This window comes from Crocodylus siamensis, chromosome 4, assembly GCF_052110815.1.
Source record: "Crocodylus siamensis isolate JL-2025a chromosome 4, ASM5211081v1, whole genome shotgun sequence".
NCBI classification, from domain to species: Eukaryota; Metazoa; Chordata; order Crocodylia; family Crocodylidae; genus Crocodylus; species Crocodylus siamensis.
In genome coordinates this window covers 188,420,224-188,492,312 of record NC_143398.1, presented here as the reverse complement: position 1 = coordinate 188,492,312, position 72,089 = coordinate 188,420,224, and positions in this window count along the sequence as shown.

Sequence of the window (72,089 nt, the reverse complement as noted above, 5' to 3'; positions counted from 1 at the left end):
CTCTGGGGGCTCATGACAGAGCCCCTTCACACAGCGCAGGACAATGGGGGGAAAGCAGGGATTGTGCCTCACCCCCACCATCCAGCAGGAGCCAGTGAGTGTGAGGCTTTTTTTTTTTTAAAGTGCTGAGACACTGGGGCTGGGCAGCCATTGATGGGGCTGGGACAGTGAACAGGGTATGGGGCCTGTTTGATTTGGAGATTTGGTTGATTCTGTGGTGCTGAAATCTCCAAATCATATTCGGCTGAATCAAATTGGGACAGGGATTCAAATCACTGAATCAAATCACTGTCCCCCAAATCGGCCCAATCCAAATCTGATGTGAATACTAGCTACTTCGTACAGGCCTAGTACAAAGTATTGCAGGTAAATTTTCAATTAATAAGCATTACTTTTCTTCAGATAAGGAATAGAACCATTTTAGGATTTCATTTGGTTTTTTTCTGGCTGCCTCCTGGTGGTACCTTATACATTCAGTTAGAACACCCAGATGTGTCTTATACAACACTGGGTTGAGTCCCATCTCAGAAACATAGGAAAATAAATGTTGTCATCTGTGGCCTTTGGGTGAGAAAACTTCCCCAGTAATGAACAGTGAATCCATGGGATTAAGACAAATAGAAGATTTAAGAGGTGGAAAAGGGCACAAAACTCTGGGAAAGTAAGTGAATTAATTATTTTATATTATGGCAGTAAGTCAACAATATAAGACTCCCACCCTATATTCCTCTCATGGCTGAGTAGATAATAAGGAGATTGTCTGTATGCCCACTCACACTTTGCTGTCTTCAGGCTGGCAGTGTCCAGAATTTGAGTAAATCCATTTCTAGCCCTAAAGTGATGTGCTGCTTTAAGGGCCCTACCACCTATATAACTTCCGCCTCTATGAGGTTACTGTCCATCTGGAGGTCCACTTCCTGCCTTCTATATTTACAAATGTCAACAATCAGCTCCCTACACCCTTAACATTAGAGATTACAGAGTTTATTTCAGCATCACCTCTTGTAGGCTCTATGACTGTTTAGTGAACAAATCTGTTAACAATTGATGGCAGCCATGGTCATACCAAGTCTATACCATTATTAATTATAATTATGAACATTATACCTAAGATATCAGGTATCACATCCTGTACCTTTCATTCTAAATGCTGTCTTTTGTTGCTCAGAGTCATTGCATTTTAACTGTTTAACTATTTCCTGTCCAGACCTACAGTGTTTTTGCCTACCTTGTTGGAAATATAGCCTTCCAGTTGCCCTTCTTAGGAAACCTGGTATTTTTTACCATGGAGGAAGCATCAGAGAATATCAAAGACAGGGGTTTTTCCCCTTGGTGATTTATGGCTTATGAATTCCTTTTAAGAAGAAACAGTAACTCTTGTCACTTTCTACACAAAATTTAAGATTCCTCTTTCAGCCTTTGATTATCAAAAAATATTAACATAAAATAATTTTCAAAGATTATTATAAATCCTTCCCTACTGTAGGGACCTCCCCCACCCAAAAAGAACCAATGATCAGGCTTGATTAGAATATTTTACTATGGCACCCTCTACATGTGCAGGTAAAAGTCCAATGAGATCAGAAGTGTGATCCACACAATCACACCTCCTGCCATGCCACTCTTTTATGGCAGAAGATGCAATTGTGGGATCATGCAGTAGATCCCACTGGGACTTGTTGTTGGTACAGAGATAGCCTGGGACTTAGGGTTGGGGAGAGAAGAGGAAGGAGATGGCAGGGTTTGTGGAGTATTCAGTATTCCTGGCACTACACCTGCAAACCCCATAGCTGACATGGACTGTGGGGCTCACATCGGGGGCAGTGCCAGGAATGCTGCCCCTACTGCAAGCCTTATCAGCTCTGGGACTCACAGTAGGGGCGGTGGAGAGAAGGCTGCTACGACTGCAAACATCACAAGGTGTGTATGTCATAGAGATGGTGCGGAAAAACACTGCTGCTACTGTGAGCCTTGCAAGGTGTGAGGAGGCAGAATTCCCCATGTGGGGTCCCTTGATGGCTGTGGGGCTTGCAGAAGGGGCATCCCTGTGAATGCTGCCTCTACTGAGAGTATGGTAGACTGTGGAGCTCACTGTGGGGACAGCAGGAAAAACACTGCCACAGATGTGAGCCTTGTGAAGTGTAGGGCTCACAGTGATGGCAAAGGTCTCCTCATTGCTCCTGCTACAAGCCCCACAGCCAATAATACTGACTTCACTGTGAGCTCTACAACTGAGGAGACTCGCAGAAAGAGTAGCATTCCCACCACGGGAAGCCCTAAACCTGACAATCCTGCCACCACTGTGACCCTTGTCAGAGGTGGGGCTGGCAGTGGGTGGTACAACCTTGTGGCAGGGAGTCCCTCAGTTGATGGGGCTCCCAGCCACAAAGAAGCACTTGGCCATACATTAAATTACTGGTGTGATTAGAGCAGGGTACAAAGTTATTACATTTTTTTTGTGGAATAACTTTGTAGCATATTGCTTAGTTTGTCATGCCAATAATTGGTTGAATATGTATCTAGGTCACAACCTAAGGCATGATTATCTGGTTAATGCCTTAAATGTAATGTGGAGAGGGAGCCTATATAATATAACAGTTTAATCTAATCTGACCTCTGTGGCTTAGTAAAATGCTCCAGCAGCAAATAGTAAGCCTGCTATAAATGCTTTTTAAAAGACTTATTTTTCCATTCTGAGCTGAACTCACATAAAACTATGGGTTATAATAAACCAAAAATTGCCCTTTAGACATAAAAAAGCCCATCAACCTAGTCTGAAGTCTTAAAGACTTCCAATAAGAAAAGAATTTGGCCTATTACTTTAGTCTTTAAGAGTAGCTTTATGGTGTCATCTTTGGTAGGTCTACTTGCCATCACGATATCAGATATTAACTAATATTCAAGTATTGAATTAGAATTGTAGCAATAACTATTATAACTAAACAGTGTGTTTTTACTGTACTAGCATATTCCATTAAGAGAGAATCAAAAAACATTCTGACTCTCCATAGACAGTATGGAGATAGGTACCTTACAAAATCCTAAAAATGACTGAGACTCCCTTCTACACATTACAGGTATTGCAGAATTAACCGATTAATTGCACAATTACCTTATGACCAGTTACACATGCACAGTAACTGTTGCACCATAAAAAGCTCCAGCCAGCTATAAAGCCTGACCTGGAAAATGTGTACTAACAGTATAGCTGATTGCTACCAAACTTTAATTTGCATGTGTAGCAGGGTCTCCCCTGTGGCTGGGAGCCCACTCTGCTGATGACATCCCAGGTGCAGGGGCTGTACCATGCATAGCTCGGGCTGGGAGTCCCACAACTGAGGGGACTCTTTCCAGCAGCTGCCAACCCTGGGTTCCAAAAGCACCCTACAGATGCCAGGACCAAGATTTCTAGAGCTGTGGATGCTGCGTCCCAGCAGCATGCCTCCCAGTGCCAGGACCCTGCTGGGTCCTGGAAGCCATGGGGCATAGCTGCAATTTCCCAACCCTGGGGGTTTCACTCCTCCCTGGGCCTGGGAGGTTTCAACAGCTGCATCTCCCAGCAGCAGGGGTGTGGGGGGGCACCTCTGCTGCTAGCAGCGACTCATCTGAGGGGGCTCGCAGCCACAGGACCTTGCTTCTTGCTGGTGCAGAGGAAGCCTGATTCTGGACTCCCCCTGCCCCAGCAATAAGGCAAGATGGGATCTAATGTGCAATCTCACAATCATATCTACTCCTACACATATGTGGCATGGTGGGAGGCACGATTTTGTGGATCATGCATTAGATCCCATTGCCCCTTTACCTGCACGTGTAGAGGAGGCCTGAGACATGCTCTTATTTTGATCAAAATAGATTATCTGTTGTAAGTTCTCAGTCAATCTTATTTTTAAATATGTGACTCCAGTATGATTATGATTTACATTCCATAGCTGTTCAGTACTTAACAAACACAAGAGCTGGTATTAACAATAGCGTCATGCAATCAATAGCCCAGTGAACCTATGCATACAGCTGCTGTACAGTGAACTTAGAGTGTCATTTTAATTGAAGCCTGTCTGATTAGATAATTCATAACCAACATTTACAAATTAGACAGCAGTGCTTAGACTATGTGAAAGGTTTGAGTCTAATTTGTATCTGTGTAAACTGAAAGTCATTGGGTTTATTTTTTATTCCTACAAGAGAGGTGCTGTTCTTAGAATAGCTGTAATTTAAAATCCAAGCAACATACAGCTTGGGAATGATTTACAGCACATCAACTTTATTCTAAACTCAGTTGTGTGGGCGAACATTAGTGTACTGCCCTAAAAGGTTGAAAACTGAAATTTGTCACTGAAAACAAAATACTATGGGGCAGTGATTCTCAATCAGAGTCAGTGAGATCCTGTTAAAGGTAATGTGAAATGATGCACAATATTAGCAATATTTAGGTGCACGAACACCTGCACATAATACACAAGATAAATTCAGAGATTTGAAAAAGAAATCTACTGTATCAAAAGTATTTGAACCTATTATGGTCTCTCTGAATTCTGTGCAACAGAAGGATTGCTCTAGTATTTTTCTGTAGTCCAAAAATGGGAGAAAGTTAAAGGTTTGTTTTTTGTGGGCTGAGGGGTTATTTTTTTTCCCTGAGTGAGCCTCAAGTCTAACTAGGTAGAGAAACATTGATGTAGGACAATTAATTTATCAAGCTCTGTAGAACCAATAACAGTAAATCAATTCACACACAAATATTTTACTTTCATAAAAAGTTAGAGGTGTTAGCTTCCATGGATTTGTCTACAGATGTATATAAAGCAAAAAACCTATTGATGGTAAATATTAAACCTTCCATTATTACGAAAAACCCATATCCTCTCTGCCCAGTTTCCAAATGGAGTTGACAGTCACAGATAAAGACAAACAAACAAAAAATAGGAACGGAGGTGGAGGAAAGGATTTACAAAGACCCTTCATAAGGGTCTGAATTGGAAAAGGGCACAGTAGAAGGTTGTGCAAAGTTCCTGTCATTTGGAAAGAAATAGGGATCCTGACATAGGGAGAAGACATAACTGGGGCAAAGTATGCACCTGGCACGGGGTTTACTAGAGGAAGGGGAAGTCAAATTCCCTAACATGTAGTGGAGGGATGGATGAGTTCGAGCATGTGGCAGGATTGGGGAGGTGCAGGAAGTTCCTGAAATAGGAGAAACTGGGCAAATACAAATGAAACAGTCATTGTATCATTCAGTAACGTGGTAGCTTAAGTTTATCTACTACACAGGAAAGGTGTGCTGTGAAATTCATTATTGATTTTTTTAATGTTTTTCTATTTCTTACCCAATCTCAGAAGTGGAGAGATAATTATATAATTCACACAAAACAACAAGCCTAGTCTAGTCATTTGTCAAATCCTTGTTTAATATACCTAATTTTTCAATTCTACTTGTCTTGAAAAAAATTTCCTGCCTGCAGGACAAATTCCAGTAAATCATACTGGATTTCTGTAAAAAAAACAAACAAATAACAATGATCCGCAAGGTTAACAAAGGGAAAAGATATAAAGTTAATTTTCCCAAAGTGTTCCCTAATTTTCAGCATTTTGCTTTCTCAGTTTGAAGTAGCTTGGCTTTAAGATTCAAAAGTTTTCTGCACTCAGCATTCCAGTTGAGTCCATTATAGCCAGGAGTGATCTGCACTTTGAAAGTTAGGTTCTTCTGCCAGGCTCTCAAAGAGATTTAAATAAGTAACTCCCATTGAGTTCTAGGCCTTCATTTTGCAAGTCAGGGACCCAAGTTTGAGATAATCAACATTAGCATTTATTTGTATAGAAATCAAATGTAGCATTTTGCTGCACAGGCTGTACTCCTATATTCAGATATTTAAAGACTACCTTTAAATAGGAGTCAAAATTTTTGTAATTGAGGGGCCTCCTTTCCCAAAAACTCAGAATCATTTGGTGACTTCAGATCATAGCATCATAGAAAATAAGGTTGAAAGATCATTTCAGGAGGTAATTTCATCCAACCCCCTGCTTAAAGCAGGACCATCCTCAATTAAATCATCCCAGCCAAGGCTTTCTCTAGCCAGGTCCAAGGATAGAGAGTCCACAACCTCTCTGGGTAACCTGTTCCAATGCTTTTCTACCCTCCTAGTGAGAAAGTTCTTCCTAATATCTAACCTAAACTTCCCTTTCTAAAACTTAAGACCATTAATCTTTCTTCTGACATCTGCCCCCACTGAGAATAATCTACCTCTGTCCTCTTTGGAACCATCCTTCAAGTAGCTGAAGGCTGCTATTAAATCCCTCCTCAGTCTTCTCTTCTCCAGACTAAATAAACCCAGTTCCCACAACCTCTTCTCATAAGTCATTTGCCCCAGACCTCTGAATATTGTTGAAATGCTGTTCTTCAAAGCAGTTTTTAAGTTCCAGTGACAAAGACACATTTAAGATGAGTTAGTTTCCCTGAAAAATGAAAAATATTTACATTTTCCAAAAAAGAAAGGAAAGGCATTTTTCCCCCCTGCTGGAAATCCAAAACTGTTAATGTTATGGGTCCCAATCTGGTTTTACATTTACTCCATTATAAGAATATGTCCAATGATTTTTTATTGCTGTTGTTGCTTACCTAATCCATTGTATTATTCCTATTCCTATTATTTTATTTGGCCTACATATTTTTCTTCAAAGCCTCCAGGTGCTTATCACATCTGTTAACTCACTGGTACAGTTTACTCAGCTTGTTTAGGTGAATGGTTCACATTTTATCTCTATGGATGATGTATAAGCCATATACCTATAAAGCTATAATATATGTTGCTTGCTACTTTTTATTCATTTCCTTTATTTTACTCCCTTCTGAATTACAGATGTGTGAGGATCAGATTGTCATTCATCTTGGCCAGCAAACAGCACTGTGCCTAATATTTATGGGTTTTGTGCTTTTAATTTTTCTCCCTGTTTTAAAGAAAGTAAAAATAAATATTCTAATGGAAGCAATATATTGTAGCATAATAAATTCACATAGTGATAGGAATAAGGTTTGTGTGCCTGGCTAGAGACACATTAAAGAATAGAGATTTGTAGACTTCTGACCATCCACCCTTTGATAATTAGGGCCCCTTCAGAGATTTCTAGTTGAGCACCTAAATCAGTAGCCACTTTTGAAAATCATGGACAAAGAGTAAAGACTTTTCTGTATTATAATTTACATGGCTGTTGAGCTGCTTCCTCTTAAGTATAATGATGATTGAATATCAATGAGCCTCATTATTTTAAAAATCCAAAGGAACTGAATTATCTACATCTCATTCCTCCAGCTGGTTCAGTCTTTAATTTACAGCTCAGCACATCACCAGCCCACAGTGCTGTATGTAAAAGAGAAAGGAGATGGGAGAAAAATGACATAATATTATCCTTGGCAATTTGGCATCCCTCTATATCCACTTTTGGAAAGAAGAGAATAGTTCTGACAATACTCTTGTATATAATATTCTAACCTTCTATATAACACTCTAACATGAGGAAAGCTACAACACTGTTTCTGATTTATAAAGCAAAGCAAATGGAAATTGCCTTTTGGGGAGGAGAGGGAAGTCCCACTTCTATTTCTAATATTATTTTCTAATAAGAATAGTGTGTGTGGGGGTGGGGGTTGGTCTGGTTTATTATTTTTTGGAGGGAAGGGATAGTTTGGGGGTTTTTTTAATACTCCTATTAATCAAATGCAATAGATATACATAATGTAGCAGAAGGTATTGATTTATCTTTATATCATATTAGAATGTTATATCTATTTTTTTTCTTTTTGAGGATTGACCTGTTCCCATCTTTTCTTTATGGTTTCTAATATTGATGTTAATAGAAACACACATGTTGATATCTTCCTTCTAGCTGTGTTCTACTGTACATCTGATGTTACTTAAAAAGCCAAAGTCTCTCATAGGGCACCTTGCCGATAGTATATAAACTGGGAATTATGACTGACCAACATGTCAAATAACTAGGCATTAACTAGGTTGAAAATAGCTTGATTTACAGTACTGTCAGACTGTCCAGAATGCATGAGGCATTCCAGTTTTCATTCCACATGCTATAGTGACAATGACTGTAATGAATAGGAAATGACATATTATGAATTCATTCTTGTGATGATGATTGTAATGAGAATAGTGAATGGTACAACATATCTAATCCATCTTCGAGACAATTTAAAGACTATAATCCAATTGTTATGTTGTGGTGCTTCTCAGATACGTTATCTATGAAAGCTAAATACTGTTATTGTAACAGAAAGATACTAAGAGACTATATTTTCCTATAAAGAGGTGTTCATATCCCTTGTAAATAGCTATTCCTTTAATTTATTGAAATCTCAGATTCCCCTTTTCATCATGCTATCATCTAACTTTATTAATAAAACTGTAAAGGTCACCTTCTGTAAATCATGCAATATGAATGGTAAAGAAAAAAAAGGGGACAAAACATGAGTAATTCAAATAATAATCAGCTGTCCTTTATGTAAGATATTAAGATATAGTGATGTATTTAATTTAATAAGCCAAATCAGTTAAGGACAGTAAATTCTCCACTACAAAAATATTTAGAGACTACAAGCTTGGAGATTTTGCATACATTTCACAATTACTTTGTTTCAAATTTACAGAAAATAATTTTCTGTAGAAAAAATATATTTTGGTCTAGTGAAAAATGCCAATAAATCATTAAATATTAATAGAAACAAGTTATACTTGAAAAACAGGACTAAACTAAATATCCCCAAAAATTTTCATTTTTGTCAGAAGGGGAGAGTGGAAAAAATTAAGAGTCTAAGTTTATCAGACCCAATACACTCTTTCTTTCAGTTTGCACATTGCTTGTCTGAATAACGTTGAGGCTACATTCAATAAGCTAACAACTCCTTTGATTTGAGCTTCACATAGCTAGATGCAGCTACTAACTGGTGAACCATTACCCTACAGGAGATGGAATGTCAACCCTGAAATCAGGTCCTAAACATAAATATTATGCACAGAATATTTTTCTGTCATAAATTCAAAAACCTATGATTTTTCTCCAGTTATTTTTGGCAAGTTTCTAAATGAGATTAGCTGCATAACTGCAGCAGGCTTCTTGGACTTTTCTCTCTTAAGCAAGTACCTACCTAGCACATTTTTAGCCACATGCAATCTTCTGAGAAATTGGGGAACTCCCATTCATGATAGGGAGTGGGAAGTTCTGTGTGAGAATGAAAAGCAACAAGGACAAGAAGGCTTTAGTTAGTTATCGTTTGATATGATTACCAGCAGATGGATTATGTTATGCTTTCTACTTATATACTTGGGACACAGATACTATAAGCAGATCATGCAGCCAAACATCAATCTGTTTGCTTATAAAACTCAAGGTCTTTCCTTCTTATCAGAATAACAGAAAAGAGAGAAAAAAGTGGTATGAGTCATTCAGATTTGTGTATCTTTCCTCATGTGAAATACTGATTTGTTTCCCCTTTGTAGTCCCATTAATCTACAACAACAGTATGAGGACACCACTTCCCCATTGATCTCAGGGTGCATCCAGACAAGCATGAATGTGTGTTTCCCTGGGGACAAGTAGTAGTGGCACAAGCTGTTCCTATTTGTCCCTGTGGGAATGCCCATCCTATGTGCACTCTGGTGCATAGCACATTGCCCTAGGTGGAATACTTGGGGGCCTCCAGGAGCTACAACCACAGCACTCCTGCAGCAGGAAGTCTGGCCAGCTGCTGGACTGTGAATCTGGCCAGCCAGGCTCTGGTTTGGGTAGCACACATTGCTACCATATGTGCTGCCTCGCTTTTTGGTATGGGTTCTCTTGACCCCGGGATCTCTCAGGGCCAATGCCTCACCACGCTACGAAGCAGCAGTGTACAGAACACGTGCAAGTGTGGTGTGTGGTACCACAGACAGGTCTGTGGCACCACATACCCCATGTCCATGATCATTTGGCTGTGCCCAGGGATGCCACCTTTGTCCCTCTCCATGCAAGCCAAGCCTAGAAATGAGGTGGTTAAGCTGTATTTAAGGTAATCCGTGTTACAGTTGTCAAGAACTTTGTATTGTACATGATCAAAAATGATCGAAACAGTATTATTGCCACATACCTGGCAGCACTTGCTGGGGAGAGGGGTGGGGGAGGGAGGACAGAGAGAAGCAGAAGATAAGGCCAAAATGGCATCATGTAGATCTGTGGCAAAGAAATGTAGACATAACCAAAACTATCATCATTTGATGTACAATTATATAGCTGTCTAAAATTATTTCCATTCAAAGGGATAATAGCTGCTTCTGACAAAAAAACCCAGTATATTCATTTCAAGAGTCCGACACTTTGGCAAAACATATAGGCTAATAAAACATGCAGTCTACTTTGCTCTTATTGAAGACACTGGTAAAATTCTCATTAACTTCAGTGAGAGTAGGATCAGGCTTTTGGTATGAATCAAAGGGAGAATATTATTTTTAAGTTAAATATTTGATAACTTTAAATCAGTCAATATCTGGATTAGCTCGTCTACACAAATCTTATTCTTTATAAACACAATATTTGAATTTGGAAACTCATATTAATATGGTCTTCTGCTGCTTATCTTTATATAAAACATTCACATTCAAGTTGCTGAATTTTCTGTGACAATCCTGAGCAATTCACTTGATGCACTACTTAGCAGGTCTCCTGCAAAGAATGTCTTACCAGTTTAATGTTTGCAAATTCTTAGATTTAATTTAATTTATCCTGAGTGTGTTAATTACAAAAGAAAACTATGGGAGAAGTGCTACGTTCTTATAGATAAATAAACCACTAGGGAAAATAAGAAGTACAAAGCAGACCAAAATTACATTTGTAGATAAGGATTGGTTTTGTTACAAATGTATAATAAAGGCAATTTAGCACAACTAAGGAATTTTTTAAGTATTAGGGTAGGGGGTTGGTTTTGAAGCCAATCAGTCACTGCTTTATGTTCAGAAGTTAGCACCTGTTCTCCAAGTTCTGTTTTACAGATTTTTTACAGACAGCTTTTGGGGTTGCTTCTATGTGTACTGAAACCAATGGAAAGACTCATTAATTTCAATATGTACTGGACTAGACCCCTGATTCATAATTTTTACAGATGACTGCTATTCTACAAAAGGTATTACCCTCTATAGTTGAGTGAAAACTATGCTACAAAGAACAGCAATACTGTAAATGAACACATCTTGAAAACAATAGTTTAAAAGAATCTTATTTCTTAGCATATATCAAAAATAGCCATGTTAAATTTGTCAAGTCTATGTTGTAGTAATACAAAACCCTGTATTCAGTCAACATCCAACCTTCTACTGACGTAGAATCAAGGCCTACATTCAGATCAATATTTTATTTCTGGGGCTAAATGTGCCATTAAAAACTGAATGCTTGCTATGCTATGCTATTTATTTGTGCATCATCACTGTGATTTTTTTTTAAGTTAAAATACAATTTAACTACTATATGAATTTACTGCTCAGAGTTAAATTTTGGTCCTGATGTAGTTAATGCAAAAAGTCACACTGACTCCAGTGGAGCTAGAATTTAACATCTGCCATTTTGATAGTTTTGACCATGATGGCAATGTGGTTAAGGTGTTTCATTATGGGCACTGATGGATGAGTTAGAGGCTAGTCCCTCAAATGAAGGTTGTCCCCAGTCAAACCTAGGTATAAAATAGATGACAGGTCATTCAGGCTTAATGGGAGGTGAGGGAGGGATAAGACAACTGAATATGATAACAACTAAATCACTCTTTTATTGGTTACAGAAATCAGAGTGCTTTTAATTAGCTCAACAGGCCACGTAAGGCCATGTACAAACATTCATTTTCACTGGTGGAAACTTTCCACCATTAGTATTATTCTGGGAGAGGTGGAAGTACATACATTCAGTCTGAAAGTGCCGCCTGCCCCCTGCTTCTGGGCTTTCCCATAATCAGGGCTTGGGGAAACCACACCTCCAGTTGTGCCACTCCTGGTCCAACTGAGACAGTGGGGAAAAGCCCTCTGCCTGCTCCTTACCTTGAGCCCCCAGCAGTGCTCCCACCACTCAGCTCCTGGTGCTTAGCAGCCAGGTGGACTGAGCCCTACAGAAAACCTCTGACCACTCCAAAGACATGGGACTCCAGTGTGTGTAGAAGCTAGGGGCTCTGTTGTATTGCTCCCTCTGCTCAGCTGCTGGGCACTGTAAGCAAGACATAGGGAATGGCACTGCCTCATACCTGCTTCCCCTTCTCTGCCCCTCCCCCCCTTCCCCTGCCACCATTCAGCTGAGCAGCAAAGGTGGTGATTTAAAAGTCACTGTCTTTTAAAGCCAGTCAGCTGAATGGCAAGGAGGAAGCTGGTGTGGTAGTGGAGGGAAGTAGATTAAGTTGGCCAGGCCAGAAACTAGGAGAGAAGTGATTCTCCTAGAAGTAGCTGACTTAAGTTTCCATGGCTTAAGTGCAGGGTAAAATTTATTTAATGTCATCTGCTTTCTCTCTGCAACTGCTATATCCAACAGTCCAGATTCAAAAATTGCTGAATTGTGGTGGAATAAAGATATGAATCCAAATTTTATATCCGGAGTTTCTCTCTAAGTAAGATAGACTAGATTGACCATGAGTTATTCCATTTTAACTCCATGGTTTCAAAGGAATGACACCAGATGGTGTGAATTAGCCCTTACTTATCTTTATATAACTTAGTTCTTAAATCAGCCTTGAAAACATGTATTATATGGAATAGTTCAAGTTTACCTAGTGTTGTATGTCTTCCAAGCCAACTTTGTATGTATGTATTTTTTATGTATTAGATATTCTTAGAACTGTACTGTTCTGCCAACTGAAATTTATGTTTCTGTTTAAAGTTTTCTTTGAGAATGATTTATTTAGTTTTTAGGTTAGTTTATATTCTAGCAAGGCCTGTTCCAGTAAATGCAAAAAAGCATTTTCTGAAAGGTTTACATAAGCACAAAAAACCCCAAAAGTCAGCTTGTAATTTTTGCAGATGAACTTTTAATATGAATGTTCTGGCAAGCAACAACAATTTGTATTCAGTTGTAGAATTAAAACTAGTTGATATATCAAGAGTAGAAAGTGGTTCATAAAGTACTGACTTGCATTGATTTATAAGTCATGGGTGTTGATTATTGAAATTTTAAAAAGACTTGTTAAGGAGAAAATGTTTGTAAAAAGTGCCCTAGTAGTGTAATTCTGCTCATTATAAAATGCTAAATAGCTTAAGGGCACTAAAATAGTATCTGACAAAAAAAGAGGATATACTTTTAGTAAATTAGCTTTGCACCATTTGTCTAGCAAATCCCTGTTTTCAATGTACACATTCAGATGGTAAATGAGGATCAGCCATCTAAAAAAAAAATGTGCCGACAAGCTTAAACTGCCCCAAACTTCCTACTATATAAGGACAAAGTGGTGCTTGTAAAAGGAGACAGTGTACTACAAACCAGCATTGAAATATTATGCCATGATTGATAACTGAGAAATATTCACTGATAAGCACAGAATATGGAAATGGTAAATACTGAAACTCCAGTCAAGCACCATCCTGCGGAAATCATAAAACACTGACCACAAAGTGACTTGGATTAAAATTTAAATCCATATGTTAAAAATCTATTTTGCATTCTGTAAACTATGCACCACTATTACAGGAATAGATTCTATTAGTAGGGATTTGGGTTGGTGTTTTTCCCCTAATCAATAAATATAAAATTAATATTGTGAGATTATGTGCTAAAATGATGTTTGGTAGGACACAGAATCCTATTAAATTTTCTGAGTTTGGTATTTTTGAACCCTTATTGAGGTCTGAGTTATTATCTGTCTCTCTTCAGGCTGCCCAGGTGCATAAGAAGCTTAAGTGTCTGATAAGTGTCCTAATAAGACAATTGACAATAGTGTCCTAGTCAGCGTGCTAGTAAGACAATTGACAATAGGTAGGTAATAAACTAACCAGTAAAAAAGAGGAGCAAGATATGACCCCTCAAATAAGATTCATTTTAAAAGGTGCAGATAAACACCTAAAGATAGTGTCATCATAAAGTGAATCATGAGGCAATAAAAATAGAGACTTGGACTTGACAAGAAAACAGAAAATAAGAATGCTTAAGAAGAAGGAAGAAAAAAAAAGAGGGAGAGTTGAAGCAGGGAAGGAATGGGGTTGGTAATATAAGTCAAGGATATGAGGGTCAAACCCTTATTTATTGAGCTAGGGATAGACATTTTAAAAACCTGATCCTGAATTGATTCAATCTTTGCAGGTTAGTCTAACCTGACTAGGCTGAATCAGTTTGTAATCATACAGACATCCCCCCTGGACTGAAGAAATGCAGGCACATGCCTGCAGTAGCTCAGGCTAGAAGCCAGGGGGCACAAGAGCAACCCTCCCTTCCCTTCCATAATGCTGAGCTGAGTGGGGGAGTGGTGGGGTCAGGCCCCAGCAGGATACTCTGATTAGGGAGGGGTCCCCTCCCCACCTTGATGCTCCTGACCAGCAATGTAGCCATCAGGGAGTTACACAGCATTTACTTACACAGCAGGGAGTTACACTGTGCTTATCAGCACATCAAGAAAACGAAAGCATCTCTCATTAGTTCATGCTCTTCTTTTAGCTCCAAAAAGCCCTAAGCAGACACTGTCCTGTCTGCCTTTGTCCTGTCTGCCTTACACAGACACTGCTCAGCATTAGCCAGCATACCACATGATGGCTACATCCATGCTGTGGCAGAGGGGAGGCGGGAATCCTGGCTTGAACATGGAGTGGGGGGAGGCAGGGGATATCTCCCCCAGGCAAATACTGCTGTACCTGCAGCCTCTGCTGGAGCTTCAGCCAGGGAGCAGAGGAGCAGGGCCAGTCCTGCTGTGGAGCAGAGAGCCCCTCGCAGGGCTGCAAAGCATCTGGGATGCTAGGAGACTCTAATTTAAGTTAAACCAGGAAGAGGTCTGGACAGACATTTCATAAACCAGTTTGACTCGAATCAGTTAAGTCAGATACTACATTGAACCAGGTTTATCGTATACTGGTTTCAGCCATTTTCAAATTGGTAAATGTTCACTGACCATCTGTTCTGTTACAGATTTAAACTAGTTTCTGATCACTTAAACTGGTTTATGTGTAATCTCTGTCCCTAGTTTTGAAGGCAGTGGCAAAATGTCCATTGTTTCAGTCTGGGCAGGACTGAAATCCAGGGTATAATCAGGGTATAATCATTTTAACAACATCTTTTAAACAACAAGAGTAGCAGAGATGGTAGGAGGAGACACTGTTAACTAGAAACCACCTCTTACCTTAAGAGAAGAAAAAAGACATTCTAGAAGCAAAAATTAATAAATAAACAAATAAAAAGAATGTGTACCAAGACTAATAAAGAGAGAAGTGAAAGCCAAAGCTAATGAGCTTTGGTTCTGATGCTGTTGTAGAATTGTTTCTATTGGCAAGTTTTCTGTTTGTTTTTTTCTCCAAATCCCACAACATTAAGACTTTTTTGGTGCAGGGGTGAAAGAAGAACACAAACACTTTCCTCTTCCTATGTTTCAAATAGTGTTTTTCAAATCAATTATAAAAATATGGGAACAATTGTAATTCCCTTTTCGAGTTAATTGTTTTTTCCCTGTACAAGAAGTTCAATAATTTTTTATCCCAAATTAAATGTATTTGTTTAAAAACAAATAAAGCTGAAAAAAATTCCTGTAAATACTTTTATTCTAAAGGAGGGTACAGTTGTATTGGCTACATTTCACTTTTCTGAAGAACATTATTGACTGACAAAGTATTCTTTGCTGAAAACAGGGAATACAGGAAACATATGAAGACCACACAGTTGACTTGGAGTTACTCAAATTATCAAATGAGAGACTTCAGACAAAGCTAGTAAGTACACCAAGCTTTCTGGCTCCATTTCTTATAGAAGGGTAGTCTTTCATCTCAATATTGGTATGAATTTGTTTGTGCCAATACAATGGAGTAGATGCACTTAGTGTCTTTACCCTTTAGAAAGAAGCAAAATGTAGAAGTGAATGGTTTTAGAGTTTCCAATATAGTTATTTTTTGTATCCAGTAAGCAGAATTGCTAAGTCAGTCACTGCTTTTTAAGCTCGTAAGAGATTCTGCTTAATGCTACCTTCTCCTTCAAAGGGTCTATGTAAAATATTTTAATTATCTTCTAAAATAATCTTGGTTTTAGATTAATGTGAGCAAGGAAATTAATTTAAGGCATATCCTCCATATTTTTATTCATAGATATGCTAAAGAAAACTGCCTATCCTTATGCTCCTATGTAGGCTTGACTTCATTTAAAAATACAATGTGCACAAAAATACCCTGAGTGCAGGAGTACTATTAAATATAATGCGCCATCAGTAAGAGAAGCACCTTAAAAGCTCAAATCCTTTCTTTCTATTCAATAATTTCACACAACTACGATTTTTACCTCCATTTTCAAATGAAAAAAGGTTGAACTTTGATGTTGGCAGATCCATTACTTCTTTCTACCAGTTTTGTCTGTTTCCCACAAGCCAAATCTTGCATTTGGTATGTACTTAAATCTCTTGAAATAAGTGAGTTTTTACCCCACCAAAGAAAAACCAAACCAAAACAAAACAAAACAAAAAAACCCAGAGACAGTATGAAAAGGTCATTTTGGTTTGGCTTTTTTTTTTTATAGTTTCTCAAAACTAGCTACCAACCTACCTCATGCCCATCTTTGTCAATGTACTTTTGAGGGAGTTAATTCTTGGCTTTGAGAGTCTGAGAAATGATTGAAGTCTATGGTAGACACAGGTGCTCAGTATCATTGAAAATGGTTTGTAACACTAAACCATAAAAGAAACTGTAGTAAAACAGGGCCCTGAACATATGATGGAGCTACATACATAGAATGAGATTTCTTTAAATGTGATTTTCAAAAATATTTAGGTATCTTTGGTCATGAAATTACAGGAGCCAATTAATATTTATCTATCTGTCTGAATATATATACACATCTCTTTCTATATATAGATATATATATATATAGAGAGAGAGAGAGAGAGAGAGAGATATCAATCTCTCTCTCTCTCTCTCTCTCTCTCTCTCTCTCTATATATATATATATATATATAGATAGATAGATAGATAGATATATCTATATCGATATATATATCTCCCTATGTGGTAGTTTCCATATGTTGTAATTTTTACCTGTTTTGGACATGTAGAGCGAGAAAAAAAATCATATATTTACAAGCATTTTTTTAAGGCTAGCCCAGGTTGCTCAACCTCTGGCCTGCCGGCCAAATGCAGCTCACAGACCATATACAGCCCACAGAGCCAATAGGTATCCAGCACACTGGGATCCCTATGGGTCGTGCAATTTGACTGGAGAGGAGTGGTGGCAATAAATATAGCAACCCTTCCCTGCTGCCAAATTCTCAACCCTCAAGCCCTGTGCATCAGATGGGGCCAAGTCATGACCCCTCCCCCTAACACCATGGCTGGATGAGGATGGGCTATGCCCCTCCCCGCCCCCTAGTGTGGGTGGGGCTGGGCCATATCTCCCTTCCCCCATGCGGCCAGGCTGAGGCTGTCTCAAGCTCTCTCCTCCCCCTCCACAATGGAGTGGGGCTGAGTTGGGGTAGGCCACATCTCCTTCTCCACATGGGGCCAGGCCATGCCCGCTCATCCATTGGGCTGGATGGATGCTGGATAATGCCTCCTTTCACCTGTGGGGCTGGGCCATACCCCCTGTTCTGTGTGGATATGTTGGGGTTAGGCAATGCCCCCTCCCTGGAGAGGCCAGGTTGAAGCTTGAATATCCCCTGCTCCCTCACATGACCAGATGGGAACCTGCCAGACTGGGACCAACAGCCAGATGCAGCCTGAAGATGCCCTGGGCACTGCTCATCTGGCTTGCCGGCCAGGAGGGTTAAATACTACTGGGCTAACCTATCAAAGGTAAAAGCATTTGTAGAAAGCTGTACATTAAAGAAATGTTAGTAGTAAACACAGCTCAGTTCAATGGTCCTTTAATAAAAAAAAAAAATCAACTTGATTTTCTCAGGATTTTTAGATTTGGCATTAGGTCCCAGTGAGACAAGTTCCTAAGAAACTATGAGCATAATATACTTGTTTTGCATGGATTTAAGAGAGAGGAGTCAAAAAAAAAAGGCTCATCAAAGGAACCTGAGTTGCCACCTTCCCTTTGGTGTGTCTTGTTTATGAAGCTTGTAAATCATCCATCTTAGGGACAGTCTTGTAATTCCCACACAAGCAAAACTCCCCTGCCAGTGGAAGAACAACTGAAATAACTGCATCTTACAACTGTGTTCATCTTAGAATTCTCTTTCTTATTCTTCATCTGTTCCTTTTAAATCCCCCACTGGTGTGTACTGCTTTTGAAGCCATAAAAGTAGATTGCACACCATATCTAATACAATATTGTACTTACTGTAAAAAGAGCTAGCAGCACATTACAAAATTACACCCTAGTTGACTTAGCCTCCCCCTTCTCATTTCACCTCACTGCAATGCAAAGACGACCTAAGTATATTTTTGATATTAAGGATTTGTTTTACAAGGCACAAGCCATCTCCAAAGCTTCCTCAATGAGAAATGCTAGACCTGTGCTGCACCACTTTCAGCCAAAAAATCCTATGCTATTGGAAGTAGGCTCAGTGTAGCTTATTCCCTTGTGCTCTGTGTGACTGTTTATTTCCTTTGAGGTTTTTTTCTTTTCTTGCTGTGAAAGTTTACTTGAAAGATGATATGGATGATCCTGTTTCTGCAAAATGAGTCACAATGCACCACCAACAAATCCTAATGATTTCAATTATTTACTAGGCAGAAGTAAAATAGGGGAAACAGTTGACAGCCTGTCACATATAATGCTAGCTAAGTTATTTAAATCATCTCTAGGCATGTTCTAATTTAGCTCATTATTAATTTCCTGCCAGGAAATCACTGCCCTAAACCTACTCTTTAGAATGACTTATGTCTGAATTAAACTCTTGTACAGACAGCTGATTGAACCCAAGACTTTTGTCTCATTACAAAGCTTAGATGCTTTCAGGCAGAGGACTGTTCTAGGTATTTAATATTTTGAACAAAATGTACTGTATAATTAATTGAGTATGAAATGCCCTATTCATTGCTGAATTAGTTTATCTTTTCAAGAGTTTGTTGGCTGTATGCAATCAATCATTTATATTTCACAACTGCTGTAGGTTTATGAATTTTCACTTTTGATACAATTGAGTTCCAACTGAGTTGCAAAATGAATACAAAACACTATCTGGAGGCAAACTGAACAAAAAAAATCCTCTTGTTTTATCTGGTAAAATAAAATCTTAGGTCATTAATCATCTTCTTCCTCATCACTACTCATTTTTTCAGGCGTATAATTTGTACTCAGGCCATGTGGGGGATACTGGCAGAGAACAAATAAATCTGAACTGACAAAGCAGGAAGTATTTCCTAATTACCAGGATTGCTAAAGAGGGTTAGAAAACACAGACAAAGAAAATCCAAGAAATGGTTTCTTTGTGAATCATTTTGTTTGTGAGACGTAAGATGTGCTTGTCATGTTAACAATGGATCTTAACTGCTTTAAAAAGACAAGTAATTGTAAGCCCTGGTGCAACCAAGGATGCAGCTATCATAGTGTCTGCTCATTAGACTTCAAAATAGACAGTCTGATGTTCAGTCAGTCCAAGCTTGTAAATGTTTGCATGCTTATCTAGACTGTATTTGAACTTCTTTGTAGTGGAAATACAGGGTGAATGCTCACCAGTTTTCTATTTCTGGTTTGGACTAGGTCATTAATGCAATAAGTACAGACTCCAAGTATTTCTCTAATGGGGTGATCTGACTCTCATATAAAATCAGTAGCAAGATAACTGATGTTAGTGTGCTCTTCTCCCACCTTGGCTAATGGTAGGGAGTGGAATGGCACGCAGTATTTAAGAACAGGTTTTGCTGGCTGCTTCAAGTTTAAAATGCAGGCTCAAATACTTGTTTTATCCAAGCAGGTACATTTATCCATACTCATTGCTGTTTTTCCCATGAAGAGACAAACATTTTATTTCAGTCAGTTCTTTGAAGTTTCATTTTATTCTAACTTTCTTTTACACTAAGTTTTAACTCCCTTTGACTCCTTTAATTCACAAGGTAAATTGTCTTCTGAGTAGTTGACAAGAGGATTTAGGGTATTCCAACATTGTACTTTTGTTGCCAGGCTGTTTTGTCACTCAGTGCTAATCTGTATGCCCACAAGAGATATCATTAGGAAAAAAATAAACTAAATCTTCAAAGAGCCATGAAGTTTCCTAGACTATCAATGGACTTCCAGAGACCAGAGTACAAAATAGAAAAACATATAGTCATTTAAATAGTATAGGGAAAGAGGGAGAAAAAGAGTGGGAACTGCTGAGATCTCATGTCTCTTGGAACAAGTTAGTCTATAAGGTGTTACCCTTCCCTACCTAACTTCAGACTAATAAAGGTAACTACTTTTCTCTAGGGCCAGGTACAGACATTACACTTTTACTGGTTTAAGTAATCAGAAACTGGTCTATATCAATAACAGAAAAGAAGTGTGACATATAAAACCAGTCAAAACTGCTTAAATTAGATCTATTCTGCCTTGGACTTTCTGAATGTCTGTACCTAGCCTAAACCATCCAAGTCAAAAGAAAGTCAAAGATCTATATTTTCGATGTGCTGCAGCTCCTCCTCTCATATTTGCTTACATGCAGCAGAATCTATAGCACTACAGGAACTAAGCATGTTGCTAATAAAATATAACTCAGCTTTTTTACTTTCCCCATATTTTGCATTCACAAATCCCATTTATCATCTAAAGAATACAATTCAGAACTAGTAAAAAGAGGATCCATATTTTGGATTATCAGTATGGCTGAAGTACATGATGCTGAAATTATAATAATAATAAGTTTATTTTCATGTACCTGTGGATGTTATCTCATCTGTTTTGAAACAGCCACCTGTTTATGTGATACTGAAATATGATCTTGGAAGAAACATCTGTGCAGCCTAAGTTCCTGCTTACACAAGAGTTCTTTAGAAGCCTCTGCTAACACCATGCAAAGACAAATGCTTTAGTGAAAATATTAGCTACATTTCCTTTGGGAAGAACATTTTCTTGTAAAGGGAATGGTTACTGTGAAAAATTTTGAAGTATAACTAACATTGCTGTCAGAGTCTACCAGCTGTTATAATAATACCCTAGATGCTTTTAGGACTTCTTGCTGGTGGATTTGTGCCATTTTGATAATAACTGTAGATTCATGGTTCCTCAGTCCATTGGAAAATAGGGCTCCTACAGTGAACAGTAAACCATGAAACTTCAGCTTTAAAAGCTCAAATCTTTAATCATATTTCAAATACTGGAGAAGAAGTTTGGAATGACTACCACTATGAATTTACTCACACCATCAGCTCAGCCAGTCTCAAAAAATTATTTTCACAGCTATGGTATGTCAATGTGCAGTACCTTTATGTCCTTAAAATACAGGGCCTAAAACAGAACCGGTTTTATTGTTGTAATTACCTTATCATATAGATAGCTAAATTTAATTCAGAGGACAAGCTGATTAAAATATCAGGTTTTTTCCTCTGGGCAATAGCTCAAAACCAGACAACTAATAGGGCTGTCTGGTTCAACTAAAGAGTAAAAGTTGGTTGTAAATTCTAACGAGTAAATATTAGGGCCATGTACAGAACTTCCATTTCTCCTGGGACATTCACTGCTCTCCCACCAGGAACCATGATGATAAAAATGTTCAGCATTTTTCTCAGAGCAAAAATGAGTGCTCCAAGAAAAAATTAACCCAGGAACAACTGGGGTTAAATCACTCTCAAGACAGTTTCTCCTGGGAGACAAAATATCTGTGCTGTGCGCATTCTCTTCTGAGAGAAGCCACACCACAATCTTCTAGTATTCCAGAGTGCTTTCTCCCAACCCCACATGGAGACAGTGTTGTCACTTGCTGGACTCTACTGCCCCAGCCAAACAGGGAGCAGAAGATTCACCCTTCACAACCCCCACATTGTGCTTCAGGGAGATACAGGATGAACCTGAGTAGTTTAGGTCAGCCAATCAGGACTGTCGAATGATCGTCATAGGCGACTCCATCCTGAGAGGCACAGATGGCTCCATCTGTCACCAGGACCCCTCGACAAGCGATGTCTACTGCCTACCTGGAGCAAAGTTTCAGGACTTGAAGGGGATGATCCAAGCCATGATCCAGCCCACCGATAACTACCCCATGGTCCTAATCCATGTGGGTACTAATGATGAGGCCAGGAGAAACCCTGATCACCTGATGGCGGACTACCACACTCTGCGGTGCGTGCTAAAGGAGATAGGCACACAGGTGGTTTTCTCTTCTATCCTACCAGTGAGAGGACGTGAAAGATGGCATGAAATGTGCATCGCAGAGACCAACTGGCGGCTTCGGGAATGGTGTCTCGAGGTGGGCTTCGGCTTCCTCGACAATGACCGGAACATCACAAGAAGAGGCATGCTCGGATGGGATGGGCTCCACCTTTCCCCTAAAGGTAAACATGTGTTTTCTTCTAGGTTGGCAGATCTCCTCCAGCGGGCTTTAAACTAGGCTCGTTGGGGGGAGGGGAAGACGAGGGTGGAGGAAACATCGGACTGCCAGATGAAGCAACACCCACAAGTACAGCCCAGCCTAGACCGATGAGTGGAACATATACACAAGTAAGCGACAGGGGCCAGGGTAATGCTGAAAGTAGGGGGCCAGTGCACACATCCACAGGAGGCCTCAAGTGCCTCTACACAAATTCTCATAGTATGAGAAACAAGCAGGAGGAACTTACTCTCCTGCTAGCTGATATCAACCCGGACATAGTGGGGATCAGTGAAACGTGGTGGGACTCAACGCATGACTGGGCGGGGAATGTCAAGGGCTATAAGCTGTACAGGAGGGACAGGATAGGAAGGAAAGTTGTGGGCAAGGCACTCTATATGAAGGAGGAATACCCATCCTCATCATTAACAAAGAATCAGAGGAGGGGCACTCTGAAGTGCTTTGGGTTAGAATACAAGGCAGTCGAGGGGAAAGAGACTTAATGTTAGGGGTCTACTACAGACCTCCCAACCAAGGGGAAGAGCTTGACCAGGAATTCTTAAGTCAGCTCATGCAGGTAGTGAAGTCAAAGGATGTGGTCATCATGGAGGACCTGAACTTTCCAGACATCTGCTGGGAAGAGCAGTCAGCCAGGTCTGACTGCTCATGTAGGTTCCTAGCCAGAATGCAGGACCTCCATCTAACCCAGGAGGTGCACAGCCCCAACAGGGGAGATGCCTTGTTGGACCTAGTGCTGGCCATGGGTGATGACCTGGTGAGGGGGTTGCGGGTGCTCGACCACCTGGGCAACAGTGATCATTGCCTGCTGAAATTCACCATCCAGCGCAAGGTGGCAAAGGCCTACAGCCAGGCAGCAGCCCTAGATTTCAGGAGGGCAAACTTCAATGAGCTAAAGAGAATATTCAGGGAAGCATTGAGGTCATGGAGGGGAGGAGAGACAGGTGTCCAAGAAGAGTGGTCACTCCTTAAGGAGACGATCCTCCAAGCCCAAAGGGAGGTAATCCCAACACGGATCAAAGGGAGCAGGAGGGGACATAAGCCCCCATGGCTCACCAAAAGCATCTGGGAATGTCTCCTAGCAACAAGGGAGGTGTACACCCAATGGAAGGGAGGGGCCATCAGCAGGGAGGACTGTACTGCAGTTGCTCAGGGATGCAGGGTAGCAGTCAGGACGGCCAAGGTAGAGATGGAACTGGGACTAGCTTCCCAGATTAAGGACAACAAGAAGTCCCTTTCTAAATACATAGGGGACAAAAAGAAGGTTCCAGGTAATGTGGGGCCCCTGCAGGACACATTAGGAAATTTAATCATCACACCAGATGACAAAGCCAACATATTTAACAATTTCTTTGCCTCCATTTTCCTAAGCAGGGACCAGAACAGTCACCCCCCCTCTGGGCCCCCCTCAGGCCCCAGGGGAGGCACACCTAGGCCAAGGGTTAGTGAGGAACTAGTTAGGGAACTTCTGGAAGGACTGGATGTATCCAAATCAGCTGGTCAGGATGATCTCCACCCTACAGTACTGAGGGAATTGGCTGAGTTCATTGCAGGACCCCTGGCATGGCTTTACAAGCACTCATGGTGCTCTGGCATGGTGCCAGAGGACTGGTAGACAGCCAATGTGATTCCCATCTTCAAAAAAGGGGAAGAAGAAGGACCTGGGAAACTATAGGCCAGTTAGTCTTATCTTGATCCTGGGCAAGCTTTTTGAGAAAATTATTCTGGCACATATCCACGAGGGGCAAGCAGGGGAGATTATGCTTAGAGGCAACCAACATGGGTTCATTAGAGGCAGGTCCTGTCAGACCAACCTGTTGGCCTTCTATGACCAGATCACCAAATTCTTAGATGCAGGGGTAGCAGTGGACACTGTCTTCCTGGACTTTCGGAAGGCCTTCGACACTGTCTCTCACCCCATTCTCATTAAGAAACTGGGGGACTGTGGTGTTGACACCTACACAGTCAACTGGGTCGCCAACTGGCTGGAGGGCCGCACCCAGAGAGAGGTGGTGGACATGCCATTTTTGACTTGGAGGGACATGGGCATTGAGGTTCTGCAGGGCTCAGTCCACGGGCCAGCACTGTTCAACATCCTAGAGAATTCTCCTAGATTATTTAAATGTGTGTATGCAGCCTAGATTAACAGTACACTTTTGTAGCATTGCAGGTTTTATGTGAAACTCTGACTGCCCCCTCACTTTTGTATCAGCTGTGTACATTAATACCAGAAAATCCTCTCTTTCTGTTCCACATATGTTATATATTCTGTCTTTTTTCCATTCTACCATATCTTTGTCTTCTGGAAGGGTATTCAAAATCAATCTCACTTTATAATTTTTTTACATTTGTCCCATCGTAAGCTATTTGCATGTCTTAAATAATTTCAAGACATTTATAGTTGTCCTTGTGGTGAAAATAGATCGTGTGTAAAGCACATTTCATAACAAGATAAACTTTACACTTGCCAATCAAAAAATGGTAATAAAGGTGAGCTAATAATTAACCAAAAATGTATTTGCTCAATGAACTCATGCTCTTTACTGATCAGTGTCTATAAATAGACTGCAAACAACCAACTCTGAGTAAAGAACAGGCCATTCAAACTCTCAATACGTTGAAAAATTGCCCATTTTCCCCAATTTTTTCACAGACATTTTTTTTTTAATTAAAAATGTTGTTTTCAGATCACTTTGCTTTTAAATATCTACAAGAACATCTATTCTTCATCTTTCTGATAAAAAAATAAAACTCAAGCACATTATAAAGAAAATTCCCTTTTTTCAAATAAAAATACATTAATTTCAATGTTTCATACTTAGTGTTTTATATCTCTGACATGGAACTGCATTATTCCTTTACATAGTTTAGTACCAGGCTGGCCAACCTGTGGGATATTTGTCACAAGTGAAATGGGCCGCCTCTGTGTGTGGTGTGAGGCAGATAGGGAAGAGAGCAGGCAGCTCAGTGGTATATCGGGCAGCAAATAGAAAGACGATTGGCACATTGGGCAAGGAGCAGAAAGCAGACGAACAGATCAAGCAGGTAGCACAGGGCAGGAAGAAGAACAGCAGATCAAAAAGAGGAAGGGGATCAGAATGGCACTTAGGGAGGGTGCAGGGCTAAGTAACACAGCTGACAAAGAGATTGGCCCCCACTTGTCTAGTGCAGTTATTCTTAAGTAGAGTGCTGCAGCACCCTGGGGTGCCATGGAATCAAAAATGCAATTATCAGAATAAAGCAATATTTGGGGAATGTTCGAGTTAATTTTTATCTGTTAGTTCAACTTTTATTCAGAAATTTGCTTGAAAAATTAGCTTCCAGGCTGAGAGCTATATTCCTAGTTTCAGTACATTCTGAATTTATATAGCAATGATAGAGTTTTATATAGCAAATACTGCCAGAGCCCAACCATAGTGGTTCAACTGAAATATGGTTTTCAGGCACAAATTTATATTCACCAGTCACAGGAAGTAAAAACTTCTCATAATAACATTATATAACAAATATAAACCTCTCAGCACACTAATGAAATTCACATGTGATACTAAATTCAAAGTCCTAAACATCAGCATGGATAAAGAAATTATACAAAGGGAAATAGAGATTAAAACACTGCGTAGAAAAATAATTAAATAACAACATAATTCAGGGAAAAATGTAATACTACCCTGCAGAGGGGAAAAATAGTCTGAAATATACATATTCAATAGACATGAAAACCCAGCATGCAATAGTGATAAAAGGTATAAAAAATATACCAGCAAACAGCACATTAGACATGAATTCATGACATGGGTTCAAAAGCAGTCTAAAGCACTTGTGGTCTGAGGATGTACAAGGCATCAAAGTCAGAAAGAAGGAGGACAAGAATACTTTTTCATATGTCTCTGATAAAACCACACACTCGCACAGAGTATTGCGTTCAGTTCAGAGCAACACATTCCCCAAAAGATAGTGACAACATGGACAGCTTTCAAAGAAAAGCTACAAATATAATTAAAGAACTGGAAGGGCTAATTTATTAGAAAAGATTAAATGAAGCAATTACTAAGGGAAGACATGACAACAGTCTATAGATATTTGAAGGACTTTGAGGCAAGGCTTAAGAATTATTTAGTATGGTACTTGGAAAGTGATGGGATAAAATTAAGAGCAAAGTTGTAAGCTAAATATTAGGGAAACTTTCTGATAGTCATATTAGTCCATGGAATAATTTCCCAAGGCGAGTAATGGGAGACCCATTGCTTGAGAATCTTAGGCACAACTGCTAAAAGTACTAGAAAATATACATATAGAACGATTGGCACCAAGATGGAATGGATGTTTTAATAGATTTCTTCTCATTTTGGTCTGAGCACTTAAATGGGAAGTAAGTAGGAAGTAAATCATATTCTAACCATCTACATAGGGCAGTATTTATCTTTAAATGACTATTCATTCAAGTTGTTGCTTGCAGAACTACTTGTTGGGAAATATTTCCTAAATAAATAAGTAAATATGTAAACACACACAAATACTCATGCAAGTATGAATTGACCCATGAAATGTTTATAAAGATATCTTAAACATTCTGTTAATTTGGGAATTATTCATTTAAGGAAGGGAAATATCACCTAGATCAGCAAAATTATGTAATAGTCACAGTGAACGGTTTGCAAGCAATCCATAAACTGAATCATGCTTGTGTATACTTTCTGGAAATAACCTGTTAATAAGAATTGTTTAGACACAGTTGAGAAACAACAAGAGAGTTATATTACTTAAGCAGATAGTAATCAAATATGTAAAAGTTCCTTGAGCTATATCTTTCACCTGTTTATTAGGTTTTGAAAACTCAGATGCTGCAAAACTCCACTACCCCTTAGACTGTTTCAGCAGCAGTATTTTTGCACAGCAACACCCACTCATGACTTTTAATTTTAGGGAAATCAATTAGCAAATTCAAGTCAGCCATAGATCACTGCAAGCAGACTTACACATATCTCAGTCAATATTTCACTCTTTTGCTTCTAATGATTTAATAGCAGTTGACCTTATCCAACAATTTGAAAGTCAACATATTGTAATGGTAGGTTGATCTTTCCAGTAAAGGACAGTTGAGTTCTACTAGGCTCTAGAGGCAATAGTAAATTAAGTAGGTAATTTATGATGATGTGGAGGGGAAACAACAAATACTGTACATAAACAATAATATCCCATGCCCTACAGGCAATCATATGTAAAACTAAAAAAGTTAATGATATTTGCATAATCATCTACATTAAGTATTGGCTGCCATTGAGTTGAGGAGTGTAGAAAATAACTGTTAGAAAGGACAAAAGAAATATTATAATGAGAAGATGAAATAGGTAAGGTTTCTTTATTTAAGTACATCAGCTTCTGCATGATATTAAAATAAGGATTATTCAAACATTGTGAAAGTAGGAAGAGCTGGCCAGTGATGTGAGCTTTCGCACAGAAAAGAACTTCTCTCCCCTGATTTTTTTTACATTTTCAGAAGTTTGAGCTAAACAAATTTTAACAAAATGAATATGTTCCAACTCCAACAGAATATGAAAGAGAAAACTCACAGAAATAAAAAGAACCTGATATAAACTGTCTCTTCAAAAGCTCCTAGTTAGTCTGCTCCCCTACCAAATGAAGTCCACCTTGTGAGCAATAATCCACTGTTATAGGATTTCCAGGTGTAAATCCTTAACTTCTAATTATCTTTAGTCAGGAACTTTACCTAATTACCCACTCGTCTCCACCTGTGGGATTCCAGCTTGCTTGTGACTGAAGCAAAAAATTCTGCTTTCTCTGGAAAGGGCATGCAGTTAACTGCTAGAGGAGCTAGGACAGCCAGAGTACAAATTAGAGAAGACATGTCTGTGAGCTATTTGTAGTCTAATCATATTTTGCATTGTAAGTCTACTACACAGCTGTGACTAGCTCAGAATTATCACTTGCCAAGAACTCTAATTATACATCAAAAGCAAATTGAAAGTAAAAATCCCATCTATCTGTTCTTAAAATCTGCTTTAGGGTGCTTAACTCTCAGGAATTCTAAAAGAGTCTCTGTTTCCAAACCAACTAATGCACCGTGGCCCCAAAATGGGACACATGCAGCTAATGCACACTACTGGGGACCTAAAATTATGTTGTTTTGTGAGATAGTTCTTCCCTCACAAGTAGACTCCATTAAATTCCAATGAGTCCTCGGGCAGAAAATGCATTTGTTCCAGGAAAGTAGGTAGAAGTACAAAGCTAATAGTGCTTATTTTATGAATCTTGTTAAAATGTTTTATCTGTGACTTTTGAGAGCAAAAGCAGTCCTACAATACTGACTTCAGGTGATACCTGCCCATGTCATTAAAAAAGCTCGCTTGTTTCCTTATACATCATGTGGTTTGGGCTTTTGCCTCATATGAAGATGGTGTCTCATAGGCCAGGTACAGACATTATGTTTTTACTGGTATAAATTATCAGAAACCAGTCTATATCCATAACAGAAAGAAGCTCAGCACACAGACTGGTTTCAAAATGACAGATGAAGGTGTGTTCTGTTCACTATCAATCTAAACTACACTGCTTACAGAAAACTATGTAACTTATATCAATTCGCCTTGGGTATTTTGAATGTCAGTACCTAGCCATATAGTTTATATTCAAATAATGTTAAATCAGTTATGCTATTTTCACTCTTACTAGTGAAATATAACTCTATGAATATTATAGATGTTTTATGTGTGTATATTACTGCAAACTTTTATTATCTATCTCTTAGTTAGCTTGTGGTGTCTTTAAAATTGGAGGATTTCTTTTTTTTTTCTGTTTACATGCTACTGCAGCACTTGCCAAGGAGTGCACAACAACAAAACTAAATAAACAGATAACATGTTGGAATTCAATGATTTGTAGACACTCTTCTCAGAAAACACATATACCAGCTGGAGAACACACCACAAGGATCAAACTAAGCAATAGAAAGAATTATGGTTCCTGGTTTCATACACCTTCATGGAGAGAAACAGGTAGGGCAATTAAAACGTGATCCTCTTAGTTTATAACTAAGTAAAAGAAGCATATTTTGTAGACTTTGCTTCAAAATGACTTGTGTCATAGATTGCATCAGATATGGATAGGGGATGGAAATGGCGTCCAGTAACTCATCTGTGATATTGTTGATCACTACTCATGACAATAGAAAGTCTCTCTCAAAAAAGTCTAAATCTACCTTCATCCCTCAAAAACTAGCAGATAAATCTTAAGTCAGTTTAACAAATATGGTTGTAATACTTTGTTCATAGGCAATTCCACAGGTCAAGCAGAGCCCCATTGACATAAAAAATAGAAGAGTTTGCTGCCCAGATTGAGCAATCACCAAAGGAGTGGTTATCTCACTGTACCTCTTTGAAAATTTGGCCTTATATATTAATAGTGCTGTGAGTATTACAGGAATCTGACCTGGTACATTCCCCTATTTGCTACTGTACTAATAATTATGTGCAGCTTTTAGGACTTTTGAACTCAATACCAAATCCTATATAGTATTATTAATTGAACATCAATTAAACAAAATATATTCTGTGTTAATTACAATAGGGTGAATCATAAATGTTGGCTAAGATACTTTTGGCTCTGCACAATTTTCACTGAGTTTACTGTCGGCAAATCCATAAATTGTTTTCAAGGTAGCTAGTACCTTTCAGTATACTGTTAAGTCTGAACTGAAGGAATTTTACTAGAAAGATATTGTGAGACAGAAAGAGGGGTGGGGTATTTTTATTATATATCTATTATGTTTGTACTGAAAAAAAGTAAGAGAGATTTAATCTGAGTCTGACTGAGAAGAATCTAACAAATAAACCCTAACTAGACTTGTATTTCCAAGGCAGCATTTCCAGTTATATATGGGTCAGGTTCTAATACTCTTGATCTGATTATTTTATCTTACTCCATGAAGAGATGAATTGAAACCACTGACAGTATTCACTGAATAAGTTTCCTGCAATTCAGTTTGCATAAGAAAATCAGAATCTGGCCTACAGCAATAATTTACATAGATCTAAATAAATCAACACCCATATTGCGAACTTGTACTGCAGCAGCACTTTACTACTTACAACTCAATTATGTTTTATGTCAATAGCTGGGAAAGTGTACTTTCAGATTCTCTGGCTGGCAATGTCAAAGAAATTATCAAGATAAGCAGTTGTTTTGCTTCTCTTCTGTATTTCAGAACAGAAGCCAAAGGGAAGTATTAACAGAAGAATCTCCAAGTTTCTGTCCCAAAGAAACTAGTCTTTTAAGTCTAATGGTGGTATTAGTCCCAATAGAAAAGAACTGTTTTAAATTAGATTAAAAGTTAATGAAATATTTTACAACAGTGTTCTACCATAGCTACTGCAAGTTGTATCTGAGTGTTCCATAAATATTAAAATTATTCTCCTCATCTCAATCAGTGAAGGTCTCAGGGTGGGGGTGTCAGGGGGATGGAAATCTCATTTTTGGTTTGGAAATTCAAATGTGAAAGAAGGAGAGAGATTAGGTTATAAAAAGAAGGTACTGTATAACTTGCCTAATGGCCTGTAATCTTCTGAACGTACAGCTGCAGTGGGCTTTTTAACAGGTGCTATGATTACAGAGCATAACAAACATGTTAGGCTTTGTAGTGCATTTAATATCTTATAAACATCTGGGCTAATTTGGACAAGGCTAATGGATTAGTTCAAATGGTACTTTTGTTAAAGGTTTGTAATTATATCTGTAGAAATTTAAGCTGAAATACTGGGCCTTTCAGAATGCTAAGTTTCTAAAAAATAGTATCTCTCTGACTGCTTCTGCACATTTTACATTTTACTGACCCTATGTTTATGTACTATGCATTACTGTGAAGATGTTATAATAGGCTGGGTAGTCTGGTGATGTACAAATGCTCTGGTTTTAACTGCAATTCACTATGTCATATTCTGTGGACCAATATAATCATTTTTTCTTGCAGCTGAAGTATTCTTAGCCCCAAGCAATTGGATTGTTATGCTGATGTCCATCTCTTTAAAACTCTGTCACCTTTTTACTAGCATGTGTGTGGTGAAAGGTCTATAGGTAGTTTTATTAATAAAATGCAAATATGTCAAAATGGCAGTAGTTTATTAGAGCCTTTACTGAATGCAACAACATGAATAAGAAGCAATATATAATAATGCTTACATAAATGTATAATTTTTGCGACTAGCATAGAGTAAGATGGCTTAATCTAGAAAACTAAAACAGAGCATAACAGTATGTGATGAATGATGACAGAAAATAGATAAAATAAAACAGTGGGCAATAAAGTAATATACAACAAGGGAATTCGATTTGATTTTAGCCTTTATTTGTAGAAGTAACACACATGTACCTAAGAAGTAAAAGATAGGCTGTGAGTTGTTAGAGAGAAGAAAATTGTTTTTTCTTCATTACCTCAGTATTTACAATTTTTCATTAATGGAAATCCATTTTCCTATTATTTCAGGACTGCAGATAGTGATTTAAGTCACCTATCTCAGTCTTCTTGCAACATATTCTCCCTGAATATGGGTTTGATACCACCTGCCCATGACAACTGTGAATTAGTGTAAATCACAGTCTAGTAAAGGCTTCTCTTTGTTTGTAGTTTTGTAGGACAGGTAGGTAAGTTTACTTTATATCTTTAAGATCAGAAGGAAAATGGGAGAGATCTTTAGAGCCTGACAAGTGACACTACTCACAAGCTTCGAATTTGGGGACACAAGTAAGCACTGAAGTTGGGAACACTAGGAGAGCCACTCTTGAAAGACCTAAGGGAAAGGTTCTCCCTCAGTGTGATAGGAAATCAAGGGTCTCAACTGGAGGACTCAGGTGCCTGTGCACTAACACCAGGAGCATGGGGAACAAGCAGGAGGAGCTAGTCCTCCTACTCTCCAGTGGACATTAAGATCTAGTAGGACTCTTCACATGATTGGAACAAAGCCATAGAGGGCTACACCCCACATAGAAGGGACTGAGTAGGGAAGAAATGTGAAGGTGTAGCTCTATGTGAGGGACAGTACAACTCTTTGGAGGCTGATATTGGCTCCAAAGAAGAGCAGCTCAAAATCCTCTGGGTCAACTATGGGGGCGGGGGGGGGGGGGAGGGGAGAGAACCATGAAATCATCATGTTTCACGTTTCAGCCGTGGTGACAGCAACTATGACACCATCACTTCACTGTCCATCACAAGGCAGGCAAATCAGCTAGCAGGATTGAAGTTTTGGATTTTAAAAAAGTGAATTTCAACTAGCTCAAGGCAATAGTAAGGGAAGCTCTGTAAGACCAGGGATCAAAGGTGAAAGGAATGCATGAAGAGTGGTTGTTCCTCAAGGACATGATCCTCAAAGCACAAAAGAAGCCCATGCAGAGGAAAGGTAGCAGAAGCGCTGGTAAGCCCTTTTGGCTTAATAGGGATATTATGGTCCTCTTGAAAAAGAAGAAAGATGCATATAAAGAATGGAAGCTTGGGACAGCCTCCAAGGAGAAAATTGAACTCCTGAATGACTACTTTGCTTTGGTATTTCACTGGACTAAGGGGAAAATCATACTAAATAAGGTTCAGCATGGGCACTGTGGGAGTGACCACCTTCCTACTGTTGACATTGAGCTGGTACATGATCCATTAGAAAAGTTAGACAGTTATAAGTCAGCAGGACCTCATCCAAGGGTGTTGATGGAGCTGGCCAAAGTCGTTGCAGGACCTCTGGTGAAACTTCCAAAACTTGTGGCGCTTGGGGGAGGTCCATGAAGACTGGAAGACTCAGGCCAATGTTGTGCCCATCTTCAAGAAGTGGAGGAGAGAGGACCCAGGCAACTATAAGCCAACTAGCGCAACTTCTCTTGCAGGGAAAATCCTGGAAAAATTCATCAAGTAGTCTATGTGCAATATACTTGGAAAAGGTAGGATTCTGAATGACAGCAAGTATAGCTTCATCATGGGCAGGTCTGGTCTTACCAGTTTCATCTCCTTCTATGACCAGGTAATTCATCATCTGAATAAGAGAGAGGAGATCAACAGTCTATACCTAGACTTCCAAAAGGGCTTTGCTTTGGTATCCCATGATATTCTCACAGGAAAATTGGAGGACTGTGGGCTTAACTGCTCAAGAGTTAGGTGGGTAGGAAGCTGGCTGTAGGGTAGGACCCAGAGAGTTCTAATGAATGGATCTGTGCCATCCTGGCGAGAAGTGACCAGTGGTGTCCCTCAGGGGTCCGTGTTTGGTTCAGTGCTTTTCAACATTCTTATCAATGGTTTGGATGTGTGGGTGAAAAGTTCACTGGCCAAATTTGCAAATGACACCAAGTAATGGGGGAGCACAGTCACACTTGAAAATACGGTGCAGCTACAGGCAGACCTAGACAGGCTGGCAAGTTGGGTGAATCAGAACCAGATGAAGTTCAACATTGAAAACTTACCTGAGTCTTGCATTTACATTAACACCCAGGCCGGAAAAATATACCCCGAGATGTGTATCATGCTCACTCAGCCTCAGTGTCATCATTGTGTTCAAGATGAGTGTTTTTAATAGTGATTTTACAAGTGTTTCTGCCTCTACATGGAAAAGAAAAGCTATAACTTTGGAAGAAAAACTCTAAGTTGTGAAGAGGGGTGAAAGAGGTGAGAAGACAAAGGAAATTAGGTGTGCTACAGGGCTCAGTGAGTCAACTCTCCGTACAATTAGGGCCAGTGCAGAGAAAATTAATGAGTTCTGTAAGAGTGCTACACTTTTATCTACTGCCCGTGTTTCATTAACAAGGTCAGCTATCATGGAGAAACTCATATTGACAACATGGATTGAGCACCAGAATCAAGAACACATGCTGCTTTCAACCCAGGTAATTCAAACAAAGGCACGCAGCATTTATAAAGTGTTAAAACATGATGATCCTGACGTCAAGCCATTTAATGCAAGTGCCAGATGGTTTGATAGATTTTAAGCACACCTTGGATTTCATAATCTCAAACTGACTGGTGAAGTAGCAGCTGCTGATAAAAGTGCTGCAGATACATTTCCTTCAATCCTATAGACTGTCATTGAGAAGGGAAGCTACGATCTATGGCAAGTTTTCAACTTGGACAAAACCGGATTCTTCTGGAAACAGATGCCGAGTTGAATGTTTATCTCAGTCAAGGAGAAAACTGCCCCAGGGTTCAAGGCTGTGAAGGATCACTGCACACTGCTGCTTGGAGTGAATGCAGCTGGCAACTTCAAGCTCAAACCGTTGATGGTTTACCACACCAAAAACCCTTGGGCAGTTAAGGATTATGCAAAGGGACACCTGCCTGTTTATTGGAGAGCCAACCGGAAAGGATGGATTACTGGATCATTTCTTGAAGATTATTTTTCCAGTCTGCTGCTTTTGGAATTGAGGGCTTATTGTGACAAGCAACATCTGCCTTTCAAAATTCTACTGCTTCTTGATAATACTTCAAGACACCCCCCCCCACCAAGCATTGGCAACCTCAATGTGAGAACATTAAGGTACTGTTCTTGCCACTGAACATGTCACTCATCCAGCTCATGGATCAGGGTGTTATTTGAGCTTTCAAGAGCTATTACCTTCAAGAAGCTTATTAATGAAACAGAGTCAAAGGAAAAGACAAATGTCAAAGAATTTTGGAAGAAATTTAACATCAAGATGGCCATAGACATCTCTGGAGACACCTGGAATGATGTTATGCAGCAGTGCCTTAATGGTGCTTGGTAAGCCGCCTGGGCTTGTGAATGATTTCCAGTGCTTTGCTGCTGCTGAATTTATCAGTGATGCAAGGCGTGAGATCATTGAGATGGCTAAGAGTGTGGGCTTTCAGCAGGTCATCGAGGAAAATGTGGTTGAGCTGCTCAATTCCCATAGAGAGGAACCCTCAAACGAGGATGTCCTTGAGCAGGACAGGGAGCGCCATGAAGAGGAAAAACCCATGGAAGAAAATGAAAGGCCCTCCCCTCAAATTCTAATGATGAAAAGCATGACTGATGCATTCAAACTTTTGGATGGTTACCTAACCTCCTTTGGCAAAAATGACCCCAACTGTGAAAGAAGTGCTAAGGTTGCCAGGCTGATGAAGGAAGCCAATGCCTGCTACACAGAGCTTTTCAGGGAGAAGTGGCACTGCTCCATGCAATCTTGCTTGGACAAGTTCTTCAGCAAGTGGGACAGCACTATCTTGATTCAATCAACAAACTCTCAGCCCTTCACTTCTGGGGGAGAGATATCACCGCCATCGTTTCATGTGTTCAACCTGGATGAAGACTCAGCTCCTCATTGATGGATGGAATGAAGGTTGTTGTATGTCCATTTTGTATTTATGTGTGCGTTTCTTATAATGTAACTGAATAAATATGTTTACAATACATTTTTGTAACATAATAAATAAACTATTGCTTGAAAAAGGTTTTATTTGGTACCTTTGGTGTCATAAATGTGAGATCCAAGGAACGCAATCCCTCACTTTTCTATTATTTCCTATGGGAAAATTCATCTCGAGTTGCGTGAATTCGACAAATGAGAGATTTCTCAGGAACGCAATATACGCGTAACTTGGGGTTCTACTGTAAAGTGCTCCATCTGGGAATGAACAATCCCCAAGATACTCACAGGCCCGGTGGCACCAAACTAACTAGCACCACAACTGAAAGGGACCTAGGGATAATAATAGACCATAATATGACCATAAGCCATCAGTGCAATGCTGTAGCCAGTAGGGCAAACAATACTCTGGCATGCATCAACCGAAGCATCTCAAGCAAAACCAAAGAAGTGATTCTTCCACTTCACTCAGCATTGGTGAGACTGCAGCTGGAGTACTGCATCCAGTTCTGGGAGCTGCACTTCATCAAGCGTGTGGAAAAGCTTGAGAGAGTCTAGAAACTTGCAAAGCAAGCCATATGAGGAAAGGCTGAGGAACCTGGGACTCTTCAGCCTGAAAAAGAGAAGGCTGTGAAGGGACTTGGTAATAGCTTACAGCTATATCAGGGCAATACATCAAGGGCTTGGCAAATAACTGTTCACCACGGCACCTTTGGGGAAAACCAGAAGTAATGGCCACAAACTCCTGGAAGACCACTTCAGGCTTAATACTAGGAAAAACTTCTTCACAGTTAGGGTGTCCAAACTGTGAAATAAACTCCCTTGAGAGGTGGTACAATCACCTGCCCTGAAAACCTTCAAGAGGAGACTGGACAGTCACTGGGGTCATCTCATTCCTGTTGTCTTTCCTGCCTTGTGCAGGGGAGCTGGACCTGATGATTTTGTGAGGTCCCTTCTAGCCTGTTACAACCTATGAATTTATGAAGCTGCTAGAGGTGGTGAAATTTTTTGAAAATTCAAAATATTTGTTAAAATTCTGTCCCTTTTCTATATATGAGACTTGCTGACTGTGTCCTGTATACAGAAAAAGGTTTTCAGGAGCACTTCTTTCCAGTCTGTTTGCACTGTGTCTGCGGATACTCAATCTTTTCCAATCTATAGCAGTATAATTCAATGTATTCTGTTTTCTGGTATGGCAATGCAGGATATCTTGCCTAAATACTCATGCTATGAACTTTACAAATAAATAGTATCTATGAAGCTTAATATAGTAAAGTAGTTAATATGAAGATATCCTTAAGGATGTGAGCAAGATCATTGTCTTCTATGGGTCTGATAATGTGTTTAAAGGAAAGCAGGTACTTAAATGCTTTGCTGATTGAGGTCTAAGGATGATATCCAAAAGAAATAAGCACCAAAGTCCCTTTTATAGTTCTGTACATTTTCAAATATAAAATATTTTAAGTTATAAATTGTAGTCTTAAACACCCTTACTCAGCTGTTATGTAAACTCAATGATATATAATTTCACAGTTCTGTCTCACATTTAACTTCCTTCAGGACCCATAAACTGGGCTTTTTCTAGAGGTTAAATACTTGATTTAATAGATATTTTGCAAGCATGCATACCAAATAAAACTGCGTATAAAAAGGTGATGTTTCCCATTTTTATGTGGAGATAAGTTACTAGAATAGAACCCAGAGAACTCTCTACCCAGAAGGCTTGGCTCTCTTTTTCTGTCCCAATAAATTTTGTTTTTATGCAAGGTACAGAAATCTCAACAAAAAGAGCAGAGAGTGTTCCATCACAAAATAACCTAGTGGGACACCCCGTCTTGCAGAGCAAGGTATTGAATGTGTCCTCCACATACATAGGGTATGAACAAGCACTCACAGAACCCAGCTCAGGGTTAGGCAGCTTAGTTTAAACCACCTAAACTTGATTTAGTAATGACATGTATAGGCATTTGCCACTTGCTGGGAGAGGTATAGGCAGCTTAAGGTAGGTCAGTCATGGGGGGAAGGGCTGGCAGACTCGGGGTCTGGTGGGTCCATGGAGAGGGTGGTGGGGTGGGGCATCTGCCAGGTCCTGGGAGGGGGATTGGCAGATACAGGCACAGGGGGAGGGGTGCTGCCTTGTCTGGGAGGGATAGTTGGCAGGGGGGTGGAGAAGGGAGTGATTCAAGATTTAAAATTAAAGACCTCTTTCCCCTTTTGTCTAGATTAAGTAGCTACCCACCCAGTGACCTGACTTGAGATGGCTGCTGTTTTCTGTTAATCACCTACCTTGCATTATATGAAAGCATATACACATATTTTACAATTATGGGCTCCACTACAGGAACCTAAAAATCAGAATTGCAATGCCTGACATTGTGATACCTAAGTAAATTCTGAAGGTTCATAATTGGCAGAATCCAAACGCTTTTTTATTGGACTAAGAAAAAAATTTATTTTCAGCAAGTGCTGTATCTTGTACATAATTTCAAACCTCAACTGTTTCGACTGTATAACTATTTCAACACTTTTGTAAGAGTATTTTATCTTGTATACAGTATATTGTCTTCATTTTCATTATACTCAGAAACAGCCACATTATTTTTTGCCAGATTTTCCTGAAGGTTGCTTCTACCTAAACCTAAGCATAAAAATCATTAGATAGAAAGTTTAAAAATTCAGAAATTTAAGAACAACAAAGAATAGGGTTCAGGATGAAAACTATTATGTTAATTTGACCAGAAGCATGATCTAAAACTCACAGATCAACTGGAATTTTTCATTCTGAATAGTAGATGAGAAGGATTATACAGAATGAGATGAGAGCAATATAACACAAAATTCCTTTTGAATTGTCTGGGGCCAGGTACAGACATTACACTTTTACCATTATTTGTGATAAGAAACCAGTCTAAATCCATAATGGAACAGAAGCTTGGCACACATAGCCTGGATTAAAAATGGCAGAACCCAGTCTAAGATAGGCAGCCTGTGTGGCCCCTCTCTCACCCCCTCGAACTTCCCGCAAAAAAACTTACAGAAAACTGTGTAACTTAGATTGATTTCCCCCTTAGGTTTTTGAATGTCTGTACCTAGCCTGTGAAAAGGGTTAGGGTACAAGGAGAGAAAGATATTAGTGGAACACAGAGATATTGCATCACCAAAAGAAGAAGGAGAACACAGCAGATCAGGTCTTATAGTAGACACAGAAACTAAAAGGAAGATAGCTGAGATTTATAGAACTACGAGAAAATTCTGCTGAGGGAAATAAAAACTTTATTATAAAATATTACCCTATAGTGCTTACAAAACACAACTCTAACTGGGGCCCCATTGGACTGAGCATTTACATCCATGCAGAACAGGGATAATCCCTGACCTGTAGAATTTATGGCACAAAGAACATGTTTCCATCTGTATTCTGAAGAAAAGTTCCTTCATTTTAGGTTTATTGGCAAATGGATTAATTACACCTGAGATTATATTTTATATCTTCACACTTCATTCATTTTAAATTCAATAACAATTTTTATTTTGTTTTTAAAGACTTTGTTGGTAACAGCTGGGTGACTCAGAAAATGTTGCAGTTTCTTGACATTTTGGTGACATTTGATACAGTAAATTGTTCTTATGTTTATCTTCAGTTGAAGTTTAACATCTGAGGTACGAGGAATCAAAATGACCTTTAAGACCTTTGTTTTGAATTGCTTTTTCCTACGATAGTAGTGTTAGAGTAATGTTGTAACCATGATGGTCCAAGAATTATGTAAGAGGCAAGGATTTATTTGAGTGATATTTTTTTATTGGGCCAACTGCATAGTTGTAATAGAGTTAGATAAGCTTTTGAATAAAAGATGTTCTTCTTTAGGTCTGAAAACAAAAAACCCCCCAACAATTGGCTCTAGGTGCATTAAAGACCATACATCATACTTCCTGCCCAATGTTGCATACGCTTGTTTAAAATGTTAGAGTTTGGGGTCTTATAATACAAAGAACAACCAGATGAAATATATTCCATGTCATTAAAATGACATCTCCTATGTAAAGAAAGACATTTAAAGAGATTTACTGAGCTGCTTCCATTAAAAAAAATCATAAAGGTTAATCACAAGGATTTAAGGCAGGCACACATAAGGGCCCAATTGTTCTAACAAATTCCCCTGAGCCCTAGATACAGTTAAAGAAATTTATGCAGAACTATCTTCATTCCTAAAGAAAAGCTCACCTGTTTTATTTACCATGTAATAAGTCACCAAAGATAATAGACTTTTGTAGCTGATCAGATCCTATCAAATACATAATGTACTACTTTTGGGTCATATTGTTGATGTTTTCCAGATATGATATTTCAGGTCACCTTATCTTTTATATAAAAACACACTATACTACGTGGGGCTAAAGCTACAATGTGATGTAGTGGAAGAGTTGGCCAGAAGATAAGAGAAGCATTTAATTGAAATGAGTGTTCATTGCTATTTCGTATCCTGATAGGAAGTGAAATGGTAATATGGTAAAAAGATTAATAGCACTGCTTTTGAAATGATAGTAAGTGCAATTATTACAAATATTATTTTGGTGATTTTTGTGTATCTATCAAAAATTTTGCCATGAACAAAAATTGTCATAAAATTCTCCGTGGCCTAACACAAAATTATTTTGAAAAAAATAAGAGTAAATCTTTGCAATTCCCTAAATTGTGATACAGCAGCATTTCCTCAAGATATGACACCTAAGAGCATTATTTTAATCTTTGTACTGAGTTAATTCAGCATGCTAGAAACTTAATCATAACTCACAGTAGCATTTAACACTTTATCTGCATTGTGATTGGGAAGAATATTCTGATGATTTTTTTTTTTAACCATATTCCCATCTCAGTTCCTATCAGGACCTAAATGACAATGAACACCTATTTCAGTTAAATGTTTCTTTCTGGCCAACTCTTCCACTTTTTCACATTGTAGCTTTAGGTTCACACAGCACAGTGTGTTTTGTCAGAAACTGAAATGTTCTGCTTGAAACACATTTACTTCAACTAGTTTTTGTCATAGAGGGTTCTAACAGAATTCTACCTGATTTTGTGCTACGTTACCTGGTGGTCAGCTTGGGAGCCTTGAGTTCTATAGATCAGGGATGCTTGTACATGTGATGGGGTTTTAGTCCTTAGGGTTGCATTCTATGCCCCTAAATTGAAACAGTGAGTTTTTAATTGAAATGGTGCATTTTATTTTTCCATCACTGTATATAGGTTATTGTCCTGGCAGTCACAGGAGTGTGTAGAAGGCAGAAGTGACAAGGGGTCTAATCCTTTTTTATTTTTTGGCAGAGCCTGCCTGCATCTCCCATGGCTGGGGTGGGGCATTAATCTGTACCATTAATCTGGGTGTACCACCTGCCACCTGCCAGCGCTGCCCCAGGGGATAAACCAGCCCAATCCCAGGCAGCCTCAGGCATCCTTCCAGCTGCAGGGGCCTTCTGAAGGCAGAAGTGGTGAGGGGCCCAATTCTTTTTTTCCTGTGGAGCCTGCCCACCTCTCCAGGGGGCAAGCTGACTAATGGCTACAATGTTTCCAATTGCAACATTGCAAAGTCATTTAAAATGATGCAAACTTATTTAAACCCCCAAAACTCTCATATGTGTGACTCCATTAACTCACACAAAGGGAAATTTTCATCTTATATACATCGTGACATCATCATGTGTACAGGTGTCCCATGCCTCTAGGGAGGGGTTGATTTTTTTGTGATGGCAGGACAGAGTGTGTCAGCTTGGGTCTGAGGCAGATTTATTTTGAATTCTCTCTCTGGATACTTTGCCAAAGCTACTTTTTCTATGACTACTTTCTCTCCCCTTTCTGAGCCTATCAAGGCTCTGCTAGCAAATGTGATGGGCTGCTGGATTTCCATTAGTATTTGTTTGTACCTCTTTCTGTAGCACTGACTATTCTACAGTTGAAGTAATTTAGGTCTGATATCTAGATTTATGACTTTTTTCTTACTCTTTTAAATGCCTCTTAGTGGGTTCCTGATCACTTGCACACTACCTTATTGTGTGTAAATTGTCTAATAGGTTCACTGGCCTCTTATAGTTCTTTGCAGAATCTGAAAAAAAATGGTTGGCTATATCTATATATTCTTGGATTCCCTTCACATTAATTGATCTGTGTATTTCCTTAATGACTACTAGGGTTTAGCTGGAGTTCCTTAGAAGTCACAAGATGTCTTCAATTTCAGCTTGCCAGCGTGCCGCTTAATTTTTCACTCCTTCTGTCTGGTACAGTTTGATAACAGCTCCTCTTCCTTTGCCTCTGTTTCCAGACTAAGAATATCATTAATTACATTTCTATATCTGAAAGCCTGTTTCTTCTCTAATTCAGTTTATAATTTACAACCTCTGGGGCCAGGTTGAGACCCAAAGATATTTGTGCCCAGCAGTACCTGCCAAAAGGTATAGCAAAAGATGATAAGTGACTAGATGGATTTAAGTCTAAATATCAAAATTGGATTGTGGCATATTGAACCAAATGAGCCAGGTTCCAATAGTGCCATCGTCTATTTTATTCAATAATATTACAATTAAAATACAGAAACTGCAACATTTTCTGAATCACCAAAGGGGAAATAAATTCAAGAGCATAGGGCAGAACCCATGGTTTTCTCAATGTTTAATTCATGGCCTTGTCATACCTTACACTGTAAGCCACACAAGTGTTTATCAGTGTTAATGCTAGCTTGAGTTTTGAGTAGTCACACATTCAGGTCAACAGGGACCTAGAGGATTGAAAGGTATGAATCCCATCCCCCCTCCACCCCCACTCTAATTTTGGGCTTCCCTCCACCCCCTGCTGCCTAGGGCTTCCCTGATTCCCTCCTCCTGATTCCCTCCTCCCTGCCCCTCAGGGTTCCCTCCTGCCTCCTAACACCCTCTGGGGCATTACTTATTTGTAGCTGCCTGAACTTTCTATCCCAGGGAACAGGCAGGGAAGGATTAACCTGTGTCCCCAGCCACCACTGTTGCTGGGTTGCTGCTCTTCTGGCTCAGAGAGTAGCAGCATCAGTGGCAACCAGGCAGGCAAGTTAATCTTTCCCTGCCTGCTGCCCCAGGACATCCAGCACAGGCAGCCACAAGTAAGCAGGGCGAGAGTGGAGGGGGCAATAAGCAGAGATCTTAACCAGCAGGGGAGGAGGGGTGGGTGGGATGTTTACACTAAAGTGTAGTCTAGAGTGACTACACCTTACTGTAACACGAGCTGGGTAAAACAGATCAGAGATAATCCTGCCCTGGAGTGGTGTAACTTTGAGCTACATGAGGAGTGTTTAAAACCAGTTTCAGATGTTAATGTGTGGACATTCCAGGTGTTAAGAGCTCCAAGAGTTACAATCAGTACTGTGTAACAAGACCCTCAGTTATCCTGAAGTTTGTTTCACCATTACAACATTGCTGATCCATTGCTCTTCTAGTTTCAACAGGTGCAAAGATGCTTCACTATTACAGGCTTCCCAATTTCTTTTTCCAGAGTTCCCACCAGGGCTGATGCATTCCAGCAGTCATGCGCTGCTCATAAATGTATTTTTCTGACTGCAGCTTGCCCTCTGGCAGGTAAGTTCCTTGAAATATGTGGTTATACTCTGTTCTAATGCTGAACAAGGGCCAGACTGACAATTCTTTCTCCATTCTATTATTGAAGATATTCTGGGGTTGCAATTCTATTAACTACAGAACTTGTCATTACCCTGCTATCCAGAAGAAGGCAATGTCCCAGCATGTCAACCATTATGAATTATTAGTGATGACATCTTTTATTTTTGGCCAATGTGTACCCATTAGTCCCATGATGATTTGACTGTACATCACCAGCATTAGTCATATTCCTGTACTCTAACATAACTGCTTATCAACGTTGCTGGGATTATATTGCAGTTTAGATCAAATTGGTCTGGTAGGAAATTTTCAAATATAGCAGCAAAATAAGAAAGTCAGTTTCTGCGGTGTATGTGTATGTTGAGTCCTGGGCCTACTAGAATTACACTGTATACATCCTGCTCTATGCTGAAAGTCTCCATTCTTTGTTGCAGGATGGGTGGGCAGGGCTGGGGCCAGGGCCAGAATCACTGGGCAGTGACAGTGTAGGACTGGGGCCTGAGGCATAGTTGTGATCCACTCCCCACACATCCCTGCCTATGTATCCCATGCTTATTGCAGAGACATATGGGGAGTCAGTACCTGTCTTGTATGCATACCAGCCCAGCCTCTGGCTTCTTTACTTTTCATTCCATCCAGGAAGAACACACACCAACTGCTGAAACTTCCTTAGCCTGACAAAGGGTTTTTGAACCCAAAAGCTTGCTTAATAATTGTTTTCAAACTATTACGTTGGTCTAATAAAAGATATCAAATTCACGCAAAGGACCTTGTCTGCCTATGTCCTTAGACCAACACAACTACAACCTACACCCATAGAATTGCTAGCCACTCTGATCTTCCTGTCCCTCCCTCTGACCCTATTTACTTCAGTCAGGCTCTTGGGACTGGTGAACACCAGTAAAACTGGCTCCAGCAGTGGTTTGTGGGACTGGGGACAGTTCAGTGGCATTGGGAAGATCCAGGGGAGTTTGATGGGCTTGGAGAGCCTCTCTATCCTGCCACCCCCATGATCCTCCTCAAGCCCCACACACTCAGCTAGACCTCCTGATCCCCTCAGCCCCTCCTGGACTCCACTAAGTTGCCCTGAAGATCCCACTAGCTACCCCAACTCCACCCCCACAAGCCTCCCTGCTGCCACCCCAAGCTCCTTACCCCCCATAGACCCCATTTGTCCTCCTGACCACCCAACCAACATTGCTAGCCCCCACATCCTGACTTACTTTATAGCAGGTCACCATTTTTTAAATTGATCTAACCTCCCCCTACACACCCCAAATGTCTGTACATACCCTAAGATTATCCATTCTAACAATCTGCGCAAAATTAGAACATAGTATGTGGATACCAAAAAAGATTGATTAAGCAGTAAACAGTAAAATAAAACAGTGGAATTCCATTTGATTTTTGGCACTTATTCTTTGTGCAAATAATGCAAATGCACCTAAGGATACAGGACAGGCTCTGAATTGTTAGAGAGAAGCCTGATTGTTTTCTCTTCATTAGTCAAGTATTTAAAATTTTCCAGTAATGGAGAGATCCATGGTTCTCTTATTTCTTCAGGGAATAACCAAAATCACAACAAGGGATTTAAGTAATCTACCTGATCCTTCCCACAAGATCAAATTCTGTCCGAATATGGGGTACAACACCACCTGCCCATGACAATTGCTGATCTTGTTAAAGTTAATTACACTAGTAATGAACTTGTTAGAGTGAATTACACTCTGGCAACATTTTACCAGAGACGAGTACTTTTGTAGGCCAAGGGATGGCTTCATTAATCTCCAAAAATGAGAAGTGCAAGAATGTTTCACTGCCTGCATATCAGGCTGTATGGTGGCATCTTTAATTCTTACAGGTATGTCTTGTTTTGAATGTAGGGGAAATACTGGGTCAATGACTCAATATGTTTCCCAGGCCAATTGTCTGGAGGAGAATATAGATGTTATTTGAACATCCAAACAATGGTTCATTTAGAAAAGGAGGAGCTTCAAAAATGCACTTCTTAGGGTACCTGGTAGGCATAAAAGCTCTAATATTCGTTCAGTCATTTAGAACTTTTATCACTGCCATTTCAGAACGCATTATTCACGCCTCTATCCTCCATTGTAGAATTAGAATGAAATAAAAACCCTCCTAAAAATTAATTAGAGATCTTTGCTATTTTTGAGTGCATTATGGCGTCAGAATCCCATAGTAGTGGTCCATACAAAAAAATGGATTCTAGATGTATACAGCTTCAATGTTGCCAGAACAGCCCTTCTGCCCATCTTATTATACAAGAATAACACCTAGCCCAAGGTTTGTTTTGCTAACACTTACATTTTATGCTGATTATTCTAGCTCTATTAAAATAGATACCAAGGTATTTAAAATGAAGATATCGCCTCTAATGTCTTTTCCTGTAAAAAAAACAAATTTGTTTCCTGTTTTTATTCCCCCAAAACAATACCTTGGATTTAGCTATGCTGATTTCCAAGGTAGTTAAGAACAAGACTGCTGAAAACTGTTTAATAACCTTCAGAGGCCTATTTGTGATTGTGACATTAATAATGCATCATCTGTATAAACCAAGACAAGGGTAAGTTCATTGGATTGATTCCCTGTTGACAACCCTTTTAGGTCATTCAAGAATACATTTTAAAAGTAGTGGAGCAGGTAAGCACCCTTGCCATACCTGTGTCTTATTTGGAAAACTATCAGACAGGGTACCATCAATCCCACAATGCACCCTAAATGTTTTATTTGAATAGTGCATAATTATCAATAAGAGAGCTTTGTCCATTGATATTATTGCCAGTTTCTCCCTTAATTGTAAAGTCTATGGAGTCAAAAGGTCCCTTTAAATTTATGAAGGCTACATAAAAATGATTTTTTCTTTTTACAAATATATATGCTAAATAGTGAAACATGAAGCGATGATCAGTACAGTAATAGTCCTATCTGAAATTTGTCTGCTCTTCTCCCAAAGCACTATTGTCAGAAATCTCTCTCTGAAGATTAAAAAGTCTCCAAAATATTTTGGCTGGGATACACATTAGACTAATAGGGTGGTATGACACAGGATCTCTCTTATCACTACCTTTAAAGATTGGCAGTAACATATTTTCATTCCGATAACCTGGGTACATGCTTTCTAAAATCGTTATATTAAAAATATTGGTCAAAATTGGATGCCACCAGCAATGAATTCCTCAAAAATTTCTGAGGAAGAAAAATCAAGGTTGGGAGCCTTTACATTTCTCAAGAAGAACATATATGATTTTACTTGGGATTCAGACGTTAGATAAAGATCAGATCGGGGCTTAACAGATAAAACAGAAGAATGAGTTATGAGAGAAATGTATTGCTCTATTAAAAATATTTTCCTGGGCCTTGCTGAACAGAAGGAAGCTGTTCTCCAGCAGTAATGGCATGCGTACTCTAATCAGAAAAAGATGTAGAGAGAGGGCCATAGCTAATTTAGGGCCTCCAAATTTATTTAATTGTTTTTATGAAAAGGTCCAGTTTAGAAATAAATAGTTTGTCCCCCGTTTGTATTTCTTCAAGTGGGCAATTTCTATGTATATAGCAGAAATACATTGGGGAAAATAAAAAAACAGAAGGTATAAGAAATAAAACCGGGAAATTTTAACCTCCTGTTCATTCTGTCTGATCAAAAATCACAGAAAAATGGGCAGGGTATGCTCAGATTAAACAATGGCTCATAATTATAAAGACAAAAGGGTCTGGTAGAAATATATAGTCTATTTTTTTCTGCATACAGGTCATAGGATTTTCCTGAATTAATTTGTTTTTTAATCAGAACATACATATTTTAGGCAGGGGTGGGGGGGAGGATGATTCAGATCTTAACTAAGTAGTTGTTCCAGTCATGGAGAATCCAACATTATCTTTGGTAAATTGGACCAATAGTTAATTACCCTGACAAGTAAAAGATCATCACAGATTTCCCAGGAGACCACTTGTTGGGACCCTAAGGTGTGTGTGTAGTTTTTCTGAGTACCACCCTGAAGCCAGTAGATGTAAGCCAACTGGAGAGGGTGAGACTCTGGTTTCTTGGACTCTGACACCCAGGGTTTGGGCTTCTGGTCCTTCTAATTATCTGTGCTTCTGATATCTATTGCTGGACAGGGACTTTAACTACTTGAGTGGATAGAGAGCACCTGAAGTCACAAGCAGCAAAGCAGACAACTCTTTAAAATAATACGCCCAAGGTGTCTCTGTCTGAAAAAACAGTGCCAGCTGTTCTCAGCCAAGTGTCTCAGGCTGCTCTTGTCCTGCATATCACAAAATCAGGTTGTCCAATCATCAAAATCATTCCTGTAGCTTTTCTCTAAAACCTTTTCAATTCCATTCTTGAATTATAGACATCACAATTGGATGCAGTATTATAGCAGTGATCACACAAGTGCCAACTAAAGAGGTAAAAATTAAAAAAAAAGGATCACTACATATAAAAAACACATTAGTTCTTTTGGTCACAGAATCATACAGCAGACTTGCATTCACCATGTTATTCACCATGTCTTTTTAAGTCACTGCTTCCCAGGGCTCAGCTCCTCCATCCTTCAAAGCATACCCCACACAGTTTATTTTTGGATCTGTGATTTTACATTATTGTTTGCTTCAAAAGGGATACATACCCAATGGATAGAAAAATCTTGTATCCAGAGATTTCTGGAATGGTAGCTTTTCAAAATTTCCTCAAACATCTCACATTTTACCTTTATAGAAGACAATTTTTCAGTTCTGATTCAATGTATATATTTTTGTCCATATTATTTATCTTACATTGCTTATATTTTGCCAGACACCAGAGTTGACCTTTTCAAAGAAATATCCACTGAACACTTGTGAAATGTCACAAGCTGCACTCAACTATTATATATACACTATAAAAATATAACATATTTTTTAAAATGTGAACATGTCAAAGTTTGAGAGATTTCAATTAGTGGCCATTACCTGTGACCATTTCGAACAAATATCTTTCGAACAAATATCTTTCTTATTCCTGTACTTCCCTTTTACGCTCATTTTTAGTGATGCTTGCCATCTTCACTTGCTAAATTAAAAAATCGCCACCAACCACAGATTTTTTCACTTTCACTGAAGGCTTTTAATTTTTTTAAATCCATATTAAAATAACTTATTATTTCATGAATTTACAGATATCTGCAATCTAAGAAGTCATTTCTGCAATATATGAAGTAATTTACCAAGTGCAATGGTCACCTTAAAACAGAATCTATGAATGTGCTACATATGGAATAAGTCTTTTTAAGACTTGAGGCAGCCCTTGAAAACTGCCATCTCTTTTCTTTCCAGTTGTTCTTTTTTTGCCAACAGAAAAATAATAAGGCAATTCTTCTGAAAGAACCCGAAGTTCAAAGTATGTTTACACTTTGGATTCCTATTTGAAACCTCTGGGTTTATTTTGTGGATCATGTTAGTACACCTAACAGTGTTAACACTGTGTGGCTTGAAAGAATATCGTACCATACCAGGGTGATGCAGCAGTGAGAATCACTGATATAGGGGAATCAGGAGATCTGTTTACCAAGGTATAAAGAAATAGCTCTGTTTCATCAGATGCAAACCATAGTAAGTGAATAGATGGGTTTGAGCAGACATTGCCTTTGTATTGTCATAATTTTTTTTCTTATGGCAGCACAAGTTGAGAGTAAACAGACATCCTAGCCCTTTGTCACTTTCCAAGTATCCGAAAATGTTGCCACCAAATAGTTTGTGTGACAAAGGGTCCTGCTACATGTTCAAATTCAAGCTGAATAGAAACCAGATATAGAGTTGTTACACAGTTTCAGTACTAACTTTGTAGCTGGTTGGCTCTTTTATAGCTGAATAGTCATTTTTTCATAGATTCACAGATGCTAGAGTCGGGAGGGACCTCAACAAATCATCAAGTCTGACCACCTGCCCAAGCAGGAAAGAGTGCTGGGGTCAGATGACCCCAACTAGCTGCCTATCCACTCTTCTCTTAAAGACCCCCAAGGTAGGGGAGAGCACCACCTCCCTTCAGAAGCCCATTCCAAATTTTGGCCACCCTTACCGTGAAGAAGTTTTTCCTGATATCTAGCCTAAATCTGCTCTCTGTCAGTTTGTGACCATTGTTCCTTGTTACCCCAAGAGGCACCCTGGTGAACAGAGCATCTCCGATCCTTTGCTGCGTCTCCCTAATGAATTTGTAGGTAGCCATGAGATCACCTCTCAGCCTTTTCTTGTGGAGGCAGAAGAGGCCCAGGTCCCTCAGTCTCTCCTCATAGGGCTTGTCCTGTAAGCCCCTAGCCATATGATTGGTTCTCCTCTGGATGCTCTTGAGGCTATCCACATCCTTCTTAAAGTACAACACCCAAAACTGGATGCAGTACTCCAACTGTGGTCTGACAAATGCCACATAGAGGGGAAGGGGAAGTGTCACCTCCTTGGATCTATTTCTTATGCATCTGCAGATGCATGATGAAGTGTGGTTAGCTTTTGCTGATGATTTTGTCACACTGACGACTCATGTTCATCTTGGAGTCCACTATGACTCCAAGATCCCTTTCTCCTTCTGTGCTGCTGAGAGGGTCATTCCCAGTCAGTAGGTGTGCTGGATATTCTTGTGCCCTAAGTGTAGCACTCTGCACTCATCCTTGTTTTACCGCACTTGTTTTATAATCTGATAATTACTTTGCACTTCTGGCTGGTCTTACTTTACACATGTGACTGGCCTAAATGTACTGTGTGATTAACCAGGTAATTGCATAATGTATGTAACACCTAATATAGCATCTGTTTCTAGCCAAAATTGTCCTTTAAGTGGTGCTTAATATGGATCTTATGGATCTTAGGGAGCTGGATATAACCAGCTCTTTTATATGGATCTCAAAGGAGATTTATCCAAAATGCCCAAGTGTTATTCTGAAGAAAAACAAACTTAATGCGAAGGATTAACTGGTGTGAAAGGCAAATTTGAATCTAGTTATTATAAGGCCATCTTAAATTTTAATCTTTTAGTGATGTGAAATAAATAGTCATCATAAATGACAATGAACCCAATTTTTAGAATATGACCTTCAGATTGTTTTAAAACAGATTGGTTGCTGGTTCAGGATTAGCCTCAATTTACCCACAAAAACCAAAGAACCAAATGTCTACTGAAGAGGGAGAATCAAAAGGCAGTTCCATTTTCAATTCTTTGTTCTTCCCTTTCTCCATTTTTTTAAAATGCATTTAACCTTGAGAAGGTTTTATGACTACAGTTATTTTTTATTATTTCCAGGCAGTTTGGTACACATTCTCTTTTAATAATTTTCTACTTTATCAGTAATTTTAGCAACTGAAATTAATTTCCTGACTACTATCTTTTGAGTTTCATTTCAGGTCTGTAAATATAAAGCAGGCTTGGTTGTTCAAAACATGGCATAATAAAAAATCCTTTCTTGATTAGTTTATCAAGGATGGATCTTTGCATGGTGTTTCTTGGTTTATTTGGCATTCATCTGAAGTACTACAGATAACATGAGAATATCTTGGGCTGCAGAGCAAGTACATAAATTCAAATTAACAGAAAAAAGGAGGCAAAAATATTCAGATATTGAAAATATATGGCAATGGATGATGTAGCTGTAGCTGGTGAGACAATAAATATTAGAGACATTTCTTGTTCTTTCATTGTCTCCAAATGTCAGCTGCTAAACAAGCTAAGGAAAATCAATAATAAATTAAATTTATTTGCAAACACTAATAAATATTCCTTGTTCCCTTCTTAACTTATCTGCAAGGGTCCAAAATAATAAATAAAATAAAGCCCATTTAGTTGTTCCACTTGGCCACCACTCAGAGGAAAGCAGGTAGAAAGATAAAAAAGGTCACTGGAGATCTTTTTTCATTAAGCTATCCATCCTTTCTTTGTTTTCTTGATAGCATTTCTATTTTTGTTCTTATATATACTACATGGTAGCTTATGTCCAATTAGAGTATTAAAATTTATGGAGAAACAGCTCTGGAAGTAGAAAAGTGTTTGCACAGGGTACAATACAGAGTACAGTATAAATAAATTTAGTTACAAAATATAATAATACTCTAACTTGCTTCGCTATAGACCATCGCCATGTTCAAAAAAGCAGCTGGGATATATTGCAGGCAACAAATCCTAGTCATATCCAATGACGTTCATAATTTTGATTTTGATTTTTTGGGTGGGGAGAATGATAGGAAAATAACATGGAATTTTATGTTCATTATTTGCTTCATTTAGAGGACAAGGAGGGAAATACCATATTTACTTGAAACAAAAACTAATTTCCTCCCTCCCCATTCAATGTGTGGGGGTGAGCCCCTCATCTTAGATTTGAGTACCAGCTGGGGAGGTGGGGGGCATCAGCTGCAACTCCAAGACTGTGGACAGAGTCAGAGTGACAGTCACTGCCCACATAATCTCTGCTCTCCCCTGACCTTTGCTCCCTACTGTCCTTCCCCACCACCACCATTGCTGCTTACCTTCCCCTTGCAACTCTGGCTCTAGCTGGGGCCCCACTCTGGCTAGGGATAGAGAGCACGGAGCACAGAGCATGTGCTGCCTCTGCAGGCTGCCACTTCCAAACAGCTCCCTCCCATAGGCCACAAATCTTTGCCCTCTTAAAATCCCAGGCAACCTCATCTTACCCTCACTGCCAATCCCTGTCCCCAGTGGGAATAGAAAGCAGCAAATTCTTCAGCAAAGGAACCTTTTTTCATTACTGGCACCCAATTATTTTTGTCTCACTTGAGGGTGATGTCTAGGATCCCCAGCCCCTCAGAATATTATAACAGATGTGGATTGTTTTCCTTTATTACTTCTATTAAGAAGTGCTTTATTCTTTCATTACATTCCCTCAAAAGGCAAATAATTTCAACAGGATTGGACCAGGTGTTCACCAGGATGTGGGGGAACATTTGTTCACCAGAGCGCCCCAAGGGATGACAAGGTTGAATGGTCACAAACTCCTCTGTGACCAATTCAGGCTGGACATAAGGAAGAACTTCTTTGCTATTCCCAAGGTCTGGAATAGACTGCTGCCGGAGGTGGTTCAAGCACCTACTTTGAATGCCTTTAAGACACATTTGGATGTTTACCTTGCTGGGATCCTATGACCCCTGCTGACTTCCTGCCCCTGGGGCAGGGGGCTGGACTTGATGATCCTCCGGGGTCCCTTACAGCCCAAATGTCTATGAAATTTATGAAATTTACTTTTTTCAGGCCTCTCTGTTTCTCAGAATAGTTGTTAGACATAGAATTGTCAACCTACTTAATTATGCCTCCCCAGGTAGCTAGAGATCCCAGTACCCAGAAGCTGAGTGGACTAAGCAGCAGGACAAAGCTTCTTGCTTGGTTCTCACTCTGGGGACTCTGGTGTGTGTACACCCAGGGGGAGCAGCTAGCAGCTGCTCCTTCCCTCTCCTACTGGTCTAGGGAGGGGTAAGAATATGAACAAGAATATGGCAAAGTCACATCTACAATATGAAGGCTCAGGGCAGACATTCAAAAAGCCAGAGCATGAATTGATTCAGTCTTTGCAGGCTAGTCTAACTTGGCTAGGTTGAACTAGTCTGTAACAGCACAGACATTCTCAACTGAGGAACAGTGAGCATATGACCAGCTCTGTCCCCTTCCAAGCCCCAGTGCTGCCATTCATAGTCCACAGCAGCTCTGCCCACCCCACAGCAGGGCTCCCCTGCCACAAAGGGGCTCACACTCCCTGAGACTATGACAGGGGCTGCTGCCCCCCATTAAGGGGCCTGCCCCCTCGCTGCTTCAGTGGCTGGGTGGGGGCAGGGCCAGACACCAGCCAGCAGGGCTCCTTAGGTGGGGGCAAGGGATAGGGATTATTCCCCCTCCGTCCGGCAGGGGGGGTATTCTGTTGCTTGCCCCAAGCAGCGAGTGAGTCGCATTTGGGGTGGGTAGACCTGGCTGCAGTACCCTGGGGGTAGGGGGGAATAACCTGCTTCCCTGCCCCCTCTGCGTCAGGGGCCATTCTGGCCTGTGACTGCAGCAACGAGGGGGTAGTGTCCAGCAGACTGGGATTGGGTCTCTGCCAATGGGACAAGGAGGGAGGAATTAAACCCCTCTCTAGCCAGACCCCCACCCCTGCCTGTCCCTACTCTGGCTGGGGAGAAAGGGGTAGGACCAGCTCTGCTCCAAAGGAGTACAGAGCCCAGCCCAGTGAGCATGCTGGGATGCTGCGGGACTCTGGTTTAAGTTAAACCAGGAAGGGGTCTAGGACAGACATTGTTTAAACTGGTTTGAGCCAAATCAGTTAAGTTTGATACTATATTCAGCCAGGTTTATCTCAAACCATTTTCAGCCATTTTGAAAGTGGTTTATGTGCACTGAATGTCTGTTCTGTTACCAGTTTAAACCAGTTCCTAATCATTTAAACCAGTTTATATACAATGTCTGTCTCTAGCCTAAATGCCTTGATATATGTGCAAGTGATTTATCTAAATGTGGATTCAACTGCATCTGATCTAGATACATGCTGATGTCTGGGAGGGTGATATATGTTCATTTGGTCATGTGTGTTAAGTTATGTACCTTGTGTGTTAAGTTATGTACCTCATAATACCACTGAATGGCTCTTACACACCATGATGTTTTTCACAGAGTAGATTCATGTATTTTGAATTCTCATGCTTTGGGTGGCACTGTTCTAGATAGAAAATATATCTATTTAATTTTAATTTAGCTTTAATTACTTAGCTTTAATTTAAGTACTCCCAAAGCTTAAATATTTAACCTTCAATAAATAAATGAATATTAAAAGCTTAAGTATTTAAGATTTAACTAGTTAGCTTTAATAGCTTAGCTTTAATTAATAATATATATGTATGTATATAAAGTAAATTAAAGCTTTCCTCTCTGTAAAGAATAACATTTATTTGCTTGCTATTTTGACCCCGGTTTCTTCTTTGCATTGGGACAGGGGGGTGGGGGGGAGGTGCAGTTGAGGGATTAAATCCCACCATTTGTTGTGGTCTAGGGGCTACTTGACTTTACAATGATAGCAATTACCAAGTTGATTGCTCACTAATTGCGCCTACCTGCTAGCCTTCCTGTTCCTATGCATTTGCTTGTGAAATTTAAAGGCTGTGAGGGCATTCTTATTTTGGTTATATGCCTGTATTTCTAGTTAACATAAGGGTAAAATTGTGGGTTAGCATAAAGGTAAATGTTAACAGGGTATAATGCATAGGGCCATAAAATCTCAGCCACCTCCTCACTGTTACTTTGAAGCTCATTTTGGGGCTTAATTATGTCTGTAAAATTCTTTGAAATCCCTTGTGTTTTGCATTTCTGGGGCACGTCCAGACAAGTGCAGTCATGTGGTATGTGACACTGCAAACACTTTTACAGTGCCACATACTGCAGAGTCCGATGTTCTCTACACTGGAAAGGTATACTGCCTGAGTGTGCACTGCACCATTTTTTTCTCCATGTTTTTTTTTGATGCTTGGATATCCAGGGGTCAAAAGAAAAATGGTGCAACTCACACCCGGTCGGTACATGCTGCTGAAAAGTGGAACCAGGCCACCCAGAACTGTGGCCCATCCGGAGCAACTTGCTGCATGCCAAAGTGCGCGTGGCATGGGCTTTCCCCAGGGCCAAGTAGCTATGGTACAAGGTGTGTTGCTGTTAGTTGTACACAGGAAACCAAACATCTATGCACAATTGGACTGCTCTCTTTTATCCATTGAATCAGACAAGGAAACAATAGAGATGAATTATACAGACATTCTGTATACCATTGGGACCATGTAGGGGGAGCTCAAGGGGGCATGCACCCCCCCGATATTGTCCGCCACCCGAGCTGCTGCCAGCTTCTGCAGATGGTCACTGCCCCCACTTATCACTGACACAGCCACCAGCGGCTGCGGGCAGTCCCTGCTTGCCACTCACCACTGCCAACAGTGCAGACAGTGGCTGAGAATGGTCCCCACTCACCACTCGCCGCTAACCACCCCCTGCCCCCTTCACTGCCAACACCATTGTGGCTGCCTGCGGACAGTCCCCACTTGGCCCTCTGCCTGCAAGTTGTCACTGTCCCCCGCCCCCAGCCTCATGCTGTAGATTTTTCTTTCTTTCAAAATATTAATTCCTCACATTGCTCATGACACAAAATGGATATTAAGATAAAATTCCTTCACTAGGATTGCTAATGCATCCAGAAAACTACATCATTTTTAATCCCTCAAAAAAAAAAAACAAAGAAAAAAGAAAACACGGTCTTTTGCTACAACATATAAGGTGCTCATTTTATGATTTTCTTTACAGACTGTCAGCGGGTCTGCCATAGAAAAAGAATGTCTAGTGATACTATGAATGATACGATGTCTAGTGATAGAAAAAGAATGTCTAGTGAACTCTTTCAATACTACCTATTAGGAAGGAAGTTCATGCTGATTACGGATCATGCACCCCTATGGTGGCTTAGCACAGCAAAATTAAATAATGCTCAGTATATGAGATAGTCACTAGCATTACAACCTTTTTGTTTTATAGTGGAACACTGAACGGGATGAAGAAGTGGAAATGTAGACTTCTTATCCCACCTGGGAGCCATACCCAACCAGGTCACAATAACCAAAAAAGGGGATACACAGGACAGTTAAATATCTTCTCACAGGAACCAGAGTGAGGGTCTGATCCTTTCTTAAGGTTTTTTTCCCCCTTTTTCTTTTTGGTCTCTCTCCAAAAAAGGGGATAGGACTAAATACTTAGAGGGGGAGGTGTGTAACAGGGTCCTGACTGAGACCCTGTTGCTAGAGGATGGGGGACAGCTGAAAACAATTATGACATGAAAGGTGGGCCCAGCCCCTAGAGAATTAATGAGATAAGAAAGGGAAAAGGTGAAGGAGAAATTGCCTTTGGGCATCTCAGAGGGGGAAAGCGAGAGAGTGAGGAGCTGCTAAAGAGAGACCTTCTGAAGGGAAGGATCCAGGAAGGGAGAGTCTGGGACCCAGACCCCGCCATGATGTACCTGGAGCCAATAGGAATGGTGGTGAGGGCCGGGAGAAGTGGAGCTGAGCCTTAGAGCCTGCACACCAGCTCTGCCAGAGAGAGAGACACAGGCAGTGGCTGCAACAAGCCGCCAATAAGATAATTAGCAATAGAAGCCATGCAGGCAGCGGTGGTAACAAGCTGTTAATAGAATAATTAACAGCAGAGACCAAGACTGTGCACAAAACCCGTTTATTGTGTTACTGGATGGGGACTGGCCAGGAGACCTGGGGGTCCCCAAGACCAATCTGCTAGATTGCATTCTTCAAATAAGGAAGTCCCTGTAAATAATAAAAACCGGCAGAATAAAAGCACCTATAATAGATTCGCTCCAGTGTGGTACTTCCTGCTTGTATTCCTTAGCATAACACTCACTTCCTTTTTTTTTTTTTGAAGATCCAAGGCGTGGCAGACAAGAATCTTGAGGATTGGGGGGTGGTACCTGGCCAACCTGCTGACCAAGTGGTGCATTGGCCAGGAAGCGAATGGCTGGCCTATGAATGCACAGGTATGCACAGACTGGCAGCAGGCGTACAGCCTCACATTGAGGCTCCTCCAGGGTCAGCAGGATCAATTGGAGGAGATGGTGAGAATGTGGAGCCAGGAGACCCAGCTGTGGGCCCAGCAGCAGGATCTTTGTGAACAGATTGCAGGCCAGCAGACCTCCATGATAAGAGAAGGGGGTGGGTAAGGACTGCCCCACATGACAGGAGAGGATGACGTAGAGGCCTACTTAGAGGCATTCAAACTGGTGGCAATGGCTGCAAAATGGGATCCAGGGAGTTGGGCTGTCAAGTTGGGGCCACTCCTCATTGGCCAGGCCACTTATCGAGTCCTCAGTAGGACTGAAGCTTGGGATTATCCGAAGGTGAAATCAGCAATCCTGTATAGATTAGAAATTTCACCAGAGACATACAGACAGAAATTCTGGGCAAAGAAGGGACCCCAAGGGGGCTGACCTCGACTGTTAGCTCAGACCCTCAGAGACCTACCAGATCAGTGGTTAAGACCAGAGGAGCACACTTCTCTGGAGATAGTGGACAAGATAGTGCTCAAGCAATTTTTAATGGACCTCACGGGTAGTACCCAAAGATGGGCCTGGTGCCATCAAACTAAGATGGTAGGGGAAGCACTCTGCCTGGCAGAAGACTATGGCGCTGCAGAGGGGGAAGGAGAAACACCCAAAAAGAGAGAAGTGGTGGGCCTACTTCTGCCCCCCGGGTGAACACCCTGGTCCTTCCCAGGAGGGGAGAGTTCATACAGAGGGAGGTACATACAAGGGGCTACCCTGAAGTGAGATGTTACCAGTGTGGGGAGAAAGGTCATATTGCCCACTTTTGTCCTAGGACCCTCCAGGACCTCAGCCTGAGATTGGAAAAGCATGATGAAAAATGGATTACAGTTTGGCTGGCATCAGGGCCCTGATCATACGAACAAGCCGGTCGTGGAAGTTAGAGTTGGTGATATGATTATCCCAGCTGTAGTAGATACAGGATGCTCCCAAACCATGGTCCACAGTGATCTGTTGCCCTCACATTTAGGGAGCCCCAGCACCCCAATCTCCATGGTGTGTATGAACAGTGTGGTCTACACCTACCCACAAAGAAGGTTGGAGCTCTCAGTACTAGTCCATACGGTAGAGATTCGAGTAGGGATAGCCAAAATCTTGCCCTGTCCGATGCTGCTGGGGTTGGATTGGCCATACCTGGGAGAGGTAGTCCACCAGTGGATGCCAAACAAACCCAGGGAGGGTGAAGGAAGACCGCGCACCCTGTGGTTCAGGGATGTGGAAGAAGAATTGAACCTTGATTGGATGATGGAAGAAGGAAACTTTCATCAAGAACAACAAAACGAGCCCCTATTCCGGAACTTATGGAAATCCCATTGTGAAGAGCAGGAAGGAGTGACAAGGACCACCCTGAGGCCCCCTCAAACCCTGTGTTATGAGGTAAGAAAGGCTTGCTTTATCAGGTAGAAGCCCGGGAACAGGGAGGAGAGAGAGCCCAGATCCTGGTGCCCCATTCCAGCTTAAACTGGGCCTTTAAGCATACCCACTTCTTCGCCCCACCCTAACCCCATGCCTAGTTTGACTCCTTGGAGGACAAGAGGGAAACCTCCTAGAACAATGCATTGCATATCCTGCTATTGTGCATGTCAAGCAGCTATTTTCTGTGTTGACAAATACTAAGATGATATCTGAGTAGTTTATACTAACAGCGACAGAGTTAGTGGACAGGATGCTGCTGTGCCCAGTCCCTAGCTAATTTCCTGTCAAGCTATGACTACCTCAGGCATCACTGAAAAGAAAGAGAAACTGATCATGACCTTGACTGAGTCAGAGGAGAGGGAGGTGGAAGTCAAAGAGGCAGAGCTGAAGTTACTTGAGCTAATGAACTCTTGGGCGCTGATATTACTAAGTTTAGGAGCCACCAACATTTTTCTGGCTAGTTACTCCACACTGTTAAAATTGGGAGGCATACAAGCCCCTGAACCCACAGCTGCAGCCTCCCCCGCTCCCCCCCCATTGCCTATCATATGTCAGGATTGCAGCAGAGGACCAAGAACTGATAATTTCATTATACATGTTCACTTACTCCATTTATTCAACATGTTCCTGCTTGCATTTCTGAGGATCCCTATTGGGCATAGCAACACAGCACACGCTTATGTTCATGGATTATTTGTAAGAAACTCATACCACAGCCTTCCTAGCTCAGAATGCCCTCGTTCTGCAAGTATAGCTGGCATTGTTCATGCCTTGTGCAGTGCCATGCTGAAATGCACATTGTGTTTGGCTTTATTGAGTGATCCAGATGAGTCTGGACCAGTGACCTCACCCCAACCTGAAGAGGTACACTTTGCTATGTAAAGCAGCAATATATTTCTCAGGTAGCCAAGTTGTACCTGTATTGGCACCTAAAAGAAAAGGCAATCAGAGCTCGTGCTGGAGGTCACATCTTTTATTCGACCAAGATTTTTGGTAAAAAAAATTCTTTAATTGCAAGCTTTCAGGCACAAACACCCTTCATCAGGCATGAGAGAAAAGATACCCAGGAGAATTTTTATAATCTTTTTTCCATTGACTGATTGTGTTTGTGCCCAAAAGCTTGCAATTAAAGAATTGTTTTGAAAGAAATCTTGTTGGTCTAATAAAAGATACCATGAACCCCAATTGCTAGACATGTGTGAATAGGGAACTATTTGATTTGGATTCAGTGGATTCAGATGCCAGAAATTCGATTCAGAGATCCAAAATTTTCCTGATTCAATTTGATCAAATAGCCTCGAAAGATTCAGAGCCGATTTGGAGATTTGGCCACGTGACATGAGTTTTTCTTGTCAGCAGTTTGAGATGCAGTTTCCCAGAAACCCCTGCACATATATCCTTTAAGATGGGCAGAATTTGTGGCCTCAGCAAGAGTTACCACCCCTGCAGTTTTCACTCTGCTGTGGCTTAACACACACTACATGAGTTTTGCTCTCAGGAATTTGAGGTGTAGTTTCCCAAGAAACCCTTGTACCTATCACCTTGAAACACAGCAGACTTCATATCCTCAATATGGGATACCACCCCTGCAATTTTCATCCAAATCAGCCAAAAAAAAAAGTTATAAGTATTTCATTGATTTGTCATTATACACTATGGCTGAATATCTGAATCACCGATTTTTTCTGTATTGATTCAGAAAGCCTAAAGCTTCTAGTGATTCAATTCAGATTCATAGATTTGTCCTCCAAATCATCTGAATCATCTCCAAATATGAATTGTGATCTGAAGCTTTGTACTAATTGCCTTTTCCTCTAAGCCAATATGGCTACAACCTGGATACCTGACACATGGAAGATATCAAATTTTAGCCAATTTTAAAATTGAAATATCCATAATTTTCCAAGGAGGAAGCAACTCTGACCACTTGAAACCTGAGATACTGCCTCTGCCTTTGGCTAAGGTAGTGTGCATCACTACAGAGCCTCACAAGAGCTGAAAGACTCCTTACCAGCTAAGAACTGCCTACCCAGAGGAGTTTTCCATCTATTGACTCCTCTGTGAAATCCTATGAAATATTCATTTTTCCCCAGGAGAACTTTTACAATCTTTTCTCCAATGCCTGATGAAGGTTGTTTGTGCCCAAAAGCTTGCAATTAATGATTTTTTTTGCAAAAATCTTGTTGGTCTAATAAAAAATGCCACCTCTATCAGAAGCCCTGATTGCCCGATATATTTCTAACACTTAGACACGTATGTTTACACTGAGGCACTGGAATTGAAAATTATCCTCAGTTTTAAGAAACGCACTCCACTGAGCCCCTGAGAACACTATGAAGTGATGGCCTTGCAATTTTGCCATCATTTGACTTGCTCACACTGTTCAAATCAAAGTTAATGTAAGCAATTGTGTTGCCTAGAAACATGAACATGTGTACATGCACATGAATACAAACACACACCCCACAAGCTTCTGGGCTCTTTTATCATCCCTGACACAGGCTCAAGGTGTAACCTTCAGCAAGTCTTTTCCCTGGGATACACCAACTAGGATACACAACCTCATGAAATATAAACTTCTCAATAGACTAAGTCCTGCATCTCAGTAATATCACTTCCTGATCTCCTGAGGAATGGATACAGGGCTTTAGTGATTCTCAGAGGAAGGATGATATAAAAGGACAGAGCCAAGGGTAGATTATAGACTGTTAGGTGATCAGAGTAGTAGGCCATTAGAATTTCTGATATAGTCATGGGCAGGAATGAATTCAGTTCATAAAGCAGCATCGAATATCTCATTCTTCTACAGTACTTTACAATTCAGTGCATAATAGAATGGGAGAAGGTCTCCCCATCTGGTGCTGACTCAAGGCACTGAGAGGTAAAGGGACTTTCGCAACACACTGGGGTCAAAATGCAAGCAAATAGAGCCAGCAGAACCCAATTCACATGTTTTTAGCAGTTATACCAAATTCCTCCTCCATCTCCTTCAGGAGACTGGAAAGACGCCAGCTTTACCACATTGTTATTTCATTTCCAATAGCTTTTTTAGCCCCCCACACCCACACTCCATTCCTATTTCCTCATAGCCTGGTCTAGAGAAAGATAGCACTTGGTCTGCAGAACAAATGGCACATCTTTATTTGGAGCATATGAGTTTGCAGACCTTCCAGGTGGACAGCTAGCAGTTTCAGTACATGTCACACTAGCTTATGCTTGCACTGTAAACATGCTAACCCCACCCCCCACGGAGGATGAAAGATAAACCTATTTCAAGTGACTACTTGAATTTTCAATTTGGCAAATACCAAGTGATAATTGAGTACTTTGCACTTCCAACAACAGAACCTGCTTTATCTATTTAACCTCACTCACACCCACCTACAACAAGGAGGCATGGAGATAAGAAATTATACCTGGAGCTGCACCTGGTGAGCAAACGATGTAACTGTCAATGCATATAGACCCTAAATCACATTTGCATGCTAAATGTTACAAAACCACCTGCAAAACCTGGTTCAGCTACATCTGGTTCAGCTAAAATACATCCTTAGAGTTTTAGATATCATGAGATGATTGGGCTCCTAAATGTTATTTAACCTCATGCACGTGTATCATGTCATGGGTTGTAATACATTACTGGGTTGTAAAGTGTAACAACTATCATGGCCTTAAATAAGTATGGGTTATATATATGGGGGTTTTTTAGATATTGTTGACTTATAAAATTCTTCATGGTTTGGATTCTGGTTATTTTAGGTTTAGATTTGGTAATGACCTCCATCTGAATGGATCTCTGCAACATACACATATTCCATCATAACAGGGTTGGTGTTTAGCAGACTGTCTTTCCTATGTTCAGTTGATGTGCTTAAATTAACAGCCTCTAAATTTAAATGTCTCCAGTGGCAGTAGGGTAACATTCAAGCAAGGCAAACATTTAAGTAAGGCAAAATATTTTAAGATAGACTGCTTGGTAGGGGGACTGGAAATATAAAACACTTTGCCTTAGTTGAATATTTTCAGTGGTGAGGGAAAGATTTCCTATTAATTTAATAACAGAATAGTAGCAGAAACTGGCCAAAGCTTTTAAATCACTAGAAATTGTTCAATAGGTTAGCTGAGCCATTTTTCTAGAATGGCCTTGAGTTTCAGCTTCCATTCAGTGCTGGGGGATTTTAAGCTTTTCAAAACTACATTGAATTTGTTTCTATAATTTATTATTACATTATAATGCATATACTATTGATAATTGTTCTTAGAATTCCAATCACATCTAATTAATGAAACACTCCAAATCAGGCTGCAAGCAACAACATGACTTTCTCCTTTGGGAATTTCTTCTATTGAGGTAAATACATTCAGTACCAGTCTACCTCTTGATTACTCAATTCATCAAGTCTGCTGGAGTGTGGTAAGTACCATGCTCCAGCCAGCCTCCACATCTTGTCTACCAGCATCTCTGCACTTCAAAATGGTGGCAGGGGTGCTTTAGTTAAAGCACTCCTTGCCACCACTGTGAAGCACAGGGATGCTGATACATGAGATGCTCCTGGTGAGTGACTCTTCTCTAATTTAGGGAGGAGACTGGATGGTCACCTTGCTGGGGTTCCTGCTTGGCGCAGTGGGGCTGTACCCGATGATCCCCCAAGGTCCCTTTCAGCCTTGCAATCTATGAATCTATGAAAAGCTCCCCCCTACCAGAGTACATGTAAAAATGCCTGGAGGTACTAGATTTAATGTGCATTGCCTAAAGTGCATTAATTGAACATGTTGATGCACCCCCTAGAAATTAAATGTTTGTGTAAGTTTAAAAAAAGTTTACATAACTTTTTCTTAGTATTTTCATTTCATGCTACTACACTTTTATTCCCAGACATAACTGAAAGTATCAAAATAAAGGTTCAATATGAACAAAATCAAACTTATTATTTTTACCTTGGCTAGAGAAACACCCAAAATTTCTTAAATGAACCAAACTGAATGGAAATCGTTGAAATGCACTTATTCCTACTGTCATGTTCAATGGCTTGAATATGAAGATGTAATGTCTGCTAAATCAGTTATTCCAAGGTAATATGATAGGGCCAGATAATAGGATTTTGTAGGCTGGATCTGGCCCGTGGGCCTTATTTTGACACTTCTGCTCTGTAATGTAAAATTTAAATAAAATAAAATCTGAAATAAGTGCTAAGGGTCACATCTGTCAAATGTAAAATGTCTAGAATGTTCATTGGCTTCACAGATCTCTTGCCAAACTGAAAAGATAACGAACAGCACAAAATAGTGATTGTCATCAGAATAGTTTCAATAATGAGATTCAGTCTGTGTTCCTAGCAACAGATACTTTGAAAGCCCCTGCCACGAATGACCTTTAAGAACAGTGTTTGTCACAGAGAATCGCAATATTAACCAAGTCTTTTCACAGATGTAGACACCCAACAAAATGCTTAGACTCTGCAGAGTTACTGCTTTTCATTTTCCTTTGAACTTTTATCCCAACAAGGATAGTGTAAAAATAAATAGGACATAGCACAGGAATATCCCAGCTATTGCAGGCACAGAAAAAGGACTCTAATTTGTCTTACTAGCTCTGAAATACTGGGAAACTACATGGTAAATTATTACAACTGGTTTCTCAAACTCATCAGGCCCTGAGGGACAGATGACTGGTGCAGCACCAGTCTGCAGGCTGAATCAGACCCAAAGACCAGCCCCAAATGTTGGCTATAGTGTGAGAGCTGAACCTGATCCCACATACTGTATGCACCCACATACCAAGTGCAGTGCACAGGGCTGGAGCCAGCATGCATTGCATGTGGCACATGGGCTGGTCCAGGACAGGCAACATGCAATAGACCTGTAGGCAGCACCATGGATCAGATGATAGGGCTCTGTGAGCTAGATCTCCTGCCTTTGCCCCTGGAGCCATGCACTGGCTGCACCTTGCTCCCTGCCTGCCCAGTCATGGGAGGCACAACACGGTGTCGTGTGGCTCCCACGGCAAAGGCAGCAGGGCACAGAGCCCCAGCCTGCAGTGAGCAGCCTGCCTCCACCATGCACATAGATGTGGGGGGCATGTCTCCTATGCCAAACTGCCCCCAAGCACCTTTGGATGAGCTTTCCATGGCTCCATCCCACAACCTGCCCTAGCCCCAAGGTGCCATTCATCCCAGCTTCTACCCCACTCCCTCACCCATCATGGGGGCCTCAACTTCCTCTGCTGCCCCTTCCCCCCCAATCAGGTCCACAAAGGTGCAACCCTGATTGAAATTGCTTCATGCTGCAGTCCTCCCTAAGTTTCTTCCCATAGGCCGATATGCTAATTAGCAGTGATCTGTCCTCTGGTCCAGTCTTGTTGAACCCTGCTTGCCTCTCCTCTCAGGCTACTTACAGTAGCCTATTACCTCCATCATGGATAGTTCCACTGCAGTGTGAAACAACCTGCTGTACCAGTCTCAGGGGTCCCACGTAGTAGTCTTACACAAAGTTCTAGGGCCTCACACACAGGGCTGAGAGCCCTCAAAATTCAGCGACACCAAACGAGCAGTTTCAAATGAACAAGTTAGTAACAAAAGGAGACTTTCCTCTAAGCTTTCCCCTTCACAGCCTGCTGATTTTCTAGCTATAGCCTGTAGTAGGTTTCACTTACAGTTCATAGTCCCCAGTTCATAGCCCTCCTTTTCAGGACCATTTCTCCGTCTTCTAGCCTGAACCAGCCTGAGTCCTCCCCTGCTCTTGAACTGCATTTATGTGTCTTAGGCCCACCTCTTCCAGTCCCCCTGAAAAACAGTCAACCTTAAAAGACCCAGGCCCCCTTTTATCTAGCAATGGGGTACGGTCACCTCCCACAGAAGGTTATTGATTTAATTCTTTTAATATAAAACTGCTCAACATAAGCAATGCATGCCTTCTGAGTCTGGGGGCATGGCGACCATGCACAGGCAGTGAAGCAGGCATTGGCAGTGAGGGCAGGCTAAATGGGGACCATCTACAGACAGCCACAGTGTTGTTGGTAGCAGGGGGGAGGGGTCCCCTGTGGCCAATTGCTGACCTGGGGGGTCCCCCTGAAGCCAGACACCAAGACCAGATGTGCCGGCGGTGCACCCAGAAGTGCCTGCAACACTTCTTGGGGGGGGCACCAGCACTCTACCTGCCCCCTCTTCCCATCACCACTTGCTCTCGGGGGGGCACTAGTGCTCTCAGGGGCGCATGTGCAGCCCTCTGCACCCCCTACACATTGCCTATGCTGCCCAACATGGAGAGTTCTTTTGTGAATGTCTGATTTTAACAGGATGCCTGTATTATGGCTGGAACAGAGTGAAAAGTCACATTATTGATTAGAAACCACAAATATAACAAGAATCTAGTTGTCACAAAATAATCTGAGCTGTGAGAAACCAAAAAAGAATAAAAGACTATGTTGTTATTTATTTGAATTAGGTGGTTGTAGTTACATGTTAAATAAAATATGAAATATTAATGAGATTTCTAATAGTTACCATATTTCACATTTGTCTAGAATTATGGCACTTCAGTCTAATTCAAACACACACCAATAAGACATATTACAAATAAACCTTCAATAGTAAGGATCAGTGTGTGCATATTCTTGTGATGTACTTTACACAGGATTGCTTTTTATTTGCACTTATTCCAGTTTTGTTCCTACAACTAGTGTCACTATTAATGAGTCACAATGCTCAAAGATACAATCAATTTATATGTCTGACTTGGCATGGAAACAGAAAATAGGTTGTTTCACACAGAACACAAAACAGCAATTTATGTTCTTAATGTATGAAAACAAAAGTCTGAGGAAGATGCCTTAACAAACATGTTTTGTTTTTGCATTTAGTGTGTTCTTATTTTTATTCTACTACTAACGTCCCAGCCAAAAACATCCTTTGTAAAATGTCAAAGACCTCAGCTTGATACACAGTAAATTCAGTTATGGAAGCAAGGGGCAAGAAGTCCTCTGAACAACTTGAGCACTTTTTAATAACCTGGTTATTAGTTAATGTAGCAGTTCCAGAGGGGCCAGATTCTATCCCATCTAATAGGTGTGTAAGGGAACTGAAGTACCTAAGTACCATTCTACCTCATCCTGCTCAAGTCTGAAAATCTGTTAATACAGAGGGTGGGTGAGTCCTCCTATTCCTTACTGCTGTTTTGTGATTCAGGATAATGGCATGATACAAAAGTAGATGCATTAATGGATTTTCAGGTACTGAAACATTTACACTCAGGCATCTGAGTCCACTTAGATGCCCAGTAGGTATGTATCTAGCACTTAGTGTCCTTATGTCATTTCTGTATGAAGGATATAAAAGCATAGAATAGGATGAAGGTAAGGAAAGGGCTTCAAGTCCCTGTCTAAGATGAAATGATCACTTTACTATCTCATAGTCCTGGTGGGAGTGGAGTGAAGCTGTTGCTGTAGGCAGGTGGGGATGGCCTTTCTAGCTATAACATATTCCACTTACATAAAATCCATATAATCAAGCTCTATGATGGGTATCAACCATGTTTCCTCATTCCTAGCCTGGTTTCAGGTGTAGAACTTGAGCAAATATGCATAAGAGTTATGCCAAAAGGCAGATGGAAGGATATGACCTATTGTAAAGAATACCAGTAAAACTTGTAGTTGGATCTGCAATGCTGTTCACCATCTGAAAGGTGAACAAGTACCAATGAACTTGGATAACAAAGCTATAACCTTGTGCCTCACTTCAGTACCTCTCTGAAAGAAAATCTCTTTCATCCTTTGTTTATGTTGTATTTCAATTTATCTCCCTCTCCTGTTATTTTATTTTAACTCCAAAACTGTATTACTTCACTTTGCAAAACACTTTAGAGATGTAGTACATGATGAAAGGCAAAATATTTATTTTTAGCTCTGTTAGTGTTTATAAAGATGAAAGGTACTATAACAAAATCATCATTTACTATACTGTTGTAAGTTCATTTTTGTATTGAGCTCAATTTGTATAAGCTCTGAAGGAAATTAGGGTGCATTAAATAAACTGCCTCCTGTTGTTTATGCATGCTACAGAGTTCACAGTGAATAGTGATCTTTCAAATTAAAAAGTATACAATGTTAACAATCTATGTGACAAGTACCAAAGGTTATACCCAATGCTGGTCCTAGTTTGTCTTTCATTGAAGATGGCACTATATTTGAGGCAAGCTAATATTCTGGCTCTGGCCCTTATCTGTGTGTACTACTGTACTTGCAGAAAATAACTGAAAGTTGTGATAAGAAGGTACCTGTATCTGGAGCTGACAGATATTTGCCTTTTACAAGGTGAATCATTTTTCTTAAAACATATTGCAGAGGATTTTTACCCTGACAAAAAAAAAAAAAAGATGACATTTGTGGAGGTCAGAACGGAGTTTTTCTACACAAACATGGAATGCTACAAATTCCAACATTTTGCTGTTAATAACAGTGTATGCCATAAACCCCTCAAAACATATTCATACCTAAAGTAAGAAACTTCATGCTTTTATTTGTTTTCTGTTTTTCCCCAGCTTAGGTCCTCTTTAGAATTGTTTGCTATTTTCTATTGGCCTGATTTTTTGGTTGTACCCATATTAAAAAAGGAATGACACTACTGAAGTTCATAGTTACAGTAGCAGAAAACAGATATAACACAAAACATGTTAAGAGAATATTGTATTAAAATATTAGCATTCAAAAAGTCTCAACATTATGTTACAGATTTACATTATTGTGCCAATAATACTTATGATAGGCAAAGATTTTTGGGTAATAGCTTTCAGATGAAGGGGTGGTTTATTAGGCTATTGCTAGTAACGTGTGAAATTCAGAATGTATACAATGTAGTTTCAGTTACATTTATCAGACTGTATGTTCCTTTGAGTCTATAAAAGACAGTTTGAAACTGAAGCTGATTCTAACAGATTTCCACTGGAAAATACAGTGTACTTGAAGGACTGATATAAAATGTGGCCTTCAGTGCAAAGCTCCAGAATAAGCCTGGAAACATCACTTCCAGTTGTGGCTCACAGGTTCTAAGATTTATATACTGTTTAATTATTTCAGTTCTATTTTGGCCAAAAATCAGAAGTGGGGAACAGTATGGAAGGGAGTATTTTGGTATTTAAGAACCTGTACTGATTATATCTCTATCAAATTATTTGTAGTCTTGCTTTACTTTTTCAGGGAATAATGGATTTGGGCCTAGTTATTCAAGCACTCCATGTGAAGAAAAATTTTACTAAGTTCTTGAAAGTACAACTAGTCAGATGATTTATTTTATAAAAGTTACTAAATTGTACATATTGGTACTGTTACATTTTTTGGTAATAAAATTATATATCTTAATGAAACAATTCCTAAGAGAGCATTTCTCAACTTTTTTTGGCCCATGGCACACCTACCTAAATAAAAAAGCACTGCAGCACACAAGATGCAGAGTGGGAGTGGGGAGGAGGATGGCACATGGCCATCCGGACACCAACGGGGGGGTGGTGCATGGCCATCTGGACGGGGGGAGAGCATGGTGCATGGCTAGCCAGACACTGATGGTGGGGGGGAGCATTCAGCCAGCCAAACGGCATTTGGGCTGCAGCCACGCTCCCCATCTGTCTATGTCCACAGCAGCAGTAGGTGCGGGGTATGGTTGTAGCCAGGCAGGGGGCGTGGCTCCAGCCCAAACTGCCATGGCACACCTGGATGTGTCTGGCGGCACACCGGTTGGGAAACACTGCCTTAAGATGACCTTTGCATTTAGTTCACTGTATTTTAGAAGTATGTAGAAAACAACTAATTAATGTTTTCTTGTACCTATATCTCAGTGTTCTTTTGTTAAAATTAAGAGGACTGTCCATTGTCTGAATCAGATAATGGCCTACTTTTGATAGCTCACTTATTTTGCTGGCCATTTACTGCTACTGTTACACAGAGATTCCAGACCATGTGGCATTGGTTCTAGCATCTGAGAATTATATGGCACAATTACTCAAGCATGGATCAAAAAAAATGGACAAAGGCACCTAAACCAAAAGTGAGCAAACCACAAGTCTCCCCTTCTCCCCTCGCCATCCCTGCCTCTTTCAAAGTGCTTAGTCATGCAAGTTTTTTCTGTCACGTTCCATAGGTATCTGAAGTTCTGATTGAACATACCTATATCTACTGCAATCTTGGTGATTACATTATGTCTAAAGCCTTTAAAGATTTACAAATTAGGCATTCCTATACTGGTGTCATTGGGGAGACCCAATCCACAAGATATGTTAAAAGCCCTCCTCAGACTGAAAAGAGTTCAGCATCATGTATGAATTTTAGTTAAAACATATAAACAGACCCTGGAACATGGACCGGAATGCACAAGTCATGATTCCTCTTGCTTACTCTCACTCCATAAATGTTGCATTATTTTCTATACAGTGTCCCAATTCTCTCACTCCCAGGGCACATGCTTTAACCAGTGCCCATTGAAAAGAACATTTGTGAAAAAACTAAAATATAGATATCTTTTTAGGAGAAGCATCCAATCTGTGGTTTATGGGGGTTTTTTTTCCTTTCTAAGTTTTGCCTCTTCTATAGTTGACCAAATCTCTGGCATAGAACACCCCCTCAGAATAAGGCAATGAATAAGATTTGGAAGGGGATGGAGTGATAAGAACTTTTATTATATTTCTCCCTACTGTGGGAAATCGGCACCCCGAGTCTGGCAAAATAGGGAAACAGTGCCTATACCTGAAATACCACAGTTCAAGAATCCATGTGTAGCCAGTTCATCTGTGTGGAAACCAAGAGCATTAGCAATGAGCAGAACCTTGCAGCATATGCAGCTATGGTATCATAAATCCCTTTTTGTCCCCCAGGCTTTTTGTCTTATAGCTGACTTATCAAGGGGCAGGTCCAGGAGGATATAATGGTGCAGTCGCCAGCCCCCCATACTCCACCTCCCGCCCCCAATTTGATTTCTGGTCCACTCGAAGTTTAAAACAAACTGCTTGTGTGTCAGTGGCAGCAGCATTTCTATTCAGGCAGCAGTGAATCACATCACATTAACTTCATAGTTCACTGCAATCTACCTGATTTCTTTTAAAGTCTTCATTCCACAAATGTTAATGACCCTTTTTCCTGTTTTAATGATCTTGCTGTTCCACTAATTAAGCTATCCCTTCCTCTTCAATTCTCCTGTCTGTTAGCTGCTCCTCTCGATGTAGCTCCTATTTCACAGCCCTGCAGACTGTTTTAACTCTAGCTAAAAACATTAACTCAGGTAAACACCATCTTAAGTCTGGAAATAACTTTCTGTAAAGCATTGGATACACTATGAACCATCTCAAGAAGACTAGATTTTATTTCATAATCTGAAAGAGATGGACATTCAATTCCAATGAGAACAGGACTAAGGAAACATTTTTTTTTTTATTATTTTACCTAGTCTTTTGTGTTTCTATACATATGAAATAGCAAATTAATGCACATTCAGTTAAAGTTATATTTGTTATTTGTTTTTGCTTTGGTCTTAAACTGAATAATATAGCCCTAGGCTCCCAGCATATTAGTAAAACTGCTATTTTACTTTTACTTGGAGAAAACAATTGTATTGCATTATATGTAATGATATAGCACACCACCTGCAACCCCCTTTCAAAATTCTAGATTCACCCATGGGACTCATCTGAAAAGAAATTACACACACATCTATAGAAAGATTTAGGTATATTTTTAGACTGAAAGCTTTTAGGAGTAGGAAGCATCTTTGTGTTCTTTATTTGTAGTATCTGTGGGCACCTATACATGAGCATGGAGGATGCTCCGACACACTGGTATTCCAGTGTGTCAGAGCAGGTTTGATTAATCAAATCTGCTGAAGCATGACAATTACTGCAGTCCAGCAGCCTTCCCCCTCTCATGTGTCAGTGTCCTCATGCTTAAAAATGGCAACAGGGGTGATTGAACTAAAGCTCATTGAACAAATTTTAGTTAAAGTGCCCCCACTGCCATTTTTAAGCTCAGGGACACTGATACATGAGACATGGCAGTGCTTTAATTAGTGGTCCTGTAATTAAAGCACTCGCCCCTCTCTCCCCCAGCCACCCAAAGAGCATGTGTAAAAATGCCTTGTAGCACAATGGAGTCAAATTCATTAAAATATTACTTTTCCAAAGGACAAGAGGGCTAAAAAGGAAAAAACATGTGCAGAAAACCCTATTCCCTTTTGTGAACTGAAAGGAAAAGCTGCATGTCAGTTGAGCAAATGTCACTGATGGTGATTTAATGGGAAAAGGAAATGTGTCAGAGTCACGACCATTAAGTAAGGGCATAATATGTGAAGCATTAAGGTAAAACACTACAGGTTTCATGAGAGGAAGCATTTTAAAATACCCTTAAATGAATAATAACTATACAAGGTATAATAAAACAGGAAAATAAAATTAAAGACAAGATC